Source organism: Fringilla coelebs (assembly GCF_963513975.1).
Source record: "Fringilla coelebs genome assembly, chromosome: 15".
Taxonomy (NCBI): domain Eukaryota; kingdom Metazoa; phylum Chordata; class Aves; order Passeriformes; family Fringillidae; genus Fringilla; species Fringilla coelebs.
Window position 1 is genome coordinate 9,220,043 of NC_140041.1, and position 72,089 is coordinate 9,292,131.

The window sequence follows — 72,089 nt, forward strand, 5'->3', positions numbered from 1 at the left end:
AACCCCACACTTAGCATGCTCTGTCTCATATCTTCTGAAAGGTTGTTACCATAAATGCAAAACCAATGTGGCCTGACACTGGTGAAAGTTGGAAGAGTAGGAGACATAAAATGCTTGAGTTATTTTTTACATTAGGTAGCAAACCGACTTCTTCTTTAACCACTTAATTACCTTTGCCTGTCAGGAAAAAACATTGCTATGAAAATTAGTATTATCTTTATTATGGATGTGTCCCTGAAGATGTTGATGCACTGACATATCTCCATGTACGAGGCCTGCAAGCAATGAAATAATTCTACCTTGTGAGCAGATGCAGGCTTTGCACCATCACCAAGGATTTATTACATATTTAATGGTCGTTACTTAGCATCATCTGCTCTTTTTATATATTCTCTATCAGCATGGCCATTTTCCTCTTTCAGCCTTATTATCTTATGTATATGAACAGAGAATATGTGATGGGTAGTGGGATATAAACCAGACCTAACTGGCCACAGGCAAGTCAAGCTCAGTTTCCCTGACTCAGGTAGAGCAGACTCAGCAAAATGTGTATTGGGTACAGGACAATGTTAGCACAGCCCCCAGGGGAAGGACAGCCTGACACTTCAAACAAAGCAGGATCTGCCTTTTTACCAATCTGTGGAAACTTTCAGACACTTACATGCTATTTGCAGCAACTCATTCCTGCCCTCAGTGAACAAGAACATTCAAAGAACCATAGAATGGTTTGAGTTGGAAGGGACCTTAGAGAGCAGCTTGTCCCACCCCTCCTCCCCCAAGGGCAGGACACCTCCAGCAGACCATCCAAGCCCCATCCAACCTGCCCTTGGACACTTCCAGGGATGGGGCAGCCACAGCTTCTCTGGGCACCCTGTGCCAGGGCCTCCCCACCCTCACAGGGGAGAATTTCTTCCCCAGATCCAATTTAAGTCTACCTCCTTTCAGTTGTGCAGATCTCTCCTTTCCTGGAGGCTCCATACTCCAGAGCTGACACTGCCTGACAGGAGTACGAGGTGGAAAAAAAATTAAAATTTCCTTATTGCTGCTGAGACTGCAGATCCCCCTGAGAGCTGAGCATGGCATGCAGGACACCTGCCCCAAACAGGTTGTTTGCTCCAGCACCAAGATAAAGAAATGGTCAGAACCATCTCTGGTGCCATCTGCTGCCATGCTACATAGAATAAATCATTCACATTTCAGAAGAGCAGCATATGTAGTGCAGTGTTAGCAGCTACCTGTACACACACAATGTTTCCTCTTTCAATACTAGTTTTTCCAGCGCCCCCCTCCATCTGAACACTCCGAAATTAGTCCTAAAAGATTTATTGCACTTTTCTATAAATTTCCAGCCCCTACTCCAGGTGGACTGTAATTTTTCCTTTGCGCAGATGACAAGTACAAAGAAGATTCAGACCGACTTTTTAAAAAAACATTTGAGATTTAGGGGAGCAGAAATAAACACTCATTGTGAATTCTCTACTATATCACCAGGAGAGAGAAAATACAGAGAAGAGCTGCTGGACAGAGATCCCTCCACTCTCCCAAGTGCATGGGAGATCTTACACCACTTTTCAGGCTCAAGTTCTCCAAGTTCTGACCCAGGCCTGTCCTGGACTTCCTGAGTGCATCTTAAATTCCACTTTAAATCCCACCTGGAGCAGCAACTGCTCTCCAGGGGTACAACCTAAAAGCCCTCACATTTCCTTTCCTCTAAAGAATACATGGCTGGGAACAGGACACGTTTTCCTTTTGCAATCCATTTGAATTCTTGAACAGGATGCTGCTGTGGAAAGGCGAATGCAGCCTCAGTTACCTCTGGTGGCATTCCCCCATTGCTTTTAGGATCCCTGTGACCACCAGGCACTGGTGCTCCTATGAGCTGGTTGTTTCCCTGGCTCTGCCAGGCATCCTCCTCTCCAAAACCTCCAGCTGAAGTTCAGCCTGTGAGGGCGAGTTCTCACACTGTGACCTGGGTCACTGTTGAGCCTATTGCATTAGAAGTGAAATAAAAAGGGGAAAAAACAGAGATAATCTGAAATAAAAGCATAAGTAAATGATGTGTGAAAGCTAAATTGCCATATCACAGCTTAGTGCCCAGCCCAGATCTGGGTATTATGGCACTTATGATACAACAAGCCATTGACTCATCAGCAGCATGACAGTTAACTGCTCTGCTGACAAGCATAAATCTTTTCCAACACTATTTTGTATTATTAATTAGTAGAGGGGGGAGCAGTATTTGTAGGATATACTGGTGGCTCATCTACTGCCTAATGTGATAGGTTTTATTTGTCTTGAAAAATCATCTATTTAAACTGTGCATCAAGGTCATAACACATGGGTAGTTTCACTCACCGTGGCATTTTGATGGTGGCTGTGCTAGGTGGGAGCTCACATGCCATATCATTATTTCCCACACATTAGCTGGAGAGGCAAATAAACTTTTGATTCATAATGGGAGCACAATGGAAGCAAGCTGAAAGCCTGCCTCCAACAGCTTCAGTCAAAGGTATTAGGAGTTAAGGTACAAGCTTGCAGAAGGATAACAAGATAAATCCACTCACACTCTACAGAAATATTTATCACTATTCCCCAATATTGCTACCTGTGTATGGATCTGATCAATATTCAGTATCACCTCCACTTTACCCGGAGGCTGTGCAATATGCTAAATTAGCTTTTTCTATTACCATATCAAAGGTATGCTTGAAATTGAACATCCCTGTAATTTAACTGAAATTACAGGCAGACCAGGTCTGTCTTGATCAGTTTGCAAACCCCTCTACATTAATCATATTAAAGACACTGCAGATGAACAAATCAGCAATGCAGGCAGAAAACTGGCTGTCTTGAAGAAAGTCCTCAAATGCCCCTGACACTGGGGACACAGGGAGGCCTGAATGTCACTGCAAGTGCCTGTGGGCCATGCCAGCACCATGAATTCAGGACATCCCTCTGGCAGTCCTGGATTGCCAGAACCCCTGCCAGGAGGCTCACAGAGCCCAAGACACCTGTGACTTTGATTATGACCCATGGAAAAAATTACCAAACTCATATGAGGATCTGCAAGCCACGAAAGCCTAAGTGGAATAATAATTAGTTTGTCACAGGGTGAAAAATAGATTTTTGGGGTTTTTAGAGTGGGGGTTCAGGAGGCAAAATGGAGGAATCTGGGTGTGTCCAGCCTTTCTCCTTCTTCTTCTTGGCCTCCATCTTCTGCTGTGATGGTGGCACCTTTGGATTGGTTTAAGGTAGAAGTTCACTGTCTAACACAGGTGATGGTATTGGGAAGTTATGGTAAATAATGTACACATAGTTTTTAGTACAAAAAGATAACACCGTCCTGAGGGCATCAGTGTGCCTCTGACCTGCTGAACAGACCTCAGCAGGCCAGAGAAAGAATTGTATAGGTGAGAAATAATCAACAACCTCGAGAACGAGAACTGCAGAGTTCTGACTCCTTCTTCGACCTCTGGGGTCACTCAGAGCAGCAGAAGCCCCGAGATCTTGGCGTCCCTGGGTGGGAGAGATCCATTTTTCCAATGCCTGCCCACAGCTGAAGGTGGTGGCACTGTGCAGGTGGCTTCAGCCATGCAGAGGGACTGGCTGGCTCAGACCATGCCCTGTGTCCCCAGCACAGGGGTGTGGGAAGCTGGAAGAGCAAGGGCAGGAGTTTCCCTGCATCCAGCTGAGCTCAAGCAGCACCCACCCCTGAAGGATGAGGCAGACACAGCCAGTGCCCTCCCTGACCACAGCAGGCATTTGGCTCCTGGTTCTGCCCATTTCTAAGAACAGGAGCTCCTGCCTTTGGCTCCTTCAGCTTTTGCTTCCCACCTCTTGTTTGGCTTCAGATATTTAATTTTTTGGTAGAATTTTCTTTTTTCTTTCAGTGGCTTTCTTATACTCGGGATCTCTCTGATTTTGACAATCTTCAAATTATGTCCTTAAAATAAACCTGACAATCAGCAATATATAAATTATAATTTCCTTCTCCACATGCTTCAACTATTATCCTAATCAAGCAATCATGTCACTTCACTTATAGCCCCCAATTATCCAAGTCGTGCCCTGTTTGTATTATATCATCCTTATCTGATGGCACACCAAGCCATCTGCAAATCCTCAGGGCTAATGCAATCCTGAGTCTTTAAAGATTTTCCTACTCTTTTGTGCTGCAAGAACTGATTTCTCTGTAGAGCAATGACTATTAGATGACATCCAGACGATGAGAGGGCTTTCTTTACACATCCACCATTTTATTTGGCCTGTTAAACAAGACCTAACAGAAGGAAAGCATCCCTCTGCTAAATACAAGTGGCCCAAGGTACCACTTAATCTTTAAAAGGAAACTCTAGAATCAAATGTCCTTGCTGGGATTACCTGCACAAGTGAAGCTGGCAACAGTCACATGTTTTTGGAGGCATTTTAAAAGCAAAAATTCTCTGTGGGATGGACATACACTTGCCTGGGACACGATCCTCCAGCTCCTCAGTCCCCCTGCTCTTTATGGTCCTCAGCTTATCAAATTGTCCATGGGATGGAGATGCATTTTCCTGGGACATGATCCTCAGCTCCTCCAGCTGAGCTCTCCAGGACTCTGAGCAGCAGGAACAGAACACCTGATCAATGAAACACAGCCTCCTGCTTCTGCAGTCACAGCTGACCACTCAGACCTGCAACTCTCCCACAATCTCTGCACAGGGAGAAAATTTCTAGCATGGAAAGAGCCCATTTGTATGCTTGGAGCCAGCCCACCTGCTCACCCAGCACCAGCCTCCCTCCATGCATTATTAATGAGCAATATCAGTCTCCAGTTTTCAGTCAGCTAATTTGTTCTCACAGTCATGATTCCAAATATCACACAAGTAATTCATCAAGTTATTTTAACTGTAGTTAGATAAGCCCGTTAGCCATCATAAATTTAAATAAATTATCCTTTTTCACACATGGAGGTGCAAGAGGCAGAGCACCTTGGCAGGTGAGAAATACCCCCCTGCATTTTTGGTGACATCTACAGTACTGGGTGGAAATCTGTGTGGAAGTGTGCCCCAAAGAGCCCCTCTCTGCTCTGCAGCAGGGAAAGGGGAGCCAGCCCTGGCCACTAGCCCTGGGTCACCATGAGCACTTCAGATGGGAGGTCTCAGCCATGACATCTCATTGTCACAAATTTCCAGAGCTGAATGATGAACACACCCCAAAATAGAGTCTTTGCTTACTGCTACCCCACAGACACCTTATTTCATTTACTAAAAGCAAACACTCTCTTCCCTCACTTGCTCCAGTCCTTTGAAAGAGTGATTTTACAGCAATTCAAGATCTCAAGTATACATCACCCCTTAGGCTTTGCATTGCAGGATCCCATTCAGTGCTTTGAAAATCTTTCATTCTGCCCTTTCTTTGAGAAAGAAGGTGTACCAATGCCAGAGCCCTGGGACTACAAAAGAAGAGGCACAGCCAGGCAGTATCTGTCACCATCACCTCTGGCTTTGATCATGGGGACTCTCTTTGCTCTAGGGAAGAGGAATGGCTCCATGTCACCCCAAATCCCTCTGAGGCTCAGCCTCCCCCTGAAACCAGCAGAAGAGGGTGAGACACTTCAAAAAACCCAGTGTGAGCAGCTTTTATAAGCACTGATGTTCATACAAGTAGCCTCAGCAAGTGACATGTCACAGATGTAAATCATTCCTGACTTTGAACAGGAGAACCCAGTGCTGCCACATGGTCGTGTGAGGGGTTGTCATGACAAGTTAGCAGCTGGTTTTTTGCAGAAAAGCCACAAATTAGTGACTGATTTTTGCAGAAAAGCCACAAAGGTGTTGTATTTATTGCAGCAGAATGATGGCAAACAACTGTACATAATATATAAGGAATCTAATTTCAGGGAAATGAAATTCCACCAGTCTTAGTTTAAATTGCTGGGATGAGATTTTTCCCAAGGATTTTAGATAAAGGTGCAGAAAATCAACGGAGCTGAGTGAGGTTTATAATGAAAAACAGGAGGAGACATTAAGAAGAATATCAGACTTTGGGGTTTCTGGGGCTAAGACACCCCCTGTCTGTCAGGGGTTAGGATCAGGAATTGAGGGGTAGAGATAGGTTAACATCTGCCTACAATGAGACTCTTTCAGCATTTGATATCCACCACCATGAAAGAGTCAACACAGCCTGGAGTGGAGTCACTCAGGCAATTTTTAACATCCTTGCCTCTGCAAGGGTGCTACTACCTATGTGGGAAAGGTGTTCCATTTCTTAATATCACAGATCTAAACAAACAGTTTTAAATTAAATTCATACAAGTACAGAAGGAACTTTCTTCCAAATATTGCTTAGGAAGCATAGAGAATAAACAGGTCCTTTTCAATCTAATTGTTCAATTTATTAAAGAAAAAAAAAAAAAGGCAGTGAAACATATGAAATCTCTGTGAAAGGGAATTAGCTTGTGGGTTTGAATTATTCCCATTTCTGAAGCAAACAGAATGTTGGCTTCCTTGCATCTGTGGGCTACCCAGAGAGATTCAATAACCTGAAATATTATGGACCTCTTCCTTCCTGTACACTGTTCCACTTAATAGGCTGCAGATATGCAGCCCCATCAATCATGGCAGTGATGTTTTTAGCACATCTTTTCAGGAGGACAGTGAGGGATCAGCACAGGCATTGAGAGGGTCACCCTGCTGCCTTGGCTGGAGCTCCAAATGCCAGAGTGGGAGGGAACAGTCCTGGGGTTGGGTGATCATAGACAGAGGCACAACCACACTTAATCTGGGTTGGAAAAGCACCTACACCTCCCCAAAAATAGGAAATGTTCAGGGACTGACTCAGCCGCAATCACCCTGCAGACAGAGCAGCACAGAGATGCTTGCAGGTTCTTTCTAATCCCTCCTGGTGACTCTCATTTTCCCAGACCATTATTTTTGTCAGTCTTTTCCCTGTGCCTCTTTCTTGTCACCTTCCAGGTCCTGCTTTGGCCATCCCCTTCTCACTCAGGTCTGTCCTTCCCTAAACTTTCCTGCTCAATCTCCTGCCCTTTCTCATCCGTAACTTTCTGTCCCAAGATACTTCAGTTCCATCTGCCCTAGCTGAGAAATAGGGGACAATTTTTGACCTTGTTCTCCATTTCAGCTCCCCTTTTATCCTTCCACCTGTACCAATCTCTACTCACTGCTGTGTTTAATATTGCTTCCCCCTCCTTAGGTACTGGATCTAAAGCTTTCCTGTCATTTCCACGGGTGGAGGCACCCAGAGGTGCTAGAAACTCTGTCAGCAAAACCCACAGCACCCTAAGGAGAGAAATGAGGGTGACAAGTCCAAAACAGGGTGCCTGTGTTCTCAATTAGCAGGTGGAAACAGGAGCTGAGGTTTTACCCCTACCCTGGCACAGATTCACTGCACAGCAAGGGCCCCCCAGATCTAAAAATTAATCTCAGACCTCACCATACCATCACAAGACTCAGTTAATAAATATTAGTGAAATGCAGAGATCCCTGGATGAAAACTGGAGTGGAGTTGTAGACTGCCACGTTTCATTAATTTCTTATTATCTTATAAGGGCTTCACTGGAGCCCAGAGGACTGCATGAATCTGAAGAGTTTTTGCTGTCATCCTCACCTTCAGCTTGAAAATGTGGCTTGTGGAAACCCAGACATGAAGGATGCCTTGGCTGAGGATGGAAAACATGCTCAGGAGCTGATCCTGGCTTTGGGAGAGGGCTGGGCTCTCAAGTCTTTTGAAGTTCAGCACAATGTAAATAAAACACATTTCATTAAGGGGGAAACCCTTCCTGAAGTTGGAGTGAGCATGCTGGAGAGACACAGGAAATGTTGGACTGTGCAGGTAAAGCAGGAATGGTCATGGGCAAAATAGGAGGAGACAGGAGAGGAAGAATGGTGGGTTTTAGAAGATCACAGAATCATTAAAGTTGGAAAAGACCATCAAGAGGACATTCCAGCAGTCAGCAGAGCAGCCTCACCCAGCACACCCAGTCACCCCAGCTCCCATTAAAGATTTCTTCTATCTTCTCACTGAGACAGACAAAGTCCCAGCTACCACAGAAAACCACTAAGGTTGGGATTTGCCTCTCCTAGGAAATCTGCTCTGCCCCCAGATCAGATGGGATCTGGTAGGAAAACAGCACTTCCACAATTAGCCATGCATCACACTGAACAATAAGTCATCTCTTACTGTGTTACAGAGGCTTCCCAACTACTCCTCTCATCTGCACAAGGTAACTCTCAGTCATTTATAACCACTTCAACATGTTATTTTAAAGGAAAATTATCTCTCTCTCGTTTAGCTCAGCAGTCTGAAAGTTCATTTGGCTGAAACATGGGAACATCTCTCACCAGGAGAGATAGCAGCAACCAGGTTCTGAAAACAGCATTTTAAATCACCACTGGTATTTATTTTCTACATATAGTAGTACTGGTATCAGTTAATCTGCTTAAAACCACAGTGCTACTGCAAGATTCCCGTGGAGAGTGTGAGGAGACAGCCAAAACCTCTCACTTTCCCACCAAATCCAGCATAGCTCTGGTCCCCAAACCCACACCTACACACGTTCTGTCCTCTGTGTGTTTTACAGCTGAAGCCAAGCTACCTGGAGTGCTGGGCTCCAGCTGACCCAAGCAGGAATGCTGGGCAGTGTGAAAAACACCAAGTTACAGATTCCTGGATTTGGCTGCTCTTGGCACTGTATATTTTCTCACCTGTAGTTCTAAAACTTATTTCATTTCTAAATATAATCTGATTCTTACCCCTCTCTGTTCTCAGTCAGTGATCTCAGAATCATGGGAACACAGAATGGTTTCAGTCAGAAGGAACCTTAAAGAGCATCTCATTTCAACCCCTGCCACAGGCAGAAACACTTTCCACTATCCCAGGTTGCTCCAAGCCCCATCCAGCCTGGCCCTGAGCATTTCCAGGGATGGGGCATCCTCAGCTTCTCTGTGCAGCCTGTGTCAACACCTTCAGGCACAGTGAAGATCTCCCTAATATACAGTCTAACCCTGCCCTCTGTTATTTCAAAGCCTTTCCCTTCCCAGCTGGGCTGCACAACCCACAGCTCATCTCCAGCTGCTTCCTGCTGAAACACAGAGCAGGAGATGCAGGCAAACACCAGCCACACAGACTCAGGGTCTGAGGGTGTTTTCGAGGTGCTGCTGGCACTGGGTGGCACATGGTGGCACTGACACCTCAGTTTGGAGCAGGACCTGGGCACAAGGGTACAGCTGGAGGAGCAGGAGGTGCTGCCTGCTCGACAGACATCAATATAGCTCTCTCTGTGTGCAATGTGCTAATTCCAGGCAGAAAAAGGTGTGTATGCTGCTACACAAAGCCCTTTCAGATGTTAATGACTCAAGCATTACAGGGCTGGTCTTGGTTAAAAGTCTTTTGATATTGCCTTCCCTCATTTCACCTCCTGCTCCTCCTGAGCACTGGCTTTTGTTTTGGCCCCTCATTTCATGACAAAGCTTTTGCACTTTAATAAACACAGAGACTCCTCAGACTGCTGCAGTCCATGAAACACAGACATTGATGAACTTCACATCAGTGACAAGGATAAACCTTTCATTTTTCTACAAGACCAGGGGATCTTACAACCCTGAAAGATCTGCTGGGTGCCAGCAGCACGCAGCAGAGCTACTCTTCTTCCAACTGGCAGAGAGGACTAAACTCAAAAGCATCCCCTGATGGCACTCACCAGCCTGGCTCTGATGCCAGGCAGAGCCTGAGCCCACCCCAGTGGCTCTGCAGTGACTTTGGCTGTTGGCACAGTCTGCTCTCCCAGCTGACATTGAAATAACTTTGCAGCGAGCAACCCACAGACACCCCGTGCTCCATTTACCTCCCCTGAAACAGAAAGACTGTGCAAAGCACTTTTCTCCATCCAAACACATCATGGAGATGCAGTAAGCATCTTTGCTTCCTAATTGAAATCATACATCACTTACTTAAGTGATACTAAATCAGAGGCAAACATTGCTGGCAATTCAAGCATTAATAACCAGTTCCCTGCTCCAAAGACAACAGGTCCTCTGACAACATAACCCTCACAGCTCCCCACAGAGCCAGCCCTCCTCTGCTCCTGCCAGCCTGTCCCCACACTGCTGCTGTGCACATTGATCCCACGGATGAGTCTTTCCCTCAGAGGTCATGCAGATTAATTTTAGGTGCCAGGAGAAGGCTGCAGCTGAGCTGTGCCTCCTGTGGGACGAGGGAAATGGGCAATGACACATCCCTGACTGCTCTTCCCAGGAGCTGGGGGCTGCAGGACATCCTCCTGTCAGTGCCAGGGCAGAGCAGGCTGAGGCCACCCCATCCACTGCCTGCCCCAGCAACCTCTCACATGGGGGACAGAGCTGTCCCAACTCCCTGTCCTGGGCAAATCCCAGAACCACAAGGCATTGAATCACAGGATGGTTTGGATTGGCACTTTTAAAGCTTACCTAGTCCCAACCACCCTGCCATGGGCAGGGACACTTTGCATTAGACCAGGTCACATCACTATAAGGCAACTTTGCCTTCTGGGAGCCATCCAAGAGAGTTTTATCCAGGCTGTTCTGACCCACAGCTCTTAGAAACTGAATTTATTTTATTTTTTTTAAAACACCCAAAAATATTTTATAATGGATTTTTAACTTCATTCATTGTGAAAGTACTCCTTTGTGAGAAGCAGAAACAAGTTCTAATTCACCTTTTAATGTGCAGCTTTGTGCACCTCATGGATCTCTCCTTTAATGATTCTCCCTCAATTCTGCTTCTGACAGATCCTATTGTATCATATAGAACACATAGAATTAGATCATACAGAATATAGACCATATAAAATCATAGAATGGTTTGGATTGGAAGGGACCTTAGAGATCACCCAGTTCCAATCCACGTGCCATGGACAGGGATGCCATGCACTAAATCAAATTTCTCAGGCTCCCATCCAAAGCTCGATAGCTTTAAACAGGAAGGAAACATCATCTCTCTCCCACAAGAGGATTTTGCATTGCTTTCTCATTTAATCTCTTTTCGTATCCCAGCAAAAAGGAGAACCCTACACATGGTTATGAACACAGCTAAGTTAATGTGCAGTAGGCAATTAATTTCAGAAACTTTTCCTCTTCAAAGAGGTGCAGCCCCCTGCCCAGTCAGCCTCCTTAACAGAAGCTGCTGGAAGAGTTGCCAGTGGGAAATGGAGAGCTGACATCCTTGAGCTCTCTCCCCTCTCTCTCTCTGCTATTCAGTTTACCTGTCCTGTGTCATTTTCCTCAGCTCAAACCTCATATCAATAGTAATAATAATAATAATAGCTATTATGAATAAGCTTTGTCAATTAACTCATTTACAAGATTATTCAAATGGTCTTTGAGATGAAATGTAATTTGCTTGTTACTGAGCCCTCTCAACTGTCTTGCCCTTGTGCCAGAGGAAAGCCACTTCCAACTTCACCTGTGCTGCAGAAACAAAGCCATTTTCCCCTATCTTTGATTTTCATTTCCCATTCAGGTATTAGAAGAAACCCATTCATCACAGCTATAGGTTTTCCCTCTAAAAACCTTCAGCATTTAAAAGCTTTTGACTGAAATATAACATATTAATGGAAGCTGTGATTGCACAGCCCTCTGCTGACCTTCCATAGGCTGAAATTGCTTATTTTGCTAAATTTATTTGCTACCCATTTATCAATCTAAATCTAAGGCGGTTTTAAAGGTCATAAACCAAACAGCTACTGAAATATGATTAAGGAATATGGAAATAAATTACAAACTCCCAATGTTATCCCTTTCAGTGACTTAGTGGCAGAAGCTTGGATGAAGTATCAGAACTTTTTTGACACCTTATGTATTTGGGGATTCATCTGCCTCCGGAAAGTTGCTCGAGCTCTGTTATTTCATAATGTGGTGCTTTGTGCCTACTGAAAGGAGGATTAGAGGGGGCAAGCTCCAGGTCAGAAGCAGACTAAGAAAAGGCTTTACCTGTCCATAGAGGGAAAAGTCTCTCCTTGATGACCAGGCACCTTGTGCTGAGAACTTCCTTCCCACTGAAAGAGGAGCGCAGTTGTTACCGCGCGCAGTTCCCAGACCACCTCTGAAACAATTAATGGAGCATTAAACTGCCTTAACACTGCAGGATTGGCAGGAAACACGCTGAAGGTTGTAGGAAAAAGGAGCAAGTGTTTTCTGTCTGGAGGACAGAAGAAAAGAATCTTCACATGAAGCTTTGAGGCATGTTGAGCAAAGTTGGTTATGGTAAAACAGCCAAAACAATTCGGAGGTGAGCACGGGGTGGAGGAGTTGTGCATAACTGAAGCTGGGGAGAAAGAGCATCATCCAACTGCCCTGCATGAGCTGCCACAGGAGCACTGGAGACAGCATTGGTGCTTAGACAGCACTTGTTTGGGAGCAATTAGATATGAGCACAGCAGCAGTGGTCTCACCCTTGTCCAGCTGCCATCCCCTTGCTTTCCCTTGGGTATTCCACAAACCAGTGCCCTGCCACTGGGGAGAGCTTCTAGAGAAGCTGTGAATGTCCTGGCCCTGGAGGTGTTCAAGGTTGGGTTGGATGGGTGTTGGACCCACCCTGCTCAATGGAAGGTGTCCCTGTACAGGGGAAGGGGTCACAACTGGATGATCCTTAAGGTTCCTTCCAGCCCACACCCTTCTGTGATTCTTCAGAGTGAGCTGGACCAAGGAAGCCTGTTCTCTTTCCAACATGTATTAAAAGTAACTGGTAAATCATACAGGCTTAAAAGCAAACTGCCTGCTCAGAATGAGGCATTAATTCCTGCATGTCATAGAAGCAATTTTGACTTCATTACCAGAAGCTTCAGTGAAATGAGTGTTCAGCCACTGGTGAATTTAGTTCTTGATGAACCTCTAATTGCTTTGCCCAGCAGACATGGGTAAGCACACATGAATGTCTGCATCCCTACAAAAATCAAACACCACCTCCAGAAACACGAGGCCATTTTTGCTCAATATCACTTGATTTCCCAGGGAGCATATTGCCATGTAGCAAGAAAGAACTTTTTGGGGTTTTTTAAGCTGATCTACAGAGCCCCGGTGCTCTCTGGCCAGAGTATTGCAGGTAGCACTCACAAATGATGCAGCCAGAGGTGCAAAATATGCACAGCTTTGTTCCTGAGCTGTGATCACTTTTAGCTGTTAGGTTTTGGTGCCTTTTCTTTTCCCTCTGGTCTAAATTGATTAATGAATTATTAATAAAAGAGATGTGCACAGAAGACAGACACTGTTTCATAAAGGCCTCTTTAGAGAACAGTGGGATTGAAGACAAAAATAAGCAAGGCAGTAAAAAGGCAAGATGAAAGCAAGCAGCAGCCTTGTATTATAACAATAAACCTAACAGAGGAACAGAAAGGCAAGTATTGCCTGGCACAGCCCCTGCAAGGGGCTGCTTAAATGGATTGCTGAAAAAATTAGATGTACCAACACACTACAGCAGCCAGAACTACAGCCTTGCACATCAGACCAGTAATATTGAGACGTACACACAGCGAAGCTTTCTGATTGCTTTAGTTCTGGATTGACTCCAAGGCAAAGAATCCAAAGATAAAATAGAGGGTATGAAAGGTGTCTTATAGCAGTTAAGAAAAATAACAGGGCTTGTGACTCACTTGGAAAACCCAGCTCTTCTCCTATTGATCTAAAAAGCAGTTCTGCAAGAGCCAGTGCAGGTCCTGCTTGCATTTATAAGCCTGAGCTTTGGGGAGGATTTCTGCTCACCTGCAGCACCCTGCAAGAGCATCCCTCTCCTCTACTGATTCCCCACTGCTCAGCAAGGACTTGAGGTAATACTTTAGCCTTTCCTTAGTCTAAATCTCTGAAAAGGATTTTCTCTGCTGCCTGTTTTCACTAATTTTGCAGGAATATCATCACTTCAAAGCCTCTACTATCAGAAAATAGGGTTAAAATGAATTAATAGGTTCAAAAGCGGCAAGAAGAAATTATACACCCCCACACAAGCAGGAACACTGCAAGACTGATACCACAAGTGTCATTTCTTTAGAAAACCAAGCTAAGAAACTAAATTGGTGCTTTCTGTGACCAGGATCACTTCTGTCACTTTTAGCCAGTTTTTAATTCTGCACTCTGCAGATCCAAACTATGTGGATGCTATTTTGGGTATAAGGAACTGGAAAGGGACCAGATGTAAGGAAATTGATTGCACTGAGACAGATCCAGAGGAATGCTTCTGTGGATCAGACCCAACTTTCATAAGATATTTTAGCAATTTCTCCAAATCCAATTAGCAACTGATGTGTAATGCATTGAGAAAGCCTGTGGTTGAAGAGTGTATTCCTATTAACACACTTATTACCTGCAGAGTTTGACATGTTGTCAGCTTAAAATGAATTGTAAAAAAACTACATTTTAAAGAAGGGTCAAGAAATGGAACGAATAGGCATAAACAGAATTTTACAGCTATCCATAATAGAGTTGCAGCAATAAAAAATGAGTTAGAAAGAATATGTAGCCATTCTGAATTATATGATCACAAAATTATGTCTTGATTGACTCTTAGCTTTAATGCTTGCATTGGCTGGCACAGTTGGATCACAGAATTTCCTTTGAATATATTAACATTTATTAAAAAATGATCAATTTTGAAGTTATGAAATGCCTTTCTAATTTACTGCACTGCCATTTACTGCTAGGGAGCTGACCATTTTTTCCAGACAGACACCCCAGGAGTTCATTCTGGACTGTTATTCATTTGAAGAAAATTAGTTGTTTGAGTTTTAGACTAATGCTGCTGGAGGGCAGCTGGGGGAGATGGTGCAAGTTAGGCAGCAACATCACACTGGCTGTTAAGGACAGCTTTGTTCCTTAACAACAGGGCTATCATGAAAATAAAAAGAGGTTACTCCACTGTGAAAGTTGCATATCAGAAATTATTGCCCAGAGAAGCTGAGGATGCCTCATCCCTGGAAGCGTTCAAGACCAGGTTGGACAGGGCTGAGAACAACCAAGTCTAGAGGAAGGTGTCCCTGAACATAGCAAGGGGGTGGAACAAGATCAGCTTTAATGTCCCTTCCAACCCAAACCATTCTGTGATGCTATGAAATCAGAATGGAACAATTTTAAGTAAGCTTTGAGACAAGCAGCCAGAAACTAGGGCTTAATCCTGATCTCATAGGTGTGAGTCAGTGAGACATCCAAAATAACCATGTTTTCTTTTTGCTGAGCACCTGCTCATGAGCTGCACTGGACATGGAGCACACTGGGCCTCTGAGTCCTGTCCAACTTGCACAAAATAAAATGAAAACCTATAGGTCTCCACCCTACCAGTCACCTGAGCCTTACCCTATCACCAAGGAGATAAAGAGCTGGACTCACAACCAAGACACCACTGGATGAGCTATAAATCCCATAACCCATAATGGTCCAGGAAAAATGTTCCCCATCCCCTGTGAGGCTGATGGACCTGAATTAAGCACCACCACCTTGAGTGGACAGAGATCCAGCTCTCCCTCCACCACAAGCACTTTGGGAACAACTTCCCTCCAGCATCAGAGGAAAGTCAGGTTTGAAGAAGATGCACCTAAAGCCCAGCCCAAGCCAGCAGCACCCAACTTGGCTCTTCTCCCCCCAAAGCCTGCACACAGGCAGGTCTGCAGAGAAACAACCCTCAAATGTGGGTTTGGGGCTCAGCTCAATGAATGATGGCTGTAAGTCAAGATCCACACAGTCCATGCTTTTTGATATTTTAAGACTGGAGTTACAGAAATTCATAAGGCTCCTGACTAAAGTGTGTTTATTTGATAACGCACCTTCCTCAAGGTGAAATAACAGCCACATCAATTAAACATACAACTTCAGAAAATACAAGGTTTCAAGTCAAAAGATCTTCTACCTCACTGCTGAGATTTTCCAGGCTGCCAGCATTTTGATTGCCAAGATCTCAGCAGGACTTGAAGTAATCAATTATTGACATTGCAATCCAGTGCCTACAACAAAGCTGTTCACTTTGCTGGAGATCTGGCAGCAGCAGAAAGCACTCAACAGCTCTGTAAAACATCTGGGCAGGGAACTCAGCCCACAGCACCCCGATTCCAACAGCTGCTGTCCTGGGAGGCTCGACCCTGCTGAGTGGGAGGAGCAGGGCAGCTATAAGGGAGATGCTCCAAGCCACGTGTCTGCAGTTTAATAACAGCAAGCAACTTGCAGCACATTTGGCTCCCAATCATATGCATCCCAGTTGTCTCGTTAAACATTTTGTGTAAGTTTGGAGACTCAGCTTTAGTGAATGTTACTACTAATTGCTTTACTCCTCAGCTGTGCAACAACAAGCCACTCTGAAACACAGTTTTATATTAGCACCAGACAGGGATTAACTAATTAGCAAAAAAAATATCTGTTTTCTTGAGATAACATTATAGATATATATTAGCTAATTAAAACTTAAAAGCTATGTCCAAGAAGGACAACCTTTTTTTTTGCTTTTTTTTCTTGGGTATTCCCCAGTCACACATTTTCTTTTCCTCTGCCACATCTCAGGCATAATAAATCACTAAAACTGGACACGTGTTCAATTAAGTAATGAGATATTATTTAGTCTCATATTCAGGGATCAAAAAGAAAACTTACCTCCTTCATTACCTATTAACAACAGCAGTTCACTGCTCACCAAATGGGACATGAGGCCATTTCTGTACCTGTTGGTTTAACCAACAAACTCAAGCAAAGGACTTGAAAGCTTTTACCTAGAAAGGACCCCTAGTTTGCCTAACAATAATTCCACAGTTCAATAACTCAGGGGTGGGAAGTGGGAAGGAAAAGGAGGAAGGGTGATAGTGTGGTCCAGACAGGTACATGCCATGAAGGAGCAGCAATCCTGTCCTGGGGAGAGCAGGACAGTTCAGTGAGGCATGAGGACATCCCTCCAAATGGGGAGCAAAAGGAGCAAGGAAAAGCTAAGGAGTGATGCTCTAATCTAAAGGGGATTACTCCACAGAGAATGGGAACATGACTGGGTAGGACCATTAAGAAGCATCAGTGAGTCTGAAGCTCTCGGACCGCAAAGCCTGAAATCCCTGAGCGACTGTTCCCGTGCTCTGAGAGTATTTGGGATTAGCCATGGCCTCTTCATGCATCCTCTCACATTGTTGAGCTGTGAATCCAATTTCACAGACCACACTGACTCTTTGAAAGGGACTTGTCCATATTTTCTTTACAGCAGCCTCTGCACTGATCCATTTGTAACAGCTGTCATTTTGTCTCCCAGATTCATGAGGTTCAGAAATTAGAGCTCAGGAAACAAACTAATCCAAATCAAATGCACCTAAAATGTCTTCCCAAACAGAAGATTATGGAACTCCCTAGCACACATCCATAAGGTCTAAACATCAGGCCTCCCTCACAGGAATACAATCAAAAAGTTCTCCTGGCTGGCAGCAAATTCACTTCTTTGCTGAATTTGATAATACCTGTTCTTTATGCACAGACAAGAGAAGGGTAAAGAATGGTATTATCTCATTACTGATACCAATCACAGTTCAGGCACTAAATCCTGCCTAAGAGAATATGCCTCCAAATATTCATAACTTCTCTTTGCATGAGAAGAAACTATGATTAATCAGCAGCATGGAGAGCCACTGTCACTTGATATTCTGGAGAAGACCAGAGCATCCCCTTCTGGTTTCATGACTGAGACCAAAATTATCCAGAATTTCATTATGATCTTATTAACATTATGAGATCACAGGAAGTATATAGAAACAGACAAAATTTTGTTGTTGTTGCTATTGTTTTTACTGCTACTACTTCCATTACTGGTATTTATTCAATGTACCCACCACAAATCAGCTCTCTTGCATTCCAGGGCTTTCCCTTCAGTTTCCTAATCTCATCACGAGTGCACACTTGAGTCCTGTTCTTCCAGGAAGAGCACTAAAACATACTGCACCTGTGAGCTGAAGCAGCAGTCAACACAGCAAGCCCTGTGGGACACATATTCCTGACATTCCTAATGTTTGGAAATCTGGTGTTTTGGGGGTTTATTTTCCCTAGGATTTAGTTCTCCATTGCTCTGAAATGCTGTGCATGTCAAACACATGCAAGACAGAAGGGAGGACTCACTGCTGCAGCAGCAGCAAAGCCCCAGGATGAATTCAATCCTTTAGAAGTCCCCATGAGTGCACACTAATATTCAAGTATCTGTCTAGCACCTGGGTTTTGTTAAGTTTTCTGGTAGTGTGGCTTTTGAAACTCTATTACTACATGCTAGGGTATGATTAAAATGTTTAGCTTTCCATGGTAACGTTACTCATCTATAATCTTGTTTCTTAGTGAGATCTGAGCCAAGCATCCCAGTAATTTCTTTTAATAATAAGTCTTCAGTAATAACTCTGCCCTTTAATGCAAAATCTGAGGCAACACATGATTGACAGATATCATGGCTTTCAGCTAATTAAGTATTCTGAATAGTCAGTCATGGGACTTTTTTTTAAATGGAAATAATTGTAGTTGCCAGACTCCCTGTGGCAGCTCTGCCATTACCAAAATCCCTGGCACAGCCTTGGGGCAGCTGAGCAGTGGAACTGCTCTGCCTCTCTACAGGGGGGGCTCACCATGCCCCCTCCACCTAACTGGAGGTAAATGGAACTCCACCCTCAATTGCACAAAGCACTTAAGCATGTTGGGTTAATTAGTTACAGCGAGGATGATCTTCTAGGCAAGCAATGTGCTATTCCTTGTAAATGATGCTGCCACTGAAGTGTTAATTCCCTTTGAGGATTAAGCTGCCTGGGTATAAATCAGATGCTGCAAAAAATACCAATTGCTGTGCAAAGATCACAGTCAAGAGCAGGACAGCAAAGTGCTGAATATTCTGCACAACATGGAACACTTGAGATGCAGCACATGGACGGGCTAACAGCAGTCTAACTTTGGGGTTTTTTAGAGTGCAGCAGCATGTTCAGTTCATCACAGCTCTGTGAGGAGTTTGAGCCTTTGGACAGCACTGCAATAAAATCATTTGTAGTAAATTCTAGAGCAGCAAAGGCAAGGCACATGGCCACTTTGCAGGTGTCAGAAAGGATGAGCTCTGCTGGAGTTTGTCACAGCTTCAGCCCCACTGCTGTGACTGCTGCTCTTCCGCCACAAACACCTTTGTACACCTTCCCACATTCCTGAGTATTTGAAAGCCCACCTCCAGCAGAGATGATTTGTTATGATAAATCTCAACCAAATCAAGCATTTTGCCAAGAGCAGTTGGAAAGTGTCCATGTTTTTATTGCCTGCGCATTGTACATATCCCATTGCTACTGTTCAGTAATAAATATATTCATAGCTCATACCAGCTTCCTACCTCAGATTAAGAGAGTGTTGCAGCTGGAAAAGACACCTGGGTGGACTGGAAAACACAAACTAATCTAACAGCCTCTCTCCCTCTGTAATACAGAACAAGTCAGGTGCTGTTCACAATTTTGCTGTGAAGCATCTCATCCAGAGCCTCCAGGATAGCTGTAACCTGGAGTAGCCTAAGGCTCTGCAAATCCTTGGGCTGAGCTTTGAACAACAGGCTCCCTGGAAAGAAAAGTGAGCAAAAGGGAAAAACAAAAACAAATAAAACAAAACCAAAAAGGGACAAAAGCTACATTGTTGGGGGGAAAAAGGCTTTACAACCTCTGCAAAATTTAAACCGCTCACTTTGCAATGGAGCCTCAGGAAAGTTTTGGCTGCTCTGCTCAGAGGGAAGTATTTACATCCTTTAGTCACAGGATGCAGGTGGTGATATTCTGGAGATTACAAACAGATTGTAGACATCTTGCAGTTTTATTGCAAGGAGATGTAGGCACATGACAACATACCTGAGCCCAGCTGGGGCACAGGAATCAGAAACAACCCCTGAAGGCAGCAGCAGCACTGCCAGGATGAGGCTGTGGTCCAGCCCCCTGACCCTCCTGGGGATCACTCCAGGCTGCAGCACGTGCAGGGCTGGGATCCTGCTGCTTAATGAGGATGTGTGGATCAGCTGCACAGGCAAGGAAAGGCTCATCTTGCAGCTTGGCATCAAATAAAATACACGTAGCATCACGCTGTTAATGAACACACATCACTGACAGGGCTGCTGCATAATTTATCACCACAAAACCCATCTTTCTCCAGAGTTTTCATAATTCTCATATCTTTATTTATAAAGTGGTAATATGTCTAAAAAAAAAGGAAAGTTAAAATTTTAAATGCAAGCCCTAAAATGTGGTAAAATAGTGAAATATCTAAGTGGAGAGGAAGGGATTCAGCTACATAATTTTGCACCTTTCAGATGCCAAGTGTTCCTGAAATTATGAGTTTGGGGCAGTTACACTCTGCACATGAAGTGTAAACCATGGCCTGAGCTTCAGTGATGCAGAAGAGGATGAGTAGGCTCTGCTAGAAGCAACAGGCTTTTGGTGTTTTCAAAAGCAGAAAATATTTGAGGGTTTGGCTTTTTCTTTCCTTTTTTTTTAAGAGGATTGATGGTACTAGGAGATGCATTATGTAAATAATTTCTGTAGTGAAGACCTTTATCCAACCAGCAATTTCCACAACAAATTGCTGGTATAAAAATCTATAAATGCCCCACTTAGGAAGCAGAAGGAATTGTGACATTCAAATATTCTCACCTGAAGCGCAAAGACAGTCTTTATTAGACCAGAAATGCAACAAGCAGATTATGTCCCCAGAGATAGAAAAATATGTTTGAAAAAGCTTTTTAAGCACCTCAAAAGCAAAGGGCTATTTGAAAACCAACATGTCAGTCAGATATTTTGACATGAACATGCTGGCTCCATCAGCCCCTCTATAGTAAATATTTTAAGATAATCTCTTCTGAAATAGAAAACTGGCTGCTTGGTTTGAATGCCCTCATCTCTGCTGGGTTCCTCACAGCAAGCTAAGGCTCAGCAAGACCAAGCCAGTGGAGCTGTGAATTCCTGGGTCAGGGAAGAACATAATCAGGCTGAGGGTGTTGATGGCAGTATGGGGAAGTTTGCTGGTGGAGAAACCCTCAGAACCAAAGATTTGTTGAGTGTTTATGCAAGATCTACCTGCCTGTCTCCAGCCATGAACACTGATGTGGTTCCACCTTCCCAAGAAGGCTTCCCTAATTTGACAGGGAACGTAGCAACTCCTTCCCTCTATCAGCAGGGCATTTTGAGACACGCTTTGCAGCGGGCACCATAAATGGTGGAAAAAAATGTTTACTTTTAGAGAAGTGGCATATTTTCCTCCTTTCACAGTTGGCAGCTCCCACCCATACTCCAGCAGGGCATTTTTCCTCGAGCCAAGGTGTCAGCAGAGAGAAGGGAAGAAATCACATTCCCCCTGGTCTCAACCCAAGACCAAGCAGCCAAAACTCCCCATGATTTTCTGCATTTGCTTTTCTTTACTTCCCTCACTCAGACAGAATGTTGCCCCTCTGCTCCTCACCCTCTGAGGAGCCTCCTGCAGAAACCACTGACATCAATCTCAGAAGCAATTCAGACAGAGGGGGGAAGAGCTCTGTAAACCCAAACAAGATTGAGACCATCTGGCAAAAAGAAGCAAACCTGTTAAGAGACCACTTTGTCCTTCCTGCAACTTCAGCACAAGCTGTCAGAGGCGTTTCAATAGGAACAGTTTTCCTTTACAGCACACAGAGCTCAGTTTAGTTTAGGTTTTTTTTTTTCCCCTTCAGTATTGTTTTGTTTATTGTACCAAAGCTGGTGGGATTGCTTTTGAAGGAAGTGTAATCCAGCCTGAGTAGCAGCTTCAGAGCCTGGACCATCATCTCTAAACCTCAGCCCTCAATTACCTAAGCATCTGTTTGCAACACATTGTAGGGAGGGAATTAAACAGCACTCAAAGCAACAAGAAACTGGACAGAAAGACACAAAAAATTTTTATCATTATCTCTGCTGATGGTGTTTCCACCACTAGATCATGTTTTGTGTTCAAGTTACAGAGAAACAAAGCAGAAAGTTAACCTGAAGGCTTGGTGGGTGCCACCATGATAGTATTTTCTTTTAGCAATTCTGATTAACATTTCTTAGGAAATCTATCACCTTTATCTTGGGTAAAGAGGTATGCTAATGGCTGTACCAATTTTAGTGGCTGCTTTGACTTTTCTATTTATTTTTTACATGGAGCATAAAGAGGAATAGTATGAAGGACTGCCAGGCTTCAGAGGCACATCAGAGTCCTCTGAACATTAGCAGAGCTCTACTCTGAATGCTCCCTGGTGGGAGTTACAATCAATTTTAACAGAAGTTAATTGCTGCTGTAAACATGAAAATGAATCAGCAATACAGGACTGACCTGAGTCACTCTGGGGCTGGGGTTTCTGAGAAAGGGATGGGACACCTGTTATCTCATTGCAAAGTTTCCATACCTTCATAGAGATGTCTCATGGGCAGCTCCTCACAGCACAGCCAACAAACTCCAGCTTGCTTCTCACCCAGCTAACCCACTCTTTATAGCCCTCATCCTCACTGGACACAGCTGTATCCTGTTAAGGGCAGGCCTGTTCCTAATCTTTGGTAATAGTACAGCTGCAACTCCTCAGGGGTGAGATTACCTTCTGCACTATCTATATTTTCATACATTCTATCCCCACACAGACCCCCTCTCCTGCTCTCAGCTGTTAGGGACAGAATAACTCATCTGTGCATCTTCCACAGATGGAGTTCTCTTCACCCTTGGTGGCTCAAGAGGGGAGAACCCTCCAATGGTCAAGACTTGAGGAAGGAGGAGGACAAATGGATACTGCAGATGATGCACAGTTCCCAGTGCTCTTTGTTGGTTTGGAGCCTTTTTCAGCACTGGGCACTCTTCCTTTAGTAGTGGGGAAGGGAGGAGGCCTTTACTGGAGATTCCCCCAAATACAGCAGCAGCTATACAGCTGAGAATTTTTATGTTTCTCCCAAATTAAGAAATTTCTTTCCTGAGTTTCTAAGACATCTCTGCCCAACATTGTAGCTCCACAACCATTAGCAATTCCTATATGATGGCTGCACGTGTGTGTAATTGGAAGGAGAAATGGCTAAGCAAGTAATTAGGCAGGCAAACTATTTACAGACATAACCACTTTTCAGACATCGAGTTCAACAAGAACTAGGTATTAGCAGTGTGCATGTAATTAATCAATTAACTGGTGTTTTGGTGATGTATTTCTAAATCTGTATTTACTTAAGCACATAGCAATCATTTGTATATTGCCCTGGAAAAGGTTAAGTGCAGTCAGGTAAAATTCATCATATTACAATCCTATAAATAGCAACTTTTTTTTTCTTTCTAATAAGTTCTGCTCCCATGCAGTAGCATTTAGGGAGATTGGTGACTTTGTTTTCCAATGTTTTCCTCTTGCAAAATAATAGAAATATATGTTAGATTGAGGAAACATTTATTTTTCTCTGATTTAGAGAAGAACTGTGGGATTTCAAAGCTGGAGGATATTTTGCTGAGGCGCCCAGGAGTAAAGACAGTTTTTATTCTTATAAACTTATTACAGCTGAGATGGATTAATATGTAAGAGCTTCTGATGTTAGAGACACACATTTTTCAGGACAAAACTAAAAAATAAAGGCCTGGGAATGCAGTGTAAGAAGTAGATAGAATCATTTAGATTGGAAAACAGAGTGTAAAATCCTCGAGGTCATTACTCCAAGGTAAGAAACTCTGTTTCTTGAATATTTCCTTAATAAAATAAACTGCAGGTTTTTAAAAAGTAAATAACACCCCTTAACACCCCTTCACATCTCGATTGCTCTATGGGCTCATGCTGTCTGTCTCACAGTGCCAGATTTGTCCAAAGGAATTTATCCTAACACTCATTCTTGAACTTATTTTGCACTTTTCCAACCCTTTGCTGCCTGCCAGGTGCCTTCCTTGGTGCAGCCACACTCCCCCCTGCTGGCTGCTCCAAGGGCTGACCAGCATCAGAGAAAGCTGAGAAAAATAAAATATTTTAATATCTAAAGTGATTATTATTTTTCTTCTGGGTATTACTTCGAGAAAAGTTGTCCTCAGCAATGGTGGTTTCACAGCCCCAGCAAGGTAAGCTTGCTTGCCAGATAAAATACCTTCCTCTGCCTCACCATTGAGTTCTTTTTGCAATACAACTTTTATTTAATAGTTTTAATGCCTGCTTGCCCAGGCAGGAGCAGGCAGCAGTCCAGGCAAGTGCCAGAGATGACACAAGGATCCTTTTGTTCTCACAGCCACTGCCCACCAGAAGCAAAATACATCTTCTTTGTGCTGTGACACCCAAAGTATTCCCACTGAAATGAGAAAGGGTGAGCATAGGGTTTTTCTGGGGTTGGAAGACAAATAAACTGCCCAGTTTGCTGTCCTGGTTCTCTTTAACAAGCTCTTCCTGCAGATCAGTCCTGTGCAGACCACAGCTTTCCTTCCTTAGGGATCACCTATTCCAATACAGAGAATCTTTCCCAGGAATCTTTCCCACTGAAAATGTGGCATTGCAGCTTGGAAGATTTTGGGTTAATTTCTGCATGATGCCATCATGCCCTTTGCTCCATCCTTTTTCTCCCCAAACAACATGGAATATAATTCTCCTTTTCTGAACATCTGGCACTCCAGCTGTTAGGATTCACAGTCAGGATGCATTAGAAATTAAAACCTATTCCAGATTAACTGGTAAAATTTGTCAGCTAATACTAAAAACACCATTTTAGATGTTGAAAAAGCTTTGCAACTTAATAAAGGATGATCAGCTGTCCCTTGCCCCAGTGACTGCAACTCAAGAATGTTCACCCTGTTACAATTTGAAAATTTAACTATTTACAATAAGCATGAGTTAGCCTGAAAAGATACATCTAAAGTGAGTCATTAGGGCTTGTTGCAATGGAAAAACTATGCTGTGTGGGTACTTTTGAAGTTTTAATTTACTGTCCCCAACTTACAGAGGGGGAACAGTTACGTGGAGAGCATAAACATTTTCCCCAGGGACAAAAAGCACTTCCATCAGTCCTCACAAGCCACCATGTGACACAGCAAGATGGTGTTGGAGGTGGTGACAAAATATACAACATAATCCTACTGCCTTGCAGAGCCAGTTGATAATGAGGGTCAGCTTTGTGACACAAGGATCCCCCAATTTATGTAATCTCAATTTTGAATATTTCAGTGGCCTGGGTACACCTGTGAAACTCAACTCCCGTTCTAAATCCCATCAACTTTCTTAAATACCAACATTTCAACTTGTTTACAGAACAGTACAAAAGGATTAAATCTGGTTTCACTTAATCTTTCATAAAACCTCAATGAGTGCACCTCAATAAGGATAACACAATCTACATATTTTATTTTTAATCAAGATAGGAAATTTCATATATTAGTGATTTTCAGTGTTAATAACAGGGCAACAGACCTTGTAATTAAAAATAAATTTTAGAAGGTTGCTAAATTATTTTGATAATGATTTAAGGATCAATTACAGAAGAGATGTCATTCTCCTCTTTCTAGCTAGATATATTGGAAACAGTGACGTTGAGAAGCTCTTGTATTAACCTTTTTTTATTACAGCAAGGACATTCATATAGTCTGTGTCAGAAAAGTTGAAAAGTTTAACAAAAACCAGTACAGGGACTTCTCTTTAAAGGGCACTTGATGGTTAAAAAAAAAAAAAAAAAAAGGTGCAAAATGATGTTGTTAGTTCTGCTGCTTTATGGAGGCTGGGATATATGGCCTTGAAGATTACTGTTCTATCAGCCTTAATATGAGGGTTTAGCACTCCCATAAAGCTACTCAGCCTTGTAGGAACACAAAATGCAGCTTCAGTTTGGATTTGGGACAGGCCAGGGAAGCTGCACAGCACAGGGGGTGCTTAGGTGTTTCAGACCATGCACACATCAGTACTGCCACAGGGCAGCACCAGCCCTCAGCTTCCCCAGACAATCTGCTCAGGGATGTCCCCACAATAAAATGTCCACAAGAAACAATACAAACCAGAAGAGACCCCAAATCCTTGGTCTGGCTTGGCCTCTCAGCAACAAAAATGATGCTGAGCCTGTAGCAAATAAAATCTCTCCCACTGTGGTTCATCACAGGTTTTCTAAACTGACCACAATTTGGAAAAACCCTGACCAATGTTTTTTCTAACAGGAGTCTATGTTAAGAGACACAGAACTCTCTCTTTTCCCTTTCTATTATTTTTATGGCCTCGAAATCCATTTAAGAGATAGGACATTTTTCACCTCTACTTTGCAAATTAATTTCCCGTAACTCAAAGCACCCTGCTCAGATAAACCCTTCTCTCTTCACCTTGTACACAACTGAGCAGCAGCCAAGGACAGTTGACTTAGGGCTGAATAATATGCACTGGTGCTAAATGAAAATTAAACCATTAATATTTTAAAATACCTGATTTCCTGGATAGTAAAAGTGAAATGTATCATTTGTTTAAACTATCCTATTCATTATTTCTTTCCTCATTTCGTAACACCCAGCCACTAACAAGAACCTACATAAATAGAGCTTGAACTTTCATCTCGGGAAGTTTAATCTGAAAGCTCTTCAGGAATATTTTATTCCTTTTATCAGAATACTGATGGAAGTCATAATTCACCTTAATGTGAGAAAGTTTCCTTTCTTCACTAAAGAAATTCATCAAGATATTTCTTGTTGGAGAGATGTGACATAAATCTGCTTGCTTTTTCCTCTGTTTGATCTCAGCCCTTTATGAATTTTTGATTGCCTGCTCTTAATTTTCCACAAGCAAATTCAATTAAAGAAATTAAAACCCAGTAGTTCAACCCTGATTGCCCCATCAGCAAATGGCTCTTTTATTGCACAGGGGATGACATATGCCACGCTCTCCTGGTGCTGCTGGAGCCCTTGTAAAACCGGATCAGGAAAAACCTTTCCCTCTTTATTGATGCTATTAGGCAATAGCTATTGACCGCCCAAGCCAATTCAGCAAGCACTTCCCTTGCTCAGGCAAAGTCCAAGGGCTATTGAGAATGAAAAAATATCCTTGGAGTAAAAAGTCAGTCATTGCGTGCGTGTCAAACCTTTCACGTGCACAAGGGCGAGGTCCCTTCTCTCCGGAAGAAGGACACACAGTAACTTTTTTTAGGGACAAAGTTACCGAATTTCTTGGCTGCAAAAGTATTAGTCACCTCTCAAATTCCAATATTTAAAAATCCTAAAGAAGCTTTGGGAAGTAACCTTTCCTTTTAGATCTTGACCACAGCAGTGTTACACTTCAAAGTAGGTATGTTCATGTAAGAATTTCAAATATCTTTCACAAGAATTACAGACTAAATAACTTAAGCTACACAAATCTTGTTAAAGAATGTATTAATTCCCACAGCTTAAAATATTTAATTTAAGCCTTGTTATCTATCCTATACAGCATTTAACAGATGCACACAACAAACCTTCATACACCCAGTATGGGCAACAGAGAAGATGGTTTTGAAACGGTTTCCAATTCCAAGCATAAGCAAGTTCTTTATGGTAAGTTACTATATAAAAGCAGTGAAATAGTTAAGGTAAGAAACACAGGCTTATTATTGTGATTTATTTTAAAAACCTTATTCAAAATATTAAGTGATACAAGTCCAAATACAATAAAAATTACTGCAAGAAAAGAGTTTTGGGATATTTTGTTTGTGCTTTACTTTCTGTGTTTATGAAAAGAATGCATTTAACAGTAGGATATAGAACTTTTAGCATTTCATTCCTAAAACAGTATCATGCCTTCAGACTCCTCATGCCAACAGGCGTGAAATTGATTTGTTTCCAAATGTTACATAACTACTTGAATACCAAGTTATTAATTAGGGGGTTCTGATTCACCATTATTTACAAACATATCAGTCTGAAAACTAAATCACAAACAGAATGTACAGAAAACTAAAATTTTATATTTTACAACTCATGAAAACATAAATAATGGAAGTACAAAAGACAAAATTTTAAAAAACCAAGCCCAAAAAAACTACTGCAGCAGTAACTTGATTTACACTAATGCATAAATGTTTGTCAAAAATGAGAGTGCACTGTCCACAGACTGGCACTTACTTTCACCTGTCTGTTACCTGGGTCAGAAAAAGAACCAAATAAATTATTCTTACAGTTTATCCCATTTATAATATAACAAATCACACAGACATTTCCCAACTGTCTTAAAATTCAGCAGAAAGCTTTGATGTATTGAAAGCCTGTCAGCTATCTACATTTTAGTAAAATTATTCAACAAGGCTTGTTTTCCACTCATTAATTACAAAGACAATGAAGTCATAAATAGCATCAGAGAAAAAAAAAAAAAACAAGAGTCAAGAAGCTGCATGTCTTCACAAACACCTTAAACATTTTATGAAATATATGGTACAGAACTTCTAAAAAAACAATGGGTTATACATAATTGTTATAAAATTATTTATGGCATGAACATATACATAAATTATTAAATTGCCATTCTAGCTATTTTGCCAAAATAGGATCAAATTATGCAACAGTAAAACAGAATCAGAAAAAATGAGATGAAAGACCTGCAGCATCAGAATTTAAGCACAGAAAAAAGTAATTATATTTTAAGTTTGCAATATAGTGGAATTTATGAGCCATGTAAGTGATTAGCAAAGAGATCATTAATTTGATTTAGTGATGCTAAAGTCATTAATTTATTAGACCTAAAATATTTTATGCTTATTTTTTTGTAGTATGACTATTAAGACTGCTCCAGACAGAAGGGAATGATGCTTAATGAATGGAAAGAGCACTAATTTATTCAATTCTCTATCTTCACAGTTGATATAAAACCCGACCAAAGTAGCAAACAGATGGATCATGCCCTTGATCTTCCATGAGATTTAATCTCCAAAACATCCAGGTCAAAGAGAGTACATCTCATTTCTGCACAAGCAGCTTATTTAGAATACCTGAATATCATTACATGACTGGGCAGGCCAAGAGTGATAAGTTCAGCAAACTCAAGTCACAGTGCTTTCAAAACACGTAGTCATTGGTTATTTTCAGGGAAGGCATCGCCTCGTTAACGTTCTGATCTAAACGATGATATTCCACTGTCCTGGAGCACAGGCCATCCCTCCATCTGCGGCTCTGCACCAGTAAGAAGATCTGAAAGAAAAACAGGACAACTTGGAGATGCTGTGCCAAAACATTCTGGGTTTGACAGACAGCTTCACAGTGGTACTGACACCATGGTTTTACCCCCCATGCTGGCAAGGGCATTACTGCACCAAAGACAATACATTTTTTAATCACTTATTTGAACTGCTCTCAGATAAATTTTCAAAATGCAACAGCCTTCAGCATCTTCCCCTATAAAGAGCTGGCAATGCACATTACAGATACACCACTGCACAGTATAGAAGGTTTTGGTGTTTTAGCTGCTTTTTTTCAGTGTTCTCCCCCAAAGATAAACACTAAACTTTCGTCATATCTAAAAAGTAATCTATGGTTTAATGCAAATTTGTGCATGCACTTCTTTTGTGTCTGGTTGGGCTGAAGTTAATTTTCAATGCTAGCGATATATTTTGGAATAACAACAATCAGAATATTTTTGAGACACAGAGAATTAGTTTGTACTGAAGAAACATTTAGCTGAAAACAGTAACTTAGTAGCTTCTCTATGTAAAACTGGAAGCAGCATTAAACATTTTCTAAAAGTTTGTAGTTACACTCTCAGAATGTCTATGATATAAAGACCATATTAAAGTGACTATTAGAAGGATTATCACAATCATAACAAGAACATTCCGACAACATTTGCAGTTAAACCTCCCTTAATTTCTTGTCTTCCTGTGCAGAAAAAAAATTAGTTAATCATTCACCCCCACTTGACTTGGCTCAGGTCTCCTTTATAGAATTCATGTTGTGCACTGCCAGTGTCCATTACTATACTGATTAATTACTGATGTTACCCATTAACTCATTTTCTTATTGTAAATATTTGATTCAAGTTCCTTTCCATTGTGCAGATAAAAATCACACTAATGATCTGCACATTAGTATCACCACAAGATTAAGTGGACAAAGATTTCATTCTTCAAAAACCTAAGTTCCTCTTCTTAAATATGTGTACAAGAGAATGCAACTTTATTTTAAACACTCCAGCTGTTTCTCTCAGCCTTTCAGAGCACACCTACCTTCCTCTTATTGTGATAGGTGACATAAACAACGGCTACTAAGAAGGCAACTACAACCAGATGAAAAAAGAAATGACTGTCTTCTTCTTCATCCAACCCTGAGACAGAAACAGCTTTTATCTTCTCATCAAGGGTCTTGATCTCCTCATTGTAATTACTGATGGTGTCAGAGGTGTCATCTTCTGAAATATCTATAAGGTCTGGATTGTATCTGGAATTTGGTGTCATTTCATAAGCATAGTCATCTCCATCTGACTCCATAGTTTCTTTGATGATGGGTGGGGAACTATTTAGTGTGTCTTTCAAATCTGTTAGAAGATCTTCTTCCTCAATCTTAGTATCTTCAGAAGCATCAACATCCACCTGTGATACTGGACTAGCAGGGACAACAGGTGACAAAGAGTCACCGTTTGCTGTAGGTGGCTTTCCGGTAGTCACCGAATTGATTTTGGCCTCCTTTCTTGCTGAGGTTAAACTCTGCAAGCTGTCTGTCAAATTTTGGGATCTACTCAGTGTTTCATTCTCACTTGCAGAAGAAATATTTCTTGTAAGTATATCCTCTTTCACAGAACCTGAGAAAAGGATGAGAAACAATCAGCACTATGCACAAGGCACTGACTTCTCTGACAGAAAACAATTGCCATAAATTTCCTTCACAGACAAGAAATCATATGAACAACACAGCATATGGCACACTGCAAACTTTTTAGCATTCATATGCGGAAATACATACTCCTGCACTTTGGCAACTTCCAAAGTCTTGAGTGGGACAGGAAATAAGTTTGGAAGCACGAGTCTTTCAGATTAGTGTGGCAAAGTGTCCCTGAAAAACTTAGCGTGCCTGTTTTCCAGGCATAGGAACTCCAAAGAGATGTCATCTTTCCCTCTGTGGATCCATGACATCTTGTAGAATCCTACATGATTAGCATTTTCTCCATCATCAAATTCTTCCTCCCACTGAATGAGCTGAGTTCTACAAAGGAGGGTGTTCTCAGGAAAGCTTTTCCCGCAGTTAAGTTTTTCATCTTTCACCATCGCATGTTTTACCAACAAAGAATGAGAAGACGCTGTGAAGTCCCCCTCAGTCAGGACACAAGACAGCAGCACCTCTGCCCAGGCACTGATTTTTATTGAACTTGTAGGGACTGAAACAGATTTCCAACCTTATATTACCTCAAATGAATCTATTGAACCACGGGTTACAAACAAACACTGCCCAAGCTCCTGGAGGAAAGCCTTTTGTTGGCAGCAATTATCATAATGAAGTAAGTCAGAAATAGCACAGTAACAATGCACCCTCAGGCAAATTCATAATGTCTCCAATGCTGGGAGGGCTTTGCAGAACTACATAAAAAACAAGGTGAGCATTAAATCCAGACACAGAGCCCACTGTCCCTTTTCTTTATCCAAAGGACAGTAAAAAAAAAAGATGCAGAGAGAGTTTAATAGCCAATTTTTTTAAGCCTAAAAATGAGCAAACTATTCATGTTTGCAGCACATCTCTACCAGATTCAAATCCAGAGGCACCTTAAAAAAGTAGAACAAATTATAGACTTTCAGCCTCCAATTTCATTTAAAATGGGAAACCACACTTGCCTGTATTTTGGCACACCAAACTAATTTTTCATTTTACAAAAGCAACAATACTTTCATTAAGCATTTTCAAGGCTCATGAGAAAGTTACAGACTCTAGAAATGAACCATTCAATGAACTGCTCGTGTCAGGTTACTTCTAAGTAAAATATTACAGAGGGGACACTGAATCATGTTATTCACAGAACTTGTGTATTTGCTGAGGTTCAGTTACAACAGAGCTCTTGTTTACATGGCACACTTCTGCAGTAGGAATTACTCTTTAACCAACTGTAAAACACAGAGGACTCAACTCATCCCACGTGAAGCAGACACCACTGTGCCTCTCTGCTGAAATTCAAAGTCAACTATTTCACATCTAACACACTTTTTGTTGCTGAAAAAACTACTCATCTGAATTATCATATCAACATTAACTTGTTCAGTTCTTACCCAGAACGAGTTCAGGGAAATCTGATCCCTCCCCAGGTTTAAGCCAGCAAGTTGCATATGCAGAGATAAATATGAGGAAAGGCAGTTGCAAGACAATTTCATATTTATAGCTAGCTGGCATATTGTGAGTGAGGTCAAGCTTACTGCTATCCTCCCCAAACAGACAAAAACTATTAGAGAGTAATACCTAAACTGTTTGAAATACAAACAAGCATATTTTGCTTATAAAACTATATTGCATCTGGCCTTACACTTCAAGTTAAACTTGAATTCATTTTAACACTGAAGTTTTAGAAGGATATATGCTTAAATGCAAGGGACTCCCAGTGGCTATTGCTGCACCTTCAGACTGAGAAAGAGCAATTTCCTATTATTCCTATAATATGCCTGGGTTTTTGTTTTAATAGCAGCTGGAAGTTTAGCAGCTAAACCACAACTGATTTATGATATTTACCCAAAACCATTTGGCATTATAAACTGTGGTTGCACTGTTTACAATTACACAACACTGTCAGATGATTTCAGATCCAGAGATGCCTCAGCTTCAGAAACAGATACTAATGTTCAATCATGGACAGAATTAGCAACACAAACACTGCACATAAAAAAAGTCATGGTTAAAACTCACTTTCAGGAAAACTGCTTTTAGAAAGCAAGAAACCAAGTTGCTTCATGACTCCTGAAGTTAAAAACTCTCCATTTCCTACAGGTTTCTGTCCCAAATTCTTACTGCCTACCCATTAAAGCAGGTAAGGGGCAACACCAATACAGCTGGTGTGGAGATACTGACTGACAGGCACGTAAGGAACTGATGAATCAAACAGTTCCCTTTTTTTCCTTCCCTAATTCCTTCCTCTTCACTGCCCAGCCAGTACTCCATTCAAAACAAAGAGAAACTCACTGCCCCTGAAATACGCATTTCTATTAGCCTTTGGTTACAGCCCTCTGTAGTTTTAAGAGGGAGAAAGAAAATACTTAACTAGGAGTCAACTTGCAGAATAACATAAGCTTAATTTCTAGGGGAGACTAAAACCAGGCACGCAGCCAGAGTATTTAGAAAAAGAATCCCAAGTCTGATGAATGAAGTGACCAGCCAAACTGCTCTTCACAGCAACAAAAGCTCTGCACACCTGGCAGGTGGCCTCCCGCCCCCCGCCCGGGCGCTGCCCTTCCCCTGCCCACAGCCCAGCGCTCGCTGCCCCCAGCCCAGCCCAAACAGACCAGAGGCAGCGGCCGGGCCCGGGGCCAGGCCCGGTCACCTCAAGGCATGACCCGCGCCGGCCGAGGCCGCACAGCGCTCCAGGCCCAACCCAAGAGACCGGTGAGAGAGACCGGCTGGGCGACCGCGCTACGCCCGCAGCCCGCAGCCAGCCCCCTCCCCGCCCGGCCCCGGGGCGCTCACCGGGGGATTCCTCCCCGCGGGCCGCCAGGGCCCAGCCGCAGAGCAGCAGCAAGCACAGGGCGCGGCCCGCCGGGCCCCACCGCTCGCCGCCGGCCGCCGCCATCTTGGCCCCCTCCGCGGACGTGGCGATGGCGCCGCCCCTCGTGAGGCGGCCGCGCACGCGCGGGAAGGCGCGGGGCGCGCGCAGGGGCTGAGGGCGGCGCGGCCGCGTCACAGAACCGGGGAACGGTGGAATGGTGCGGATGGAACCGTGCGGTCACGGAGTGTTGGAGTCACACGGTCCCGGCAGGGCTGGGAGACCTTTTAGACCGTCCAGACCAACCCTCCACCGGCACCGCCACCGGAACCCCTAAACCACATCACTCAACACCACATCCCGACGCCTCTGAAACCCCTCCAGGGCTGGTGACTCCACCGCCTCCCTGGGCAGCCCGTCCAATGCCCGGCCACCCGACAGTGACAAGGTTGTCCTGAATATCTGATCTGAATGCTCCAATCTCAGCTGCAGGCCAGTTCTGCTCCTCTCGCTGCTTGTGTCTGCCATGCTCCGGGGAGCTGACTGCACACGGTTCTCTTGGGTCGGCGATGTCTGGAATGGCTCCACTTCTCCCAGGAGCTCTGGGTTAAATGTCTTGGACAGGAAATTCTCAGGAATGGTTCTCGGTGAGGGGGAAGCCAGCCTTGCCCAACTTGCGGGCTGTCCCTGAAGTGGCTCTCTAGTGTCCCAGTGAGGGGGAAGCCAGCCTTGCCCAACCTGTGGGCTGTCCCTGAGGTGCTCTGTAGTGTCCCACTGAGGGGGAAGCCTTGCCCAACCTGTGGCCTGTCCCTGAGGTGGTGGCTCTGCAGTGTCGCTGTCGCAATGGCATTGCCTCATCGGGCACATCCTGCACCGCAGCTCTTGCCATCTGCAGCCACCCACGGCCATGGCCTCCTCGTGAAAAATACAAATACTAATGAACAGCCACTGAAGTTGATCCAAGCTGTTCATTGCCCACACATCCTTGTTTATACAGAGGTAATTCACTTACTGAATTCTGTAATAAAGGACAAATAAGTCGTTATCTTGTTTTACCCATGAGATAAACACATGTGTAATGTGCAGTTGTCAGAGCTTAGGCAGCACTAAGAACAGTGGCACATCTAGAATTTCATTCTATTAAGTGGTTTGTGTGGTACAAAAAAATTTCATTCTATTTTTGGTTTGTGTGGTACAAAACATGCACCAAGATGTTGCCAGTCTTCTGCTACAGCCACAAATGTAGATGAAATTGTTTTCACAATTAATACAAACACAGAGTAAAAGATGACATTTCAATATTTTATTCAAGTCAGGTTTGGGTTTTTTATCCATTTTTAGTAGTGTCAAGTACAGCATTTTGGGGTCTAGTTCCACACAAAATGGAAGACTCTCTAAAAATGTACCCATTTAGTTGCTAAAAAAAAGTGGTAATAAAACAAAACTCCGTTTTAGAATTAGTGATGCAACTATGTGATTGCAGTTGCAAAGATTCTTCCCTGATTATGTCCATTTTACAAGCTTTTTCATCAGTGCAAGGGGAAGGAACCACAACACAGGACAGGCAGTATTGGCTGAGTCACATCAAACCTCCTCCACAAGGACTTGGACAAGGTAGACAACCTAAAGCATTCTGGAGACAGCAGTAGGTGTGGGATAACCAAGTAAGACAAACCATGGATGAAATACATATCTAAAAAAATAAACTTTAAAATCCCTTTTTCAGACAATTTTGCACATTCCCTCATTGGCTGAAACCTTAGGTGTCAGAACATTTTGCTTACACAATGAACAGTACAATATAGTGGTCTGCACTTCCCAGGTTTTATAACACATTATCACATTCCTTGTGCCATCAACGTATTAGTAGAGGTAATCAACACCTTCCTTCTTCTTATCACGTGGCAGCTGACAGATGTGATGAGCAATTACATAAAGAAAAAAAGCTAGGATTTTTTATTTATGATTTTGTCTCCACTTCTTTAACATCATTTTTAAAGCTTAGCTGTCTTTAACCAGGACTAGCAGGACAGATACGTAGCAACACTTGCACCCCAGACAAAACATTGAAAGGTACGCTATTTTCTGAAGGTAGCTATGCTGTATTTTCAGATTAGCAATTGTGAAATCACTCGTTATGCTTCAAATTCCAATCCTAGACCAAGTTTGTGACCCCCTGCATTGATATTCTTGCCATCCAACAAAGCTGACAATGTCAGTTTGATACCTGCAAAAGAGAAAAGGGAGAGAAAAGTCAACTAAAAACTTGGAATGAGCTTTATGTTCAGAAAGTGCCATGTCTGTTACTGCTTTAATTTATTGGGTAGCCAAGTTAATGGGATTTGGCAGTTGGCCTTGGAAGGACTGGGCATTTTAAAACAATTTACAGATAAGAAATCTTTCTGAATTATGAAATTTATAATAAACCATGATGATAGATTCTGCTTTTTATCACTTCCAGTAATTAAAGCTCTGAGCCAATTCACTGCTGCGAGTCTACTGATTAATCTAATTTTAGAGTCCAGAATTACAAAAACCTGGGACCTTGATACATACTCACCTTTCTAAACCACTTTAAAATCTGGGTATGAAAAAGCCCAAGCCCCATCTGCTGTAATATCTCATGTCAATCTGCTCAGTATTCTGGCAGCAGATTTATTACACTACATTAAAACCAATTTTGCAGCAGAAAGATTGCCCTCTTCCTGGGCCAGGGGACCTTGAGAAAGTCACATTTTTAAGAAGAATAAACTGTAATAGGAAGCCTCTGAAATATTAAAAAATTTAGCTACTGATCTGTGACACAAAAAATTATACATATTTTATATCAACATGAAAGACTATTTGACTGGTCAGTGAACAATGATCTCTAATAATTCTGCTTCCAACAGATATCCAAAGTTAACAGAACAGTCCCTAGAAAACTTCATCACTTGGCTTGCCAAGCATGAAGAGCAATCTTACAAAACCCATCATACTTTATCACCAAAAAACTTCTGATATTTCAAGATTAAAGTATCACTTTATTGATTCTGACTTTTTTCTGCACAGACTTACCTGGCTTTAAAGTCTGAGTGTATCCTAACCCAATCAGACTGGAGTTGTTCACTTTAGCCTTAAAGGGAAGCAATAAAGCATTATTTAGTAATAAATAGTAAATAATTTAGTATCTTTCTTTAAAGTTCTTCATGCCTGAGACTTATGCAACAGCTTTTAAACATGTAGGGATTTCCAGTTTTAAATCCCAGATAAATCTAGAGTTAATTTTTCTACAACTTAGTTCCCAAATCTCAAAGAATCTACAGTCACTGTAGAAAAGAATGAGTTTATTAACATAATTTTAAGTTTTTTCCAGACTGACACAAAGCCAGTCTCAAAATAATGCCCAGTGAAACAATAAAACAATCTGGGTCTCTTTTAAGGAAAATCCAATAGCTGTGCTCTCAGGCTGCCAAAACCAAAACAAACAGATCCAACTACACAGCACAGAACTGCTTCAAGACTCTGCTGATGGAAAAGCTGCTTTCCTTTTCCATTACAAGCACTTATTTCCAAATGCATATAAATGTACATGCACAGGACTCACAGAAAAAGAGGCATCTGGGTCAATCTGATACTTGGCTGCTATTCCAAAGCGAGTGTTGCTATTTCCAGCTGTCCAAGCCAGATTCACGGCAGTTTCCAGTTGATCATTCACCTTCTGGTAAATGGAGCCGCCAAATTCTGTTCCATCATTCCTGGAAGGAATGCATTAGTGTCGTTTTAAACAGCACCCAAAACAATAATCTTTTATTTTTCCAGTAAGAGCTGTATTTGCACAACATCCACTTACACCTCATTAAATATCCCTATAACAACTAAGATAGAGACATTAGGCCAGATTGGTTATGAAGCTATTTTTAGACACTTCAATTCATTGCAGATTATTATATTTCTACAACTTCTAAAACTGAAAACAACCCATGACAAACTATCAAAAATTAGACTAATGATGATAGCTTCTAATTTTCCCTTTCCTGTAGATGGGAATCTTTGTAGTAGAGAGATTTATTATTCCCTGAGTGTCTCTGAAATAATAAAAAATTATTTTCCCTGGCAAATGTTTCCTTGTGCCCTGAGAGGGCTGTACCCCAGTCACAGAGCCTGAATCATCCCAAAACTGCCATGTCAGCAAGCTTTTACCAGACACAGAGGAACTGTATCACAGGTGGAGATGCCAATTTAATGTGCAAGTCTATAGGCTTTTGCAAATGAGTTCCATTTGCAACAGTCTTTATGGAACATCTGTGCTGTAGTCTATGGACTAGAAACAGAAATGGAACGAATTTTGCTTTGCAGAGAGCACTGGCCCACAGCTGAATGGTGAGTAGCACAACTTCCAGTTACTACTGCCCCACTGTCACACAGGAATAAAGTGTGGTAAATAAAAGGCAAAAAGTTAGAGCATGCAGATCATAAAAACAAAACCAAAAGACTGCTAAAGGCCTTGCTCTCCTCATAAACCAGTGAGCATCTGAATTTCCATTTTTGCTTTTTTTCTTAAAGAGAGGATACAAACATATTGTAGAAAACAGGCTTTAAACCCCAGGAAGATCTGGGATTATTTCTAAACTGTGAAATAATCTGGTTCCAATTACTAGAGTACACCAGACCTTCAGTGATTACAAAAAGGGGTGGATTTAGGATCTTTTCCCTTTTGCCTCTTTGGTCTGATATTCTTTAGTACATAACAGTTGCAGAAACAGCAGTGATATGCCTATTTAGAAGTTCAAGCAATAGCAACAGCCTTTTAAATTGTTAGAGCAATTCTTCCAGAAAAACACTACAATACTTACTTCAGATAAGACTGAAGCTCACATTAACTGCTTGTGCTTGGCTCTCAAGAAAAGGAGGGATTAAAAAGGACTGAGGAGAGCTGGTTATACAGGCAGATTTTGTGCAAGGTTTCCACACAGCTCTGTCTTGACCTGCAACATTGGGGGGGGGGGGGGGGGGGGGGGGGGGGGGCGGTCTGAGCTATGCTTAAAAAATTAGGAAAGTCATATTTAAAACTAGAAATTATCCAGCCCTACCTCCCTTGTTTTTATTATTAAAGAATAATAATAATAATAATAATAATAATAATAATAATAATAATAATAATAATAGTCAACTTCTTTTTACCTCTAATAGTAATAGTAGCACTTTTTTATGCAAATAATACACTATTAATGTAGTTATAGTAAAAAAAAAATAACACTAGCCCCCTATGAAAATTAATATATTAAGGCACCTTGAAGGCAAGTAACTTTCAAGAGTCCCCAGCTGGTTTGTGTAATGCCAGGAACCAAAAAAAACATGCTTCATGCCCCACCTAGTTATATTATCTGCTCTGCCACAGCATCCCAGTGAATCACTGACCTGCGTAGATGTAAAAACCAAGCAGCCTAGTGAGGGAGAAGTTCCATACACAACTCCTTCTGGGATTATACAAAAGCTCTGACACGTTTTCAAAGCTGAAATACATTAACCACCTAACTAATCTATTATTAAAAATAAATAAGATTTCTATTTGTATCATACATCTAAAGTTTTGTACAATAACAGCAACCTGAGAAGCAGACCCTCAGGAATACAAGAAACACATCTGAGCCCCCACTGCTGCTATGAGTTTCTGCTGTTGCTTAAATTAAGAGCAATAATAAACACAGCATTTTATAGCAAAAGCCAATTATACAATGTTTTGAACTGCTACAGCACAGCGAAGCTGAAAGTCATTGCACTTGAAGGAGTAACTTCTGAGTGGAAGGGGACCCCACATATTGTTTTGATGGAAGTTTTCTCCCCACGGTTTTATGCTTTGGCAATCCTTCAAACACACTGTCTGGGCTGTGGGGGTTTGATTGTTCTGTAGGGCAGCGGGAGCTTCCTAAACCAGATCGCTGCAAAACAGCAGGAAACGGAACAGAAGGCCTTTGAAGAAGTAGCTCTAGGAAGGCAGAACAGTTGTTCAGCCCCCAAATGGAAACAGCCTGGAATAGCTCTGCTACATGCAAAATATCCAATTACCCAAGGGCACGGAAAGGGGGGGCCAGGAGAATGGATTAGGGATTGCCTCATCTTAAAAAACTGTTTTCCCCAAAGGCATAAATTGCCTTTTTAAGAGAAACAGGAGACAGAGAAATTAAGGTTTTCATGGAATTTGATCCTCTTTTCCCACTGCTGATACATTCAGAAAGGACAAATACTTGCATAAATATATTATTAGAAGCTGCAATACCAAATAAACTTTTACACCTTATCCCTTCCAGTACTAAAACAAACCCAGTCCCTAACTCTTCCAGTCACTCCCTTTTGCCTGTTCTTGTTCATCCTCTGATTAACTCTTTCATCTACACATCAAACTACCATTTTGCTTGATGTTGACAGGTATAAAAGGAAAGCATTGCTTTTATTTCAGCTTTTATTTTATAACTTACTTTTTTTATTATATCACTAATGAATTCTAACAGTCCTTATCTGTTAGACAGACACTGGACCCTTGGGTGCTCAGTGAGTTCCAGCTCCTTCCATCATGCACTCCCTCACCCATACAACTCAAAGAAAAGGTAATGCAGCTGAAAAAATACAGCTTGACATCTTTAATGAAGAATTAATTTCCAATTCACCATTCCCTTGTTCACCATTGCTGAACCTCTGACCCTTTCACTGTTTAGTAAGCAGCAAAATCCTTCCAAATTCCTTTTTAGTGCCTCTCTGCCAGTACTTACACATTAGTATGAAGCTGGAATTCATCAGTCTTATAGCCAACAGCGAAGTTGCTCTGGGTTACTCTAGACTTTGCTGTCTCAAAAGTCATTTGGTAGCCTGCCAGCCACCCCTCGTAGCCAAGCACAAGAGCTCCACGTATTGAAGGACCCGCAATATCAAAATCCATGTCACAGCCGATGTTGATGTGCTCCCTTTTGTACCCCGACTTAATTTTAGCACTCTTTTTCCTAAAGAGAAAAGACAGATATCATATCTTTGCAAAGGTACACCTGTAGGTAGCAATTCCATCATATCACTTAGTTTAACTCAGTGTAGTAATAGTTCCTAAAGACAACATGGACATCCCTAGAGAGCCATATGATATGTCACCTTCTCATGTTCACATTTACAAAATCCTAAGTCAGCTACAGTGAATTCTTTGGAAATGAACTATAAAATGTGGTGTGGTGCCCCACAAAGCACTTCTGGACTGTCTTCTGAAAAGCAGCTGCACACAGATGGGGATTGACAAAAGTGTATCCTCATCTCCAACTGATACAATGGTTTTGGAAGTTTGGTACATACAGGGAGGAATGGGAACTGTAGAAGTTTACACATTTGCCACCAGAAGTCCACAGTAGTGGACTTGCTTGCCTGCCCCAAGCAAAAAACTTTTGCCTGTCCCAGGCAAACAATTTTTAGACAATCCTAGTGAATTGGGTAATTTTATTTACTGACAGACATAAGGAAATCACTACTTTGTGAAAATCTCTGCTGTGAAGCAATCAGGCTGCGTCAGTGGCTCTGACATCCCCATTTCTCCTTATGGTACTTTGTGAACTTTAATGGTTACAGCCATATACAGCCACCAGAAAGCTGCCAGGTTAAGGCAGAAATAAACTTTCCTGAGTCACTTGTTTATTTTTATACTATTGGCCAGAACAGTATTTTCTCATGTGTTCTTAGGTTGATTTACATCAAGGGTGCAGACTTTCACAAGGCAAGAGAGTTATGTCTAATATATTCAGTTACTCTTAATTTAAGATTTTTTTTCTTCTCTTTTTACAAGTGTCTTCTGTCTTTGACCAAATCTTTACTGAAATCTTTCTGGAAAAGTCAGGCTCATTTGAAATTTCAAATCAACCTTTCACATCAGCTCACAAAAACAACCTCCAAGAACAGTATCAGTGCTGTATCAGACGCACACAGAGACTGATCTCTTTTTTATTATGATTAGCTCAGACCCAGGAATTTCTTGTATTTTGCAAAATCAGAAATAAAGTGCAAGAGTGCCAAAAGCACTCATCTGCAACTTTTGCAAAAGCCAGCAGTACCTCTCCCACCAATGTCACAGGGACAGAGGTAAGAACACAGAGTGCTCCAAAAAATGACTTTACCTGCTGAAAGATTCGTCACAGTCAGTAAGTAATAAGGAGGGGAGAAGAAGTCTCATATTCAGACATGGTGCATCACTGTCAAACTAGGCCAGGTCACCCCAGGATTGAATCTCACTCCATTTAACCACATTTAACCGTTCTCTCAAGGCAATCATAACTACAGTGTCTGTGAAGTGCCCAGGAAATAATTGTAGACCTGTTGCATCATCGAACAAGGTTTTTCCTTTTAATTTCTCTAAGAATCCTACCAGTTAAGAAATAATTATAAAAATCTACTTGAGATTTTTCTGATTAACAAAAATATCTTGTTAATCCAGAAGTAGGAGTGGACTGAAAGCAGTTGACAATGCAGAACACTAAATCTAAAAGACAGGTGAAAGCTCCCCTGGGACTATTACCCTGAGAGCCTGCAGTGCAGTCTGCTGCTCTGGGAAGCTGATGTGCAGAGTATTCTGACTCACTGGCAGCACTGCTTACACAGATAATCAGGGGAAAAAAATAAACTAACATCTAGAACTACAGCTGCTGCTTAATCCCTCTGGCCCACATAAAACATGGCATCCAATCACCATGTCAGAAATACTCATCCACCACCCAGGCACACTGTGGCCTGCAAGAATTCAGATGATAAATTCAGCTTGGGACAAGAGCCCAGTTCTGTGTCAACCTATCAGAGCTGTGGCCAAGTGGCCCCTGGAGCTCGTTAAGCTTTGCATTGCAGCTGAATTGTTTGGTGCTTTTATTAAGGCAGCAGCTCATCCTCTGACATGGCCAGAAATACACAATGGAGCAAAACCACAATTTTTTCTTCATTCTCTAATTCTAACTATTCAAGCTATTGTGTTTAAGTTTGCTTGTTATAGTTAAGGATTATAAAGGCATTATTTACACTAAGGTGTAAATGACATGGACATGATTTCATCATATACAGGCTGATTATTACCTGTCTTGATATCTCAGGACAAAAAATTAAAAATGACTTTTTTGTCACTTTAGCTTACTCATTTCTTACCCAGTGTTTGGAGAGAAGGTGGAGTCAAAGGTCAGCTTCAGGCCCCGTGCAAGCTGAACAGAAAAGAAATTCCGTGATTGGATTTCTAATTAGACATTGGCGTAAGTGAATTTGTAAATTGCTTTACTGGAGCCAAAAATTACCTGATCTTCAAGAGTAATCTCAGTGCCTAGTGTGTTGTCAGTGTTCCACTTTTCTGTGAACATCAGTCCATATTCCACCCATCTATATTTTGTCTCCAAACTACCACTGACTTTGTTTGTTTCTGAGTTTGCTGAACCTGAGCTTGTAAATTCCTAAAAGAAAAAAATAATTTATACATATAGGAATTTGTCAATATATACATATATGCAATCATGCAAATGCTTATACTTGTAGAACATATCAGTCATTACAATTTATTAAACATTAGTTCATATAAATACAAGTATATTTATTTTAAAAAGAAATATACAGTAATCACAAAACCACTGCAATGTTTTAGATTTCAATGTGCTTCCAAACTCACCAGTCCATTTTCAGATCTTGTTTTCAAATCAAGCTTTATTAACCCAAAACCTGGAAAGTGGGTAAAAAATATGAATCATATATATGTTGATTTGAAAAGCATTTCTGATTTATTTCTTAAAGCTCTCTTCTAAATCACCTGTGAACTATTAAATAGTTAAACCAAAGGCACAGTTAACAAATCATGTGTTTCTAAGAAGCAGCTTGTACTCACTTCAGATAGCACTTGACTGATGAATCCTATTGACCTCAGCAATATAATTGGGATCAAATTAGGTAATAATACTTTTTTCCCCAGTGAGCAGCATTCTGTTCATAAGCAAACTACTGCCATCAGTGATCCTGTTCATCAATACAAGGGCACAGCCAAAATACAGCACACAATTTTCTCACAAAACCAACAACAGTTCTATGGGGAACAGGAAGAATTTTATCAAAAGAAAAGTAATTCACCCTCCCTTTCCAAACAGCAAGGGCAACGTGAAGCTGTGATTCTGTGGATTCTAATGGAAATAATCGGAGTATTTCTCAGGGGAAAGTAATAAAATCCTAACAGTTTCAGGAATCAGGTAGACAGCAAGTGCCCAAACTTATTTTGGCTTTATTTACCATATCCCTTGGTGAAAATATCTCTGGCAGATTTGCCCAGGTCAGCATATGCAGGTGGAACAGCCATTTTCTGGAAAGGAAAATTTAAGAAATAAAGAAAAGGAAACTACAGCGTTCAGAAATTTACTTAATTCATTTAAGCAACAAGAAACTTAAGCCCATTTCAGCCCTTTCATTTTGTATCCCCCACCCACACCTAAATACAGCCTGAAGAAAGCAGGTATTGCAAACAGTGTGATTTCATTTTGCTCGGGAGCCAGAAGCAGCAATGACCATGTACTTGCCACTAAGGATGTGAAACAGGCTGCAGAGCTAATATATATTAAAAGGAACTGTCTATGCCTTTCCAAAGAGTTAACTGTTGTTTTCTTATCAGTGTAACTCATGAATGAACTTCTGTTTTTTTCAAACCATTTCTCAGAAATGTTTCTCCTGTTTCTCGCAATGGATCTCTGCATTCTGATGTAAAGCATTAGGAAGGACCCCAACTCATTCACTAAGGAAATGTAACCAGAACAAGCATCTACCATCAGGAACATCTCTCTTCCCCTAATTCAGAACAGCAAATGGATAACATTTATGTCAGCAAAATGAATAAATGGTCATTTTTATGTTTCAGTTTTTCTTTGACTTTGCTATTGCTATTAATGGGTTAAGGTCTCTCCTTAGACTTTGACCTTTAAATGTTTTTCTGTGCACATGAGAAAAATGACCTTGCTGAGAAAAATTCAGCCTGCAGGGAGGCTACCCTGTGAGGGCAGGCCATCGGGAGGGCAGCCACAACCCTGCTTCAGCAGCAAAATGCAGAGTAGAGCTCCTGCAAAGGCACAGCCCCATGCCAGGGACACTGCAGGGGCAGCTTCCTCCAGTGTGTTCTGTTTCTTAGGGATGCCCACACTGCCATGGGTTTGGAGGACCTCACTTTTCCATCTTCAGCAGACCCTGACATTCTTAGTTCAGTGGCCTCCTGCAAAAGACATAAATGCATCCCCTTTTCTCTGCCACCGGGAAAATTGTCTCACCATATACAGAGGAGAAAATAGGATTCTGAGGAACAAAGCAAGCAAATCTCCTTTTTTATCCAAGTACAATAATTTCTACTCCCTTATTCAAGTAAAGTCATTTCCTTAGGGAAGACAAAGTCAAGTGATCTGAAATAGTGCACAACTTCTGTCTTCGTAGACAAGTTTTCTGAATTCTACACAGCAAAGGGGATAAATCATACTTTTAAAGCTAATCTTTACCTCTCAATACCAGATGTTGCACTAAAATTCCATACTCACTAACTTTTTGGCTATTCAAAATTAATAAACAGTTTACTATATATGCATGCAAATGCTTAAAAAACTGCCCCACATTGTTACTCCACAGTATTCAGTATTCAATGTTAGCAGAAAACGATTCCTTTAAATCCCACACAAACCCACCAGGTCCAAACACAAGGGTGCCTTAATATCTCTCTGGCTGCAGCCTGGGATGCAGCTCTCAGGAGAGCTCACCACCCCATGGAGATCAGATAGGGACTGTCAGCAGTCACTCAGCGCCTCAAGCACTCCAGACAACAAGCTGGTGCCTGTTAAAGCAGGATATTGCTATTGCATAAAGGAAGAATCCCTATCCTAGAGGGAACAAAACAGATCTGGTGGCTGAATAAAAGCAAACAGTCTTTTCAAAACATAAAGTAGGGTACAAGGGCACATACTGTGATGTAGCTTCTGTTGCAGACTACTTGGGTGCATGTCATTTCTTCCCAGCTATATCCAGTATTAAAATGCATCCCCAAATACACAACCAACTAAAGAGTTAAAATGATTTTTTTTTTAAAATTCATATTCCAAAGCAGTTTGAGCTGCTTATATTGCACGTTAATTTCTCTGCTTTGGTTTGTTTTGTGAAAACATAAAAGCAGGGATTTAATTTTTATACACAAAATCAGCCTTTTAAAGGGGGAAGAAAAAGGAAAAAAAAAACCCAAAAACATAAGCAGAAAAACCCCTAAGAAAGTATTACCATATTTATGTAAGTAATTCCTCTGCTCCTCATTGAAGTCACTAGAAGCAGATACAATACCCTGCTTGGAAATCACCCCCCAAAGTCAGGCAGCACTCAGGAAAGGGATGGCAGGAGTCACTAAGAGCTGTCTGTGTACAGCAAATGCTTCTGCCTTGCCAGAGCAGCCCAGCCCCATGAGAACTCTCTGATGGATATAGCCATTTAGCATCATCAAAAATTAAAAATATTACAAATCTCTACACTTGAAAAATCAAATAAGCATTGCTTTGAAAGATAATGCACTGCTCTGCAGCTGTATCTCAGAATCTATCTGATCTATTTTATCAACACTCCCTTTGAGTCACTTCATAAAATCAAAATATTTTCTTCATAAATGAATGCTGTATGTTTTTGGGCTGGATTTTCTTAGTCATGTTTTTTCCTTCTCCAAACCCATGAAGCCAAGTTTTGTTCCCTGATGCCTGTGTATTTCTTCTGGCAGTGGCCAGGCTCATCAGGTGTATGAGCTGTGCCAGGCCTCTCCACTGCTGCAGTCTGGGCCCAGAACAGTGGGAGACATGAGAGCTCCACTTAGACAATTACTATAATTAGGGGACAATACTGAAAGCCAAATCCCTGCTGGTTGTAAGGCAAATCATATAACACACACAGAGCAAGGTGTTTAAAATTGCTGAGTGTGGAAAACGCTAGGAGCTGTGTACTTGGTGGCTAACCTTGCCATTGTCAGCAAGAACAAAACAAAAATTTCTGTTTGCACTGGCTAATAAGAAGCCTCTTGTTTAACAGATGGAAAACAAACCTGATTACATCCTGTGTGAGTACAGGTTGTAAGACAAGCATGCTTAGCAGGGATTCAAACTCTTAAAGGATCAAGGAATGGCCGTGGCCAAGTGCCCTTGCTTTTCACCAGTGGGATCCCTGCACATTAACTCAGATTAGGTTTGGACTGAAATGAATTCACTGCTTTTATCCTTGTCCAACTGTGCAAATAGCTCAGCGTGACTGCGGACCTCAACAGAGCAGGCCAAGCAGAATATCTGTAACGGGTTCTAAGTGGGAAAATATTTTGGTTTTGGATTCTTGAGTAAGAAGCACCATAGCACCAAGTGATGACTGAAGAAAACCTGAACTGAGGAGTAAGCTCCAAGTGCTGCTGTGAGCATACCTCCAGGAATATCTGATTTTTAACTGTCACAGGGAGAAAACAGGAGTTCCCTTTGGAGCTGCAGGGCCCAAGAGATAGCCCCAAGTGAAGATTTCATTACAGCAGGCCAAATTTGAGTATTTTCCAGTGTCACAGATGGCAAAGTTTTCACTCTATGATGCAGTTCTGAGCAATTAACTCAAATTCAGTCCAAAAAGTAACAAACCCAGAGGGTGCGCTGGCAAATACAAGGATTGGCTGCAACCAAAGGAAAACTCATCTCTGCTTGATAACTGTCATACATGCCTAGGTTAAAGCTTCCTTGCACATATTTATCAGGTTTATGATATTTACATGGGGAAAAGAACAATCTAAAAATTTAAGATAAGAATGAAGTCCATTATAAGAATAAAATTCCCATTAAGACAATGGAAGTCTATCAGACTGAAGGATAAGAAAGTATAAAGGTTGGATTTATCCTTATGCAGCCACATTTTATTCCCAATAAATATGAACTCATGAACCGTTTCTTGTTGGTACCCGTAGTTCTGAACATTGCAGCTCCCTGTCTCCAAAAGCATGAAAGTAGCACAGTACTTGCTACTTTTCCAAGTAGCAAAAGGTGCTACTTGCAGGGTGGACACATTACAGCTGCTAGGAGCTGCTGGGAGGGACAAACAGCATTGGATTATGTGACCAGGTACAGTCTGCCTGCACAGGGAAAAACCCACATGAGGGTCTTTTGACTCAAGGTTAAAAAGAATACTAATTTATTTTTCATTTATCTTCTTCATTAAAGGAAAAATTATTCCTTGGGATGAAGCAGCTTTTAGGTGCCTTTCTGGATGCCCAGCCTGGGCAGTGTCATTTCCCAGCCAATGTCTGTTGGGTCAATATATCACAGAGAATGGGACTTTGCTCTCAGACAGAGCAGGGCCCAGCTCCCTCCATGTCCTGTGGCTGCCTGGAGGCACCAGCTCCACTTGGCACCAGCGTCCCTCTACAACATCCCAGGCTCCCAGGGGAGCTCAGTGCTGGCTCCACACGTTGGGTTTTACGGTCCAGATCCCAAATCCCTTCAAGTCATGCCCACAGTCTACTTCAGATCAGGTTCAGCAGCCTCATTGTCCAGAGATTTAAGAGCACACTTACCCCTAAATACATGCACAGTCACACAGAGGTCAAACATCAAGTTGGGCACATTCACGAGGCTTTTGAGAAGCCAGTAAAAGCACGTGGTTTGTAAATACTCATCATTATTAGACACAATACTTAACAACACTTTTTGTCCCAACTTGCTACTGTGCCAACATAATATAATCCATGCACCATTATGACTCAAAATTTAAGACTGGGAGTCCACAATTTCTTTTGTTGCAGACATTATAAAGCCATGCAGCATCCCTGTGACACTCGCAGGATCCCAGCCCTCCTGCTGGAGTTTGCTCTGGAACTGCACGCATGATGGAGCAGAAGGGCTTATGCAGTAACTCTGTAGACCAATAAAGAGAGGAGCATAAAGGAAATAAACCCCTTAAAAGCAAATGTAAATATTATTATTTAGGCTATACTAATTATGGAATTAAAGAAAGAGACAGCCTGCTCTTAATCATATGGGTACCCATTAGGAACTGCAGTGTTGTATGGCAGCCCCTTATTAAACTATCACATATAAGTATTGATTAAATTCACTTGGGGGGGAAGTCACAGCTTGCTGTAGCTACTATAGTTACAAAACTGCAAGGGAAAAACATAGAACCACATCCCCACATGGTAAATTAACCTGTTTCTGCTAAGCACCCGCAGAGGAGGAGAAGAGCAGCGCTGCTGTCCCACCCCCTGCCACCAGCATGGCAGGGCCCAGGCCAGCGCACGCCCGGCAGCGCACTCAGGAAGGGACATGTCCCTCGCTCCCAGCCCCACTCAGGAACACCCAGCACCACATCAATGGGGATGAGTAATTAAAATGGAATTTTGTCTTCCAGCACGATATGACAGCTCACGCAGCAAAGGAGCATCTGCTACACCGGTGGATGTGTTTTTCCCTACCTGCAGCAGATGCCAAGCCCAAGAAGGCCTGAGCTGTGTGTCCTGCCTCCATCCTAAAAGTTCCAGGGCTGGGGACATCCTCCTGCTGCGACAGCAGCCAACAGGGTTGTCCCCCACACCTTCACACCCCCATACACACACCCCAAAATGTGGGCAGGAAGAAAAGGTGCATCACCTTTGGTGGAGAGTGCTGAGGGGAGGCATTATTCTGGAACGTCATTACAATGGTGCAAAAGCCCATTTCTGACAAAAAGTCATAGGTGAAATGCCATGAGAAAGGTGATTATTCAGGCATCGACTGTACCCAACGAAACAAACTGCTACACACTTCTATTCTCACTAAGTCATCTGAGAAACAAGCTGGGATCTGTTTCTGCTGGAATCACTATAAATATTCCCCAGAGACACAACCCTGCATTGGTCACTGATGATGAGTCAGCTTCACTCCATTTTCTGAAAATTTTGTTACCCATTTTTTTATTTTTCAAATACCTAAAGACTGAATGAGTCAAAGACTTTTCCCCCCTCCAGCAAGAGTTGTTCCCAGCAAGGGCTGTGACAAGGCAGAATCGAGGCAGCTGCTGCTGTGGCCCCACAGTGCTCGGTAAGGCAGCAGAAAGCAGAGACATGGAGATTTTTAAACTGACATTATTCCCCACAAGTACAAACCTATATTCTGAGAATAAGCAGAATGAAATGAAAGAAGAATTCAGTTTGCCTGCTTGTCTTAAGGCTTGGGGCTTTGGTACATATCAGAATGAATTTGCCAACCCGCAAGAAGGATGCCGGGGGTGCGGAGGAGCGAGGTGAAAGGGATGTCAGAGCCAAGACGGTGCTAAACGCGGACAGGTACGGCCACCTTCGACCTCTGCTTGCCGGGAAGGAGCAGAACGATCCCGCCTGCTGAAGCGCTCGGCAGGAGCCGCACGCCCGCCGTGGCCCAGTGACCTTTCTCCTCCCGTCACGGGGCCAGCGCCCGGTTCGCTGAGCTCGGCCTCCGCGCTGCGGCCGGCGGCATCCCGGGATGCGGCGCCGGGACCCCGCCGCGCCCGCTGTCCCGCCGCCCGCGATGTCCCGGCCACCCGCGCCTCCCCAGCAGGCCCCCGTGTCGCAATGCCCGGCATTACGTAAGGACACAGCTTTATCCCCGCTCCGCCGGGCCGCGGGTGGGCAAACCCGCCCGGGGCGCTGCGGGCTGCCCCGCTCCCACGCGTGGCCCGTGCCCGGGTCCCGCCGCCCGCATCGCCCCGCGCCGCGGCCCGGCACCCCCGCCCGGGACGGCCCTACCTGCCCCCGCCGCGGCGGCAGCTGCGCTCCGCTCCGCCTCGGCCTCGGCCTCCTCCGGCGGCGGCTGCCCCTGCCCGGTGCCTCCCCGGGCTCTGCGACGGCGGCGGTGCGTGACGGCGGGCGGGACCGGCGGGGCGGGGCGGCCGCGGCGGGCGGGGCGGCCCGGGCTGCGGAGCCGCTCCCCGGGCACGGGGCCGCGCCGGGCAGCCCCCGGGCCCCGGCCGCACCCGCTCAAGGCACCGCAGCGGGCCCCGGCTGCAGCATCCGCGGCATGCACCGCTGCCAGCCTCGGTACGACCCGGGACACCTGCAGCCGTCTGGGTACCAGAATGCCCGGCTCTGCGGGAAAAGAGACGAGATGACTTTTAAAGGGCCCTTCCAAGCCAAACTGTACTGATTCGATGAAAGTGCCCATCTATTCTGAATTAGCTAAATTAGAATTGCCTAGAATGAAATTTAGAATTGAATTCTAACTCCCTGTCTTGTTAAAATTTCGATTCCCCATATCCTGTTTGAGGCAAGACTGGTGGGAAAGGAGGAAGGGGAAGGAGAATTTGAAAGAGAATCTGTGAGCATGTGAGGCTGTGTGTGATATCTGGTGAGTGTCCAAAGGAGCTGTCAGGGAGCCAGGGGTCAGCGAGGCAGCAACACTCTCCCCGTGGGGACTGACTGCAGGCGTGGAGAGGCTCTCATGAATTAGGGAGCTGATGGCTTTCCTAACTCACCCTCAGACACACGAATCAGCCCTCACAGCTTACAGGGAAGCTGGACTGGGTCCAGAGCAACACTCTTCTGGTGACAAAACAGTCAGGCAGGGAGTGCTCTGCTATCAGAGGGGAACAGAGGTGGAACTGGGCCACTTTCAGGATGAGATATCAACCCAGTCCTGCACTGCTGGAGGTCCTTGGGACGCTCAGAGCATCATCCACAAGATAAACAGGGGGATCATCCCAGCTAGGAAACTGCTGATGGTCTGGCTGGTCACCCTTCTGCCCCCACCACACAAGGGATGTCTGTGTCAAAAAAAGAATCTTTGCTGAGAGTTTACATCCCACTCACAGGAACATTGGTTTATTTTGGTTTGGTTTTTAATTAGTTCTTTCCTTCTCTTTCTCCCTTGCACAGTGGCAATGGATGGTGAGAGGAGGCAGTGCCCCTGCTTGTGCTCTCACCTGGCTCATACCTTTGCTTTCCCAACAGCATTTCTCTGAAGGGCACTGCTCCCACAGCCGTGGCAGGGCTGTACCCCATCATGTGAGTGGTGCCTGCCCTGGCACAGCCCAGGAGCAAGGTTGGAGTCATGCAGCTGAGCACACACACAGCACTTGGGAACTTTGGTCAGAGTTCAAACTAAATAACCCTGCAAGGAACTTAATGTTGCACTGAAGTGTATAAATGAAGTGGCTTGTGGAATTCAGTGGGATCTCGGGAATTTCGTGTCTTGCCAGCGTGGTAGAGGGGAAAGGACTGTGTGTAGCCACATATTGACCTTAGAAAGGCAACTGAAGCAGTAAAGGCTGAAGGAACTGTGCTGGATATCAAATCCACATTAAAATAAAATGTGCAGCCTGCCACCAGGGTAGGAACCCACAGAAGCAAGAGCTCTCTTTCAAATATGGAAAGTTCTTCTGACCACAGTCATTTTGTTGATCCAGGCACCACTATGAGTGTGGGTGTTGTAACCAGAGTGCAGAGTTGCAGTCAGGGTGAAGTGTCAGCTCTCAACACCCTCTCTGTTCTCCCTCTGGCAGCAGCTGGTACCTTCCCTCTTTTCCTGCATCCTGGGGCCTGTCAAAGCCTGCCCTGGATTTCACTCACTGTCCCATGAAAAAATGTAGCCCAGCAAAAAAACAGTGGGCAGCTTTCTGCTGGGGTGCATGAACCTCCTCCTCCAGGAGTCAGAGGAGCAATGGAAACGAGGAGGCTGCTGGTGCAGAGGCAGGACCCCAGAGGGGAGCAGGGGCACAAGATATTCCCCAACATTCCTTTGGCCCAGTCACAAGGGTGCATTTTCACTCTGAGCAGCAGCTCCTCAACCTGCCCCTGCCAAAGTGCAGCCTCAGCTCTTTGCCCTCTGCAAAGGTAAATTTGATAGTAATGAGTGTCACTGGTGGAGCACTCTCTCCCAGCCTTGCTCTCTCCCCATGCATCATCCTGCTGCTGCCCCAGATTATCAAATATATTCTTTTATTACCTCTGGGCATAAAGAAGTATTTTATTACATGCAGAGATCGCAGCCTGTTTCCTACAGCTTTTCTCTGAGCAGCCAGACCATGAAGAAACTAGCCCAGCCCATGCCTCTCATTGAGCCCTTCCAGCCCCACGGGCACCCACAGGGGTTTTGGGAGCTCCTTGGAGAATCATTGGCTGAGATTGATTTTCACAGGCTGCCCCTGCAGTAGAGGCTGAGTGCACAGAATCACGGAATCAGGGAATTGTTTAGATTGGAAAACACCTTGAAGATCATCAAGTCCAACTGTTAACCCAGCACTGCTAAGTTCACTACTAAACCATGTCCCTAAATGTCACATCTCCACAGTTTTAAATCTCTCCAGGGGCTGGTGCTGTAGGTGGGCTAAGAACGAGCAGAGGGACAAAATGTTTAGTATCTGTGAGAGAGAATTTTTTGTTAATTTCTGGAACACACATCTACCAAAAGATGGCAGCAAATCTCCTCGTATGGATTTGGGCATCAGTGTCATCTGCTCTCTTGGGCTCTATTTTTCCTACAGGTTATGAACTGTAGATTATCCTGGGGGGGTGCCAGAAGAACAGGAGGATTACACTAGATGTTCTCAATGGAAAAAATCTGTGCTTGTGACTTCAGTTTAAATATTACAAATTCCTTCTACAGTATAAGAAATCTCCAAAATGCTCTGTCAGTTCCCTCTTTTATTTTGGCAGTTCTTAGTTTTTAGTAACACTATAGCTTAATTTATTTTAACAGGTGAAAATGGAGCATAAGGGAATGCATCATAATAGATCTGACTAACAATAATTCCAAAATTATTCTCATACAGACTCTGTCTAAATGTTCCTTTTCCATCACAGGCTCTATGTCTTGAGCACTCAGAGCAGTTTGTTTAATACCAGTTTGCTGGAGAAATCTGGAATTGCCCCATCTTTCATTATATAAATCTGCATGTCAGTCAGAGATTATTTTTAAGCTCTGTTCTGCATCACTAATGGATACAGATGTGACCTGATACTATTCATACCAAATTAGCTGGGAATAAATCAAAGTCAGTAGAGTCACTGCAGGTACAAAAATGTGGGCTCCACTCAGCTCTGGTGACAGTCCTGGGGCTGGGTTTGCAGCAGCTGTGCCCTGTGCTCTCCTGACAGAGCACAGCTTTACAAAGCAAACCACAAAACAAGTGGTTTATTCAGGAGTTAGTGATGGGAAGCATGGAAGGATCAGCCCTTTTGCATTTCAAAGTATGCTTCTGATTCAATTTCTTCATAAAATGGGACCAGTAAATACGATTTCCAGTAATCACTTTCACATAGCCAAATTGTGCAATGCTGTCATTTCCTCCAAAAACAACTTACCTGCCTAAAATAAAGCTGTGAGGGAAAAAATGCAGCTTGAGAATTCTACATGAACAGCTAAGTCTAATTCAACTGCAATTTCATTCACATCACATAGCATGTTTGAACAGCAGAAAAACTCATTAGCCAGAGATCCAAGATGTATTTGTTCAATAAAGTTTGATTTGGCTCTCTTTAATAACAAAAATGTTTTCAGCTTGTTAACCTGCAAGGAATCCCTTCATCAACAGTTAACAACATGCTGATGGAATCATAAAATAAGCAAAGATGCCTTGCTGCTGGGTATCACACTGTGTAAACATATCTTCATGCCTCTTATACTGATAAATTCAACCCAGGCTGTGTTGCTCAGAGCCAAGCCCTTGCTGCCTGCTGTGCCCATGTCAGAGCTAAACCCTGCACTGGGGATGTCTACACAGCTCTGATGCTCCACAGAGCATCTCTGTGTCAGAATAAACAATCTTTACCCAGGCCAGTGTAAGTGGGCTGCTGCTGGTTTCCTCAAATGAGCACTAGCAGCTATTTAGCACCATCAGCATAGCTCTTCTCATACCCCCCAATGTCACTGCTCCCTCCTTCCCTGTTCTCTCAATGGGACACAAATATCTTAAAACTCTGTACAATAGTTGTGTGGTTTTAACTGATTACTTTCACAAAATACAGTATGGACCAACTAATCATGCAAGTTATCCTTGAGGATCCATAACCTCGGGGCCAAGCAGCCATGAGTGGCTGAAGCTGCTGCAGCTTCACACAGGGGAAGGACGAGCTGGTTCAAAATGTGGCCTCAGCTCAGAAAGGTCGTTGGTTGTTCCCATTCCCATTTGTCCATTTTACCACATGCCCGGAGTTTCCGGGCATTGTTCAGCTACTTAATCAAGATGTGGCCCCGCAGAAAGTTGTGCTCTGCCCTAGCAGATAAACCAGCCCAGAGCCTGGTTTTCCCCAGCACGGCAGGCTCAGTCCTTCATGGTGCTGAAAAAAACACTACAGATGGTGCTGAAGGGAAAAGAGATTATTAATGGAACCCTGTGGATGAATGCTGATCAGTACATTTCTGGGGTGAGGGAGCCGAGTTCAGGCTTCTGTCCTGGCTGCACCCAAACATCCATCATCAACACGGTGGGGTGAGCTCTGCCAAGAGAGTAAACCCTGGCTCAAAACACCGAAGAAAGGATTATTACCAAGGATTATTACCATGTATCCTCTAAAATAGCACCCAGCAGGCTGAGCAGTGATGGGCCCCCCTGGCCAGTGTCCTGTACCAGGACTGTACAGCCTGCAGTGGGCTGGGCACTGGCAGGAGCTGGGACACAGGGGTGGGAGAAGTCCAGAGAGGGCTGTATTGATTTTTGAGGAAGAAAGCCGAGAAGTAGAAAACAAAAGGGCAAGGCAATAAAAGCTAAACGCCCACAGCTCCTTTTGATGTTGGAAAATAACAAAGAGATTGACCTGACATTATTACACCCCTTGCTCTCTCCCTCTGGGTTATGTTTTTATTTCCCCAAACCAGTAGTGATCAAAGCCAAGAGCCCCTCCACCGCTGTGCGTTTTCCTTCTCACTCCAAACAAAAGTTGCAAAGGCTGCAACACTTTCTCTCATGCCAGTCCTGGTCCAGTGGTTTGCTTCAAACAGAGCTGTTTGCAGGAGCAGCAACTCAGTAACCTCATCTTCACACTGCAGGGGCGAAAAAGCCCCACCCAGGCAGGGGAGAGGGAAAGTGATACACACCCTCCTTGTAGAGTGCAGCCAGTCAAAACAGATGTCATGGCTTTTACAACTTGAATTGTTTGGGGAGAGGTAGAAATTCAATATATCAGATAAGGCTGGAGGAGAAGCCTCCTTGAGGCCAGAGCGTGGACAATATCTACACAGGCTGATAGTGATGGGGCAACGGAGAATGATTTAAACTGAAAGAGGAGACCACTAGATTAGATATTAGGAAGTAATTCTTCCCTGTGAGAGTGGTGAGCCCCTGGCACAGGTTGCCCAAAGAAGCTGGGACTGCCCCATCCCTGGGATTGTCCAAGGCCAGGCTGGACAGGGTTTGGAGCACCCTGGGATAGGGGAAGGTGTCCCTGCCCATCGCAGGGAGTGTGAAGCCTTTAAGAGCCCTTCCAATCCAAACCATTCCATGATTTTATGACATCTGTAACCACAGGGAAGTGGTGAGTGACACAGAGACATCAACTGTGCAAGGAGCTGTGCCTGCAGCTACTGAAGAGATCTTAGAATCAGAGAACCATTTAGGTTGGAAAAGACCCTTAAGATCATCAAGTCCAACTGCACTTAACCCAGCACTTCCATGAATTCTTCTTCAGAGAAAGAAAGAAGAAAGAGAAGAAGAAGCTGAAGTCATGACCTCCTAGCATACATTATTCTGCATATATTGAAGAATGCGTCAGCCCTCTTCACTTCTCAGAAAAAAATCAAACCCAAAATTATCACAGGCCACAGTATTTCCTAAATACCATGATTATCTTGTCTTACAAGCAACACTAGTGAAGCAGTAAAGATACGGTATGTCAGATAAAACGTTGATAAATGCATGCCAAGCAAAACATCATTTGTAGGCTATTTAAATTCTGGGAGCATTGGTATTAATCTGGCTGATAGGTTTCTACGTTGTGGTTACAGAGCTGCAGACACAATTATTAGCTGTTATATAGTCGAACACATCTTTTACTTGTCAAGGACCAGACTGCTAAATAGAATTGGAAAAAAAGTCATTGAGTCACTGGAAAAAAAATTATTTGAGTATGGGTCAAGCAGTGGAAGCTGCAGTGATAGGCAAGAGGAAGGAAGGAAGAAGCTGAAGGAAGAAGCTACCAGAGCTCATTGCTGACTGCCAGCATAAGCAGTCCCCCCCTGTAGTGACAGCAGGGGGACAGACATCTCAGGGGAAGGGCCACACAGTGGGACAGCCACCACCCTGTTCCCTACCAGCAAAGACCATTAGACCACAATTATTCTGCAGTTTTAGGCTTTGACTGCCAATATTTTTGCAAGTAGTTATGTATACAAAGACAGAATTCATAAAATAGTATTTAAAGCAATACTTTATAGAAAGACAGCTCATTAAATATGCTAAGACCTCTTTATAATAATTTTTTTCATTTATTATATTTGATTCTCATGAAGGATGGCAAACTAAAAGCTCTATCTTAGTGCATCCCTGGGATGGAAAGGGCAGGAACAGGGAGGTGGCAGAATTGCACTGGGCAACAAAGTGGTATTTAATGGGGTTATAGGGCAGGTTTGGATGCACTAGATGCATCCTGCCGCCTGAAGCAGCCACAGAAATATTAAAAAATGTAACATTCTGGGAAGAAACCACACTGCTAGGCTTATCCTTTGCTAGTCAGACAAGAACAGCTCACATGTGCCATCTAGTGATGCTGCTATTCCATACTTTGGGAGTTCTCCAGGCAGTACCAAAGACATTCAGCAAGGCTGCAGGGCCCATAGCCACGAGGGTGGCCACCAGCACAGCTCTACAGGCAGCCCTGTCTGCCAGCCCCTGGCTGCTGGTGCAGCCCTCCCCATGGACAGGCTTAGAATTGGTATGAGCCCAGAGCCAAAAATAACCCAAATCAATCAAATTTCCCAAATATAGTGGCAAGGCTGGTGTTCAAATCCACATATTCTTTGGTGTGCAAAAAAAATGCACAAAAAATACACTTGGTAAAAGCAGTATAACTAAATAGCCAAGAACGAAATAATAACTGCTCTGTAACCAGATTAACTAATAACTTGGAACTAAATAGCACCAGCAGAAGGCACCAGTAGAAGGCACCAATGCTTAAATCTGAAGAAAAACCAGGATTTTTAAAAACGTGTTAATTGAAGATGTCCTGGGATCGTGATCAGAGCAGATGGGCAGATCAAAGCCTTGGCATTGTGTAGGATTTATAAGGACAAAGTACCAGAGGCAGCAAATGAAGGGCAGACATTTACCATTTTAATTAAAGGAAGTGGGTTTGAAGGGCACTGACTGGAGGAGGATGTGGGAATAACCATTCCATTAAAAATGGAAATGCCTTTTGCCAATAAGCTTACTGCTGCATTTGTCACTGGGATGAAGAACAAGTTTTGTGTGGAGTTTCCCATCTGAGGTGGGAAGGAGATGGGCCTGGAGATGCCCCAGAGCCAAGAGCCTCTCCCATGCTAGGTGGTTTGAGGCCATTTCATGTCACACTAGTGAGCCTGGAGAGCCTCAGCACACACTGCTCAGTGCTGGTGAAGCTCTTCCTCAACAGCATCTCCAGAGCAGCTCCAGCAGAGAAAATGAGGTGAGAAGGGCAGGACAGAGAGTGACCAAAGGCTGCAAATCCAGCTGCTTTCTGGGGACTCCATGGCTGGGCTGGTGCTGTCAGAGCAGTAACACACTGAGGGCACAGGGACTGATGGCCCAGGATCTGTTGATCCCAAGCACTCATTAAAGCTGTGACATGAGTGTTTGATGTCCAGCCTGTCCATAGAAGTTTCCATATTTACCAATAACATCTCCATCTTTCATGCTTCCATTTACCTTCCTTGATTGCAGAATATTTTCAACCTTTTTCAAGGCAATTACATCTCACACAGGATGGTTGTAGCCGCCTCCTACCCCAAGAAATACCTTTTCAAAGCATGAGATGCAGGGAGAGGAAGGGGTCAGTGCTTGCCTTCACTGCAGGCTGTCCCCCATTGGAAATCTGCTCTCTCCCACATGCCTCTCCAAGGGGTTGGCTTTCAGGGATATTGAATCTCAGGGATGTGACCTGACTTTTCCCTTTGCTGTTTCAAGCCCTGCATTGTGCAGATCTGCAATATGAAAGACACCCAAGATCCTTCCCAAACTGCTTGTTCCCCTGCTTCTTCGTTAGTAAGATGAATGGTTCAGCTCACTTTCAACCCCCAAGTGATTGCCCTTTTCCCTGAAATAACTGCTGATTTTATCTCTCATTTCCCTATACACCTACTCCCATATTTCTTTAAGTTTATCCCTGAAAGCCCCGAGTTTTTCGTGCTCACTTTTCATGGCCTGCAGCTTTTCTTTTAACATTAAGAGCATTGTTTCTGGCAAGACATTAAGGTGTTCATCAAATGCCAACATAAAAGCCATAAATAATACCCCATTTGCATTCATATTTTGATAGTCCCTCCATCTCTGCCGCAAAGGTGTCTCTCCCTGTCTTCATCCCTTAGCCCAGGCTGTGTTCCTCCACCCAAGCTGGGATCACACCTTTCCTCTTTCCATCATGGGTTATTCCACCTGTGACAGTTGTCCATTCAGTGCAGCAACAAAGAATATTCCTTCACTTGGACTTCAGCCTCTCTTTTTCACTTTCAAAAATCTTATCTCCTGGAGAAGATCATGGAGGTTTTGGCAACCTGCAATCTCAAAGATTGTTCCTCTTTCATTTTGCAGACTGCTATGAAAGGGTGCTCCTGGTCTCCAGCAGTGGCTTGTGTTCCTCCAACAGCTGTGCTGCAGAGACATTCAGCACCACTCTGAGTTAACTGCAAGGTTTTAAAAGAACCAAAGGCATTACAGCCTGGCTCTGTGTCCACAAACACCCAGCAAGAGGAGCATTGGATGTCTTCAGCTGCAGACCACATCTCTGCTTCAGCAGAGCCTGATCCTTTTCCCCCCCTTGACTTAAGATCTGTCCTCTCCCAGGTTTCCACCACCTCATATGTTCCAGCCTAGGATATGTCATGAGAGACAAGAGCTCAGTCTGCCTTTATTGCCGAGTGATAGGAAATGTTTAAAGCAGGCAAAACCAGATCTCTGCTGGAGGGTGAAAAGGGATGAATGGAATGGCTTCAAAAAAACTTTGATTACCAGCTGATTTCATTAGGTCTTGTCCCCTTTTAGATAACTTTCAGGACTTTGGCAACAAGACTTGAACTTTGAAGGTCAGGAATGGGATTAAGAGCAGCCATAAAAATGAGCAAAGCCCTCCAAAGTTATGGCCAGCACCATGTATCTTCCCAATTATCATCTTCTTATGCTCTAGGGACAAAACATCACTCAGCTTTAGCTTTCCTGCCTTCCTTGGGGAGATTGCAAAACTCTCCTTTCTAGTAGTTCTTAGTAGAGAGAAACATGAGTTGAAGAAATTAAATCATTCCCATTTCAGGACCAGTAGGGTTTGCACCGCCAGCAGTACACATTTGATGGATACCCCTGTAGCTGCTCTAAATTTAATCTTGTAATTCAGAGGTTACAACTTAGAAATTCCTCAAAGAGTAAAACTCCCATTGATCACTTTGAAAACCATGGATGGTGTTTCCCAGGCTGCAAACTCTAACTTCTTTGAGTCTGCAGTGTGCAGGGGACGAAGGCAGAATAAAAGAAAAAATTTAAAGTTATTTTACTCTGTTATTGCTATCTTACTTTCTGAGGCTGGTTTTGGAGGTGGATACCAACATCAGCCCTCAAGCCCCAGCCTTCCTGGAAGGTGCCCTGTTCACAGGCCCTCTGTGGCAGCAGCACGACCATGAACATATGCAGTGCACCCACATTATTCTTTGAACCCCAAAACAGCAGCAGGTTGTGAACCCAGCACAGATCACATGTGGTGTGTGATCATTAACACTTGGTCCTTTGAATCCAAGTTTAACCTTACTTAGGTCTGTTTTGCTCTTTCTTGTAGTTCCTTTAGCATAAACAAGCTCATCTGGAGTGGCACAGCAGCTCAGAGGTTTCCTCCCACCCAACCACCCTTTCTGTCCAAGACTCAAGGTACAGGGGAAGTTTTTGAGCTCTGCCACATCTCCACTCTTCTCTCCTCTGCCCACACTCAGCCAGCACACAGCAGTGTTTAAGCAGAGACCGTGCCATGGGCACAGCCCAGGCTGAGACTGAGCAGCTGAAGGGCTGGCAACAGCCACACAAAAATTCCCCAGAACCTCTACAAGCCATGCAACCAGCAGAGCATAAAAGCCAAGGTGCAGAGCACTGATCTGCACAGGGGCTCTTGCCCCCAGGTAGGGCACAGGAGACATAACACAAGGTTTTCCCCTTCATGAAAGAAGAATCGTGCTCTTTATGTGGCAAGGAACACACAGGGGAGGTAGCTCTTGCAGCCTACTGTGCAAAGTCACATTCACAACCTTTTTCAGAAACAGAGTCGTGAAAACAAAGGGACTAAAACCTTTTAGATTTATGGAAAGGAGTTGGGGTGTTTGGGGAACTCAATTTTGGTTTTTTTTTAAGTCAGGCTAAGAAAAAATAATTTGTTTTAATGATGGCTGTTTAGTGGGTTTCCTGATCAAAGGCAGCAGTGTCTGTGCAAAGATCACTCATGAACATCAGGTCTCTCCAGCCCCCAAATATTGTTATTGCATTGGTGGAGTTTCCTCAGGCTAAGCCTGCCAGCTCTCACCACATGAGCTGGCTGGCAGAGGCATGGGGTGACTAACCTGGATCCAAACCCCTGGACTGGGATAAAGCAGGCAGATTGGTGCCAGCAGGGCCAGAGGAGGTCAAACAGTAGAGCTGGAATACTGCTGGCCAGTACCCTTGCTGTTAGAGTTGGGATTTTTTTCTGGGTTAGTCTGATGGCCCTACAAGATTTAAAGGCCCTTTAGTTCAGCCTCTCATCAAAAAATGACTTAATGGCAGATTTTTCCCGGTCTCCTGAATTTCCCCAGTCTCCTGCAGACTCTCAAACATCCTCTATTACCTTTAAAATCAGGGAAATTAGTCATAAAATCCTACTCCTTCACAGTATTAAAAAGGAAGGGACAGCAATTTCTGTCTGCAGCCCCTTGCTGGCCTCAGCTATCAATGCTCCTACAAGGAACAATGACTGGTTGAGCTGGGCAGGGATGGAGAGGGCTCTGACAGCAGCACATTCCAGGCTATGAGTACAGCACCATGAGGGCTTTCCAAAGCAGGGACACCAAAAAGCTGCACCAAAGTGCCCCCATATTGCCCAGCAGCACTACATACTGTTACTTTTTTTTTTACCTTCTAATAGGAGCAAAATTAATTCCATACCAACAGCCAAACTACATGCACTCCGACACTGGTTAAAACCAGCCCTGTGGTTTTTTGAACATTTGCTTGGCATCTTCCTGAAGCACTTGACCTACATCTTCCTCCTAGTCTTCCTTTAACTTCTGTATATTCAAATTAACAACTTAAGGGAATTATTTGTTTTTCTGTGCTTAGCAGTAATACAAACTGTAATGATATGGAGAAAAGCCTCACAGATCAGTCCTGTGTTCAGCCTGTGACATCTGCCACACACCTTCTTTATAAAGCAATTCCTCCTTTCCCTGTAGAGTGGCTCATGGGCTGGTGAGGCCCTTCTATAGTGCACTAGTCAGACTGGAGATCTGACTTGACACTTACATGGTCTCTGCAGGCTGTAGGAGCTAATGAGCAGATTCCATTTGCTTTGAGGAAGAAATATTTAAGCAGAGCTGGACACATGTTTCATCATGTCTCTCCCCTGGACAAGGGTGGTACCAGGTACCCACTTACCACCAGCTCCTTGGCTATCCCTTCTCCCCTGTACCCCAGGAACACCCAACAAGCCAGCAGGAGCAAGGCTTTGCAGCTGCAAGTAATGGATGGGGCACTGGACAACCCTCCAGCTGCAGCAGCAGTGTGGGATGCTGTCTGTGATGATCCCCCAGCACTGCTGCTTTTGTCAGCCACTGCCCATCAGCAGAACACACAGCTGCACCATGGCAAAACCTGCTTCCCACATGCTGCACAAGAAGCAGCTTTGGCAGACTCCCAGCCAGGAGCCTGCTGGTGCTCAGCCGTGGCTCCCAGTGCTGTTTGCTCCGTTACAAGTAAGCACTTTGCACTAATGGCATGCATGGCCTTAAAGAGCCATTAAGTGTTATAGCAGCATTTGGGCTAATTAGTTAAATCCACATCAGAAGGTGCAAGTTCCTGCTGTCCTTCCTGTTTCATTATGAATACTAGATCAAGAAGTTAAAGTCCAGCCTTTAGAAGGTGACCAACACCTAAACACCTTGGCAGTCTGGCCCCAAGCAGTTTGCGTGGGACTGTGCAGTTCAGGGTCAGAGCCAGGATCCTTTCAGAAAGACATTTGCTGCAAGTTCTGGGTTTGTTCTTACAGACACAAACCTCCTGTGACCTCAGTAGCAGCCCCATTTGCTGATACACAGAGAGGTGACCTTAGCAGGTGGCAGAGCAGGGCCACAGGGTCTAAGGAAATGAGATTTGATCTTCTGAGCACACCTCAGAAGTCCAACCCATTTCCACTGCTCCAACAGTGTGACTCAAAGCTCAGCCAGGGACAGAGGAGGGATTTAAAACAAGAAGAGCATGATCTTTTTAGTTATTTCTCCCAAGCTACTTCCCCAAGATTGTAACACCCAATACCACAAACGCCATGAGGAGCCTTTGCGTGCGATGGGAGAAGGATTCCCATGAGAAGCTCGTGGGTGTGGGTATTGCCCAGCCCAGACACGTCTTCTGGGTCAAGCAGTGGGTGTCACTGCCTGTCCAGTAAAGGTATCCCACACTCACAGCAACCTCCAGCTGTGTGCATGGCAACTCTGCCCATCCCATCTACTGAGCACCCATGAGGAAAAGGTGAGGTTTTATCCCCAGCACAGAGGGACGCTTTTGGACCCTCCTCTCATACACAGAAGTGGCAGAGGGGAATTTGTGCAGCTGTTTCTGCAGACAGAAGCAGGAGGTTGGATTCAGCCAAGCAAGCACTTTGCTGTGCCAAGAACATTTTCATGTGAAATTGGTCATGTTAGCTTGAACTCGAAGCATAGTGCAAGGGATGTTGGTTTGGCGATTAACTCCTTGTCAGGTTACTTAGTATTCAGAATCTTGGACAGAAGAGCAAATCTACAAACTGTTTCTTAAAGAAAAATGTAAAATATTTTATTTCAATGTTTTAATAGTCTTTTTTCAAGGGAGACGATGCGCTTGGAAATACAAACTCTTCAGAATTCTTTTTACACTTTTCAATTTACTGTTTTGTGAGAGAATTCTGGTTCTGTTACCAGAATCTCTTTGTGCATCTTGATCACCATGCCAGAGCATTGGAGTTTCCATGGTTGTTAGCATAGAATCAGCATTGCCTGGGAAGTTCTGGAGATTCTGACATTGTGGTGATTACAGATTCAGTGGCCACCCAGCCAGTTTGATCCTCATCCATGTGCTCAGTAAAGCTCGTAGGTACAGCTGAACACTGGATAAAGCAGTGGAAATCCTATAGTTTTAAGCAATTTTGCTTATGAAAGATTATTTCACAGGTGTCCTTAAAACTGGAATTTAGGTTGTTCTCAATAAGACCTCTATAAATCCCCTGGTTTCTTGCTCTTTGCTGACTTTCTCACTGTCAATAATTATCGTGGTTTACCCGTCTCCCAGAAGAACCTTTCTTAGTTTCCTAATTAAAATTCCATTGTGGGCATCATCTAAGAACTTGCAATCCAAAAAACTCAGGCCATTGCACAAAACAGCTCCAGCTCATCCTTAATGTAAGCCCATTGCAATGGAGTCAACAGCTACACCCAAAACCAAAGAACCAAAGCCTGTGAATAGCTCCTGGGCTCCTCCAGCCTGCCTTTCTCCCACTGAGATTGCACTCTCCCAAAACTCCCTGGGATTTATAGCAATGGAGCTTTCAACAAACTAACCTGGGCTTTAAAGATCTTGTTTGAAGGGCACATCCTGATGTTTCATCTGCATTTTGCTTCTCCCCACCTTTAACTGCCGCTCCACACACTGCATTAATAAATGGTGACATCCCCAGTACTGAGTCCCACCAGCATCACAAGCCATGACCACCTTAAGCATCTCTTGGCTAAGTTTGACATATTTTACTGGTTTAACCTTTCCTCTCCAACACCCCAAATATTTCTGCCCTTCTCACAAGGCTTAATTAGCTAAGGAAAAGCTCCAAACCCCAATGATGCCCAAACCTGAGCACAGCCACTGAGGAGGAATATGTAACATCATGTGGTAGTGGGTAATACCATGAAAATGCCCATTTGTCTGGATAACTGAGATTCATTCCAAATTCATGCCTAACATGGAAACTAACACACCACCCTAATGCCAATTATTAGCTTCAAAGACAGCAGCACAGACTAATGCTGTAGACAGATCATATCAGGCATCCCTATATTAAACAAACACAAATTATTTAATTTCATTTCAGATTCACCTGGAAAACTCTGGCTCTCCCATATTAGTGTGCTGGTCCCCCCTGGGAATGGCATCAACTGTGTTCACCCATCCTTGTTCCATCCCAGATGTCATTGCTGTCCATTTGCAAACGTGGGCTGGTGGCACCACACCTTGACCAACAGTCAAGGCTGTCAATGCAATATATTCTAATAGCAGTTCCTGACTGTATTAAGGTGAAAAATAAATCTCTTGGGAAAAGTTAATCATTAATTTCAGAGATTTAAAACTCCAAACCAGTCTCTCACCCAAGTTACAGTGGGTTCTCATCTGATTCTATATTAGTAAAATGAGTATTAAAGAAATTTAAAGTGATCTGGGCAGCAAAGTTGCAAGGCATCTTCTGGTTCAATCCAATTTTAACCAATTTTTTGGTTGGGTTTCTTTTTTTGTGTTTTTTGGGGGGTTTTTTATTGTTGGGGGTTTTTTTTTGTTGTTTAGGAGCATTTCAGTAGCTCTCAGAGAGTTTTAGCTAGCTTGTTTCATGAAATAACAGGTTGCAACATGTGCTGGGCACCTTGTGGATGACAGGTAGCCTGTACTGACTAATTTGCGTAGGTCCTGCTGGAGAAACCACTCAGGTCAGTGGGAATTGTCCAAACTGAAACCAGCTGTTAGTGCAAGCCTTTATATGGGTCTGGTTCTTTTCAAGATGTAACTCACGTTTGCCTTACTTCCTGTCAGAGGACCAGGTTTTCTCAACCACTTATGTTTCTGGATTTTTCTGTTCTGTGAACAAAACACCCAGGGAACTCACTGCCATGGCCAGTGTACCACGATGATGAGGGTGATGAGGAACCATGCTGGAGTCCTACATGAAGTCCTACTCCACATGGATTGTGTGGAAATGCAAGGAAGGAGTACAGTGCAGTTAAAAGAGAATATCTGCCTAATGTGTATTTACCTTTCATTGCCAAGAATAAATTCCATGAATATTTTCAGTGCCTTTTCCAATGTTTCTGGCTTGTGTTCTTTACAAAGTGACTTTCAACACAATCTTGTGCATCTGTTTTCATTCATTAATGATTTTGTTTCCTCATATGATAAAAACAAATCTGGCAGCTGAAATATCTGTGCAGAGCAACAGCCGTGCCAAGACATTATCAAGGTTTTTGCAATTTGAGGGTGGATCTAGACCTGACAAAATATTCCACAACCTTTTCTCTTCTTTCTCAGCTAAAATTCCATTGCAGCAACTTGAGCAGTTCCTTCAGCAACCAAAATCTGAGAAGAGAGTTCAAATTCATGGGCAACTCCAACAGGTTGCAGGCAGAGGGGTAACACCTCCATACACTCATTCATCAGCTATTCAGCTCCCCCATGCCAAAGCACTGGTTGTAGGAAACTCTCCTGCTATGGGGATGAAAGCAAGGCAGACCTATAAAAACATTACAAGGTTATGTATAAAATGCTCAGAGTTTTGTTTATATTCTCTCCTGATACATCCTGTTGAATTCTGTATGAGCCTTATTCGTGCAATGGTTATAAAGCCAGCAGATTCTTTATAGTCATATTATTTTTCTACAATTCCCTCCAGTACTTGGATGTCAGAGGGACTCTCAGGGGTTGCAGTGTATGTTAGGAGTAGCTAAAATCTCTGGATGCCTCTTTTCACATGATATAAATCTTTAGCTCTAAGGGCTAACTTGGAGTGAAACTCACCATCAGACAGTCAAGTCAAGGGCTGCATTTCAATTAAATGCCCCTCAAACTGTGAAAGAGTATTTCTTGTGACCTTGGCAAAGCAGCAAATTTCACTCTGACAAAAGTAAAACCCTCAGCTAAGGCATGTACAGTATATCACCTAGACCAGCCCCTGGAATAACTGGGAAATATTTCCTGTCTTCTCCCAAACTGCAAAATTATATTTCCATTGCTAATCTAATAGCTTTCCATCAGTTACACAGCCACTTGTGTTGGTTTTGTCAATATATTTTTGTTGGAGTTTTTAGAGGACTCTCAAGGAACTACTCAGCCTTATTCCTTGGACTCATTCTAGAAGGGATATGTAAAAGGAGTATTTTCATTATGGGGAGTTTCCTCTATTAAGACCCCCATGAAATCCCAAGCCTAAATGTATAAAGCCACCACTGGGAATAGTCACCGAGAGAAAAATTTTAATTTTGTATTTTTCAGGATCAAAGCAAAAGGCACTGATAAAGTTGAACTTTTTACCAGACACTGAAACCAAGAAATATCTGCTCCTGAAGAGGGAGAAGAAGCATATTGTGCAACACACATCCAGTGGGAAACAACAGGAGTTTACAGACCAGAGACACCCACAAACTGCTCAGAAATAAATCATTCACAGAATTGATTCAGGGGACAGCCTGGAATAAGGAATACCCTGCAAAACACTGCAAGGACCTTAGTTAGGCACAGGCAGGAGCCTTCCCTAGAGATGGAGAGCACAGCGTGGGTCTGCCAGCCAGGGCACGCATTTCCTGGCCATGGCACCTCACCACAGGGCGTGCTGGACCATGCTGGACCACACACAGCTGTGGCACAGCCTGCTCCATCCTTGGAGCAAGCAGAGGAGGCAGCTGCCCATCTTCAGGCAGGTTTCAGTGTGAGCACAGACATGCCCAAGCCCTGCCCCAGCACAGGGTCAAGCCCTGCAGGGCTGTGCCCAGTCTTGCAGCTACCTGGGTTGTGATCCTGTCCAGAACTGCTGCTGCCCAATCAGCCCACTATCTTTCCTCCCTCCTCCTTTTTAATTTCACAGTGAATTGCTGGGAAGTCTTTAAAATACATCAACTCCATGCAGGTTATTTTTAAGCCAACAATTGGCAAAAAAGCTGGGCTGCAGTTTAATTGGTAAGCTAGGATTTGGTCAGTATGAAATCCTACCTCCAAATGTTGGGAGATTATTTTTTTTCTCCTTTATTTCACAAATACTGTGGCAAGAAAACTTTCCAAAATCACAGAATAGTTTGTTTTGGAAGGTACCTTTAAATATTATCTCGTTCAGCTCCCTGCCATAGGCAGGGACACCTTCCAGGTTGCTCCAAGGCCCATCCAGCCTCATCTTGGGGATCCACATTTTCCCTGGACAACCTGTGCCAGGGCCTCACCATCCTCAAGAAGAAGAATTTCTTCCCAATCTATCTCTGCCCTCTGTCAGTCCGAAGCCATTCCAGTTTGCTCTGCCACTCCATGCCCTTGTCTCAAGGCCCTCTCCTGCTCTCTTGGAGCCCCTTTAGGCACTGGATGGGGCTCTGAGGTCTCCCTGGAGCCTTCTCTTCTCCAGACTGAACAATCCCAGCTTTTCCAGGCTGTCTCCAGAGCAGAGCTGCTCAAGCCCTTGGAGCACCTTTGTGTCCTCCCTGGTCCTGCTCCAGCAGATCCACACATCCTCCTGATGCTGGGGTCCCAAAGCTGGAAGCAGCACTGCAGGTGGGGTCTGAGGGGATCAGAGTGGAGGGGTAGAATCACCTTCCTCAACCTGCTGGTCAAGTTTTTGATGCAAACCAGGGTACTGCTGGCTTTCCAGGCTGAAAAGGCACATTCCGTGCTCATGTCCAGCATTTCAACCTCCAGAATATGACAAGAAAATGAGTTTTGTCTGATTTTCCTTATTTTTGAGTATTCAGAGAGATCAATGGGGAGAATAAATTGTGGGTTTCCTCCTTGGGTTTTGGGGTTTTTTTGTTGTTTTGGGTTTTTTCCCTCAGCCCTGACTGATCTGCAGAGCACCACTCCACACACCGTTTTCTGTGATCCAAACTCGAAAGTCCTATTTCTGCCAGTCCCAGAAAGCAGCCCCTCATAACAGCCAGCTGAAAGCCTGTTACAGCAAAATGCATCTCTTAACACATCTTTTGACAGAAAGGTTTGTTATGTGAACTCCAAAGCACATGAAAACATCTTACCTTCACAGATCTCAGCAGGAGTCACCTTATTTTTGTTTTCACATCATAAAGTTCTGCCAATTATTTTTAAACAGAAAATGAGTCCAATTAGCAGAATGAGAAAGGAGGAACCCAAAGACTGACACATAAGAGTTTGACCCATGCTGTCAGAACTTGCATTTAATGGTTGAGGTCCATTACCCGTTCGTGCAAGTCCTGACCGAGCCCTTTGTGCTCCAGCTCTCCCAGAGAGGTACCCTGGCTCTGTGGTAATAACAGCTCAGCTGAAACTGAGCCAAAGCCCCAAACTTCCTTTCACAAAAGATGCAAAAACAGATTCTACAGAACACCTGTGTAAAACATTTTACCCCTTTTGCTTTGCTTTTCTCATGGGGCATGAAGGCAAATTTAAATTTTTGTTTCTCTATAGATGAATTCATAATGCACCAGTTGGAAGACTCACAAAGTCAGAAGCAAGTACCAGAGTAGGTGTCCAATTGCTCTTTTGGACAAAGTCAGCAGAAGGAGTTCGTGGATCTTTCCCTGTGCACCAGACATGGTTTATTACACTGAGCTTAAAGAATAGCTGCCGAGAGAGATCAAAGCCCAAACATTATACAGAGACATTAGCTGAAGGTTTATCATACCTGTCATGGGATGCAAAACCATGTTCCTGTGGTCAGTGGAGACCTCATGACCTCTCACAAGAGCTGACCACAGAATCCTGGTCAACTACCAATAGCTAATTACATTTTGGCTTTAAGCACTGTGTGAACCAGCCAAGGCAATCTCTGGTGCTGGGTCCGGAGAGCCCTAACAAACCTCACTGCACTTGGCTTTCAGTGAGGAATGGTGCAAAGGGCAGGGATCAGAATTTATTAGATGATTATCAGCAATTTAGGTATTTAAGGCAACCTGTAGGTAGGTTTGGCCCTCCCAGGAACAAAGCTGCAATGGAGGGGGGACATGCCTCACTTGCTGGGTGAGCATGAGCTCCCCTTCTGCACAGCACCAGCAGTACTCAGGATCACTCCTGTAGATAAACTGGCTTCCATTTGCTGCCTTTTAATCAGGACTGGGCTCACCAAATATTTTGACTGGCAATACCCCAGAAGCAGGCTTCCTGAATACAATCACTTTCTTTTTTTAAAGTGTGTCAATAAAGGGAAAATGAACAGAGAGAGTTGTTCCTTTGAAGCTGAGATTTTGAAGTGAATAAATATGAATGTGCTATCAATGCTGTTAAGACACATTCCTCCCAAATACCATAGCAACATAATAAAAAAAGGCCATTTCCAAGGTCCCCAGACCTTCCCCAAGCACAGGTCTCATCCCCTCCCCACACAGTGCCTTTCTCAGGACAGGACAGGAGACAGGAGGTGCCCCAGGGCAGCCAACAGCTTTACCACGGACTTCCACCAGGTTGTAGTTCCACCTAACATACTGCAAAACCTCAGCATTATCAGCACAATATAAAGTTCGTTAACACCTTCTAAATGTATGAGACTCTTCCTATATTTGCACACCTTCCACTGCAGCTGATGAGAAATTAATCTATATTCTAGTAAGAAGAACTGGCATTTACTGGTTTGGACCATTCTTAGAATAAACTTCCAACAACATATCCAGCCCTGGCTCCAGGATGACATCAGTAACACTATGAAAGGTCTGGCCCTGTAAGTCATATATATGATATAGCCATAAATTCATAATAGTTCAGCTTTTATACCTTAATTCAAATTTTGGCCAGAACTCACACAGTTCTTACAGCAGTTTGTATCAAATGATCACAGAAGGAGCAGTAGGAATCTCCAAAGAAGCTATCTGCTGCTTCACTGTGCTTCATTAGCTCCAAGCTGCAGCCAAGAGCAAAACAACAAAAAAAACCCAACAGTTAGCTTAATTGGTTGAAAAGCAGTCATTTTCATTTTCTGTTCTTTGTGAGGTTTATGCTCCTGTGTTTTCTGATGTGGTTGCCTTCATTTTTCTTAGACCAGCTCCTCATTTGCTCTCTCCCCTGGTCACAGAGCTCTTGTGAACTGGTGAGGCAGAGGGATAGGGAAAAGCCTCTTTTAAACTAAAAGATAGGAAACTGAAAAATCACATTAAGTGTTGTTCTGTGCTATGGATGAGATGTGAGCAATGGCATTATTTGAGGTTGCAGGGCTGCTCTTAACCAAACCAGGGCAGCCTCTGATGGCATTTCATGGGGGGAAGAGACTCTCCCCAGGGTGATCCACTCTCATCAGCTTTGCTTGCATAAAGCCAAGACCTTCCAGCCCTGCAGTTGCGCTGGTTTTGCTGGTAGGAAAATTACAGAGTGAAGCCCAAGTGCCTTTCCATTTTCTGAAGGTGTCTCCTACACTGAGCTGCACACCCAAGGATGCACATCCAGGGCTGCTGCAGAGCAGGGCGGGCTGCAGCTGCCAGATAACCCATACTATACAGAAAAGTCCAATTTTGCCTTTTTCCTCACTATTTTTGTGAATCCTTCCTCTCTTAAGCCAGAGAGTGCCTTGCAAGCAGCTGGGCTCCCCAGGGCTTTGCAGGGTGTCTGTGGGAAAGGCAGAGACAGATGGATCCACCCGCTCAAGCTTTGCCTTCACAATGGAACTTATGGATGGATTCCTCGATCACTGTGAGTCACCGTGGCCCACCAGTGACTCACAACCAAGGAAAACTCAAACCAAAGCTGCACAATAAAAATGCCTTAAAGTTATGTTATTATGTATGGTGAGTGGGTCTATAGTGCTGAAAATCATTTCCGAGAAACCCACAATGCCAGGCAGAGTGCCACAGCCCTCTTCCTGCCTATTGTGCCTTCTCAGCCTCAGTAATGGGAAATTTCTGCTTTGATTAATGGGTCCATGGCTTGTTTCTCTGCATGGAAACAACCCCTCTGAAATCAAGGCATCATCACACAACAAGTGGGGTCACCCTCCAGCTCCTGCATGGGAGCAACTCTGAACAAATCAGCCCCCTGCTGGGACATCACAACACCCACCAAGGGCTTCAGGACAGAACAAGGGAGGGAAATCCAGGATAAACACACAATATTGCTCATCTCCATTTTTTTAGCATTAGGCAGAAAACAAAGAGCTCAGTTTGATCCTGACATGCAAATATTTCACGTGTGGGGGGATGGCACAGAGACCTGAGCAGTGAGCAGGGCACGTCTTCACTCTATGTTTGATTTGTAAACTG

The 72,089-nt window shown here is 43.4% G+C and overlaps 2 protein-coding genes across 2 annotated transcripts; both read right to left on the bottom strand.

Annotated features, from left to right (window-relative positions):
• Nucleotides 1-27,273: 27,273 nt before the first annotated feature.
• Nucleotides 27,274-33,656, bottom strand: LOC311159518 (keratinocyte-associated transmembrane protein 2). Its single transcript, XM_084215641.1, has 3 exons — nt 33,534-33,656; nt 30,107-30,678; nt 27,274-29,075 (listed from the first exon to the last, which is right to left on the bottom strand). The coding sequence occupies exons 1-3, from the start codon at nt 33,634-33,636 to the stop codon at nt 28,944-28,946; spliced, it is 807 nt and encodes a 268-aa protein (XP_084071767.1). The 5' UTR covers nt 33,637-33,656; the 3' UTR covers nt 27,274-28,943.
• A 1,192-nt stretch (nt 33,657-34,848) lies between these two features.
• VDAC1 (voltage dependent anion channel 1) lies at nt 34,849-50,415 on the bottom strand. The gene is made up of 9 exons (XM_084215674.1): nt 50,297-50,415; nt 43,804-43,873; nt 43,196-43,245; nt 42,831-42,983; nt 42,688-42,740; nt 40,299-40,526; nt 37,136-37,286; nt 36,607-36,664; nt 34,849-35,776 (listed from the first exon to the last, which is right to left on the bottom strand). Exons 2-9 carry the CDS (start codon nt 43,868-43,870, stop codon nt 35,685-35,687), a joined length of 852 nt encoding a protein of 283 aa, XP_084071800.1. The 5' UTR covers nt 43,871-43,873; nt 50,297-50,415; the 3' UTR covers nt 34,849-35,684.
• Between the last annotated feature and the right edge of the window lie 21,674 nt (nt 50,416-72,089).

Excerpts from the sequence above, each read along its gene's own strand:
- VDAC1 (XM_084215674.1), bottom strand. The coding sequence starts at position 43,870 with ATGGCTGTTCCACCTGCATATGCTGACCTGGGCAAATCTGCCAGAGAT. Across the intron at positions 43,246-43,803 it reads TATTTTCACCAAGGGATATG|GTTTTGGGTTAATAAAGCTT; the intron begins GTAAATAAAGCC and ends CCCACTTTCCAG. Across the intron at positions 42,741-42,830 it reads AGATTACTCTTGAAGATCAG|CTTGCACGGGGCCTGAAGCT; the intron begins GTAATTTTTGGC and ends TTTTCTGTTCAG.
- LOC311159518 (XM_084215641.1), bottom strand. The coding sequence starts at position 33,636 with ATGGCGGCGGCCGGCGGCGAGCGGTGGGGCCCGGCGGGCCGCGCCCTG. Across the intron at positions 30,679-33,533 it reads CCGCGGGGAGGAATCCCCCG|GTTCTGTGAAAGAGGATATA; the intron begins GTGAGCGCCCCG and ends TCCTTTTCTCAG. Across the intron at positions 29,076-30,106 it reads CCTATCACAATAAGAGGAAG|ATCTTCTTACTGGTGCAGAG; the intron begins GTAGGTGTGCTC and ends TTTTTCTTTCAG.